Source organism: Cannabis sativa, chromosome 4, assembly GCF_029168945.1.
Source record: "Cannabis sativa cultivar Pink pepper isolate KNU-18-1 chromosome 4, ASM2916894v1, whole genome shotgun sequence".
Classification (NCBI taxonomy): domain Eukaryota; kingdom Viridiplantae; phylum Streptophyta; class Magnoliopsida; order Rosales; family Cannabaceae; genus Cannabis; species Cannabis sativa.
The window spans coordinates 51,928,508-51,983,907 of NC_083604.1; the positions used below are offsets into that span (position 1 = coordinate 51,928,508).

Genomic DNA, 55,400 nt, shown 5'->3' on the forward strand with positions numbered 1-55,400 from the left:
ATATACTTTAATTCAATTTATTTTAAATTAATCAATAAATGAAAAAATCATTGATTTAAGTTGATCCAAGAATTAATTAAAATAAATAATTAATTTACAACTTAATCTATTTTTCAAGATAAAATTCGAAATTCTAGCATTTAAGAAATGCAATTTCGAAAATTGATTAATAAAATAAAGAAAAAAATATATTTTGAAAATTATTTAAATTTAGTTGAAAAATTAAAATTTCAACTAAAAATAATTTTCTATTTAATTAAATGTCATGAAAAAGAAATATTTAAGTATGATGATAAAAATCAACTTAGATATTTAATTTTCAAATTAATTAAATGTATTAAATTCAAGAAATAAATAATTAAGTGTAGAGAAGACTTAATTATTAATCTCTAGTTTAATACTAGGAAAAATATACTTAAAGTAAATTGTACCAAAATTAATTAATAAATAATTAATTTCACAATGTATAATATTTCCTATTTAATATTAGAAATAATAAGTAGTCTAGAAATAACTATCTAGAAAATATCTTATTTGACTAAGTATCTTTTCCACAAAATTTGAAAAAATATCTAATTTAAGTTGACTAGAAAAAATCTAGAACTTAAATATTTTTCAAATTTAAATTTAATTAAATATCAAAAATTAAGTTGTAACCACTTAATTTGAAAATATTCCATTTTAAGTTAATATTTGAAAAGATATTAACTTAAAAAAAATATCTAAAGAATCTTAATAACCAATGCCTAAAATTCCTCAACTTAATTTTGAAATTTTGAATTCAAAAGATATTCAGATTTAAGTTGGTTAGTTGAAGATAACTAAATATCAACTTAAATAGGAATATTTAATGAAAAATTTAAATTAAGTTCCAGAAAGAATCTAGATGGTTATAATTCTATATTTAATTAAATACAAGAAAATACATATAGTTTAGCTTAGAATATAAAATTCCTTAAACTATATTTTTCTTAAATTAATTTCAAAATAAATGAAATTAATTATGTTGCTAACCAATTTTATTAGGTTAAACTAGTTTAATTAACCTAGTACAGTCATTCAAATCAGGCAAATGGGCCTTCACAATTGGGGTGGTTTGTGTGAGGGGGTGCTGGGTTCAGTATGTCGTACCCACTTCTATGGCTCCCAACTCTCACACAAGGCCCAAAAGAGAGGAATTTAACCTTAATAAGAACAACTGTTATTAATTGAATAAGCCCAAAACTAAATGGGCCTAAATAAAATCTATCAATGACTATGACATTTTATTTAGCAACATTAACCTATATGCATCTATAATAAAATTAAACACATAGGCTCACACAGGCACACTTTGGATGGGTCCTATCATGTTGCTAGGTCATACACAGATGAAAGAAGATTGTAAAATTTACCTGTTACAAATTATTAACTTGACCAAGGGAGCCATCAGATCATTAGATCTGGCAAAAAGTAACCATGGCTATTTGCAATCAAGTAATAATAGGTTTTAAAAACTTACACATAAGCTAAAACACATACTCCTGCAACAAGGTTAGTTGGATAGTTGGATGTAGGATTTATTTAATTTTAAATTAAATATTTAATTTCGAAAATAATTAATTAAATAAAAAAAAATAATTATTGAAAAAATAATTATTAAATATTTATTAAATTTTTCGAAAAATTTAAAAAAAAATTTGAAAAATTCGAATTTTTTTTAAAAAAAATTTAAATTTAAAATTAAACCTACAATTTTTGAAAAATTAGGTTTCAACCAACCTAAATATCATTTCAAAAAAAAATTGCTAACTACTTTTAAATTTTAAATGTTATTTTATAAATAAAAATTAAATAAAAAATTAGAAAAGATAAATAAATATCTTTTTCAAATTTTAAATGTAATTTAAATAAATAAAATAACAAAATTTAAAAAAAAATTAGCAAAATATCTTATATCATTTAAAAATTACATGATTATTAATATCTTATTTTTAAATTTAAAATAAGATAAGATATAATCAAATTTTAAAATAAGATAGATTTTTTAAGCAAAAAAATAAATACTAATTCTATTCAAATTCAAATTACACTAATATCTTGAATTAAATTAAAAAAAAAATTAAATTAATTCAAAATGATAATTAGAATTGAATTAGGAATAGTAATAGTATATATACAAAACCATACAAAAAATTGGAAGTTAATTCCATGAAAAAGTATGAAAAATTGAAGAAAATTGAAAAAATTCGAAACTGTACGGACAGTTCTGCGATCGCAGGAAACTATCAGCACAGCCCCGATTTTGTCAAATCTTCAAAAAATCATAACTAATTCAAATAAAATCCAAATTGAGTTCTGTAAAAGGCTAACTTGCTTAATTTTTTCCATACTATCCAATAAAAATAATGCCAGAACCGAAATAACAATTATTTTTCACGAAAATTTCACAATCATCAATCAATCATCAAATAACACTCAATACAACATGATACCATCCAAAGAACATACAAACAATCGTTTTAAAGTCCAAATTACATGTAAGTAAATCAATTACCATGGCTCTGAGGCCAGTTGTTGGAAATTATTTTACCAGGATCTTAGATCTACTCACAAGTATGTTTATTAACATCCTAAATATGAACTTTCTAAAACGATGAAATAAACACATATAAAGTTTAGGAAACCTTACATTGGGTGCAGCGGAATAATATGACTCCTTCCGTTCAGATATCTAGCCCTTGATTCCTTTCTGTAGCAGAGCATTATCAATATCTGAACCTGGATCTCTTTCTCTGAATCTTTGATGCTGAATCTCCTTTGCTGATGATCTTTCTTCACGATCTTCCTCACTATGATTGAGGTATCACTTGATGTGTGTGGGCACTACTCTAATCACTAAGAGAGGTTCGAAATATTGAGGAAGAAAAGAGAGAGAGAGTGGCGGCTAGAGAAGAGAGTGGAGGCTCAGGTTTTTCTGATTCAGAAAGTGTAATTTTCCTGAAGCCTTCACTATCTATTTATAGCATTCCTCTAGGGCTTGATTTGAATTATATGGCATTAAAATAATGAAAAAATCATTTAAAAAAGATAACACAAGTGGCCGGCCCTATGCTAGGTGGACTGGGCCTTATTTTTGCAATTTTGCAATTTTACCCCTTTTTGTATCTGATTTTCTCAAAAATGCCAATTTCCTAATTCAATCATTTAAATGCCAATTCTAACTATTTAATAACTATAAATAATTATTAAATAATATTGTCATTTATCATATTTATTAATTGCACCATACAAAGTATCATAATTAACAAATATGCCCCTATAAACTCTTTCTTTACAATTTCGCCCTTACTTAGTGAAAATTTCACAAATAGACATAGTCTAATTCGTGAATTATAATTGATTAATCAAAACCAATTACATGAGTCTTACAAGCAATATTATCTCAACTAGTGGGGGGACCATGGGTCTATATAACCGAGCTTCCAATAAGTAGATCAAGAATTTAGCACTAAAATTCACTAACTTATTAATTCTTCGTTGAATCCACGCATAGAACTTAGAATTGCACTCTCAGTATATAGAATGCTCTATATGTTCCACCATATAGACACATCATTAGTTATCCATTGTTATAATCCTAATTTGATCAATGATCCTCTATATGAATGATCTACACTGTAAAGGGATTAAATTACCGTTACACCCTACAATGTATTTATTCCTTAAAACACTTGACCCCGTATAAATGATATTTCAGCTTATGTGAAATGAGTACTCCACCATTTATGTTCGTTTGGTCAAGCTCGAAGGAGATCATCCTTTGCTTACTATTCGCCAGATAGAAGCTATAGATTCCATGTTTATGATAGCGCTCCCACTCAATTGCACTACCGTGTTCCCAAAATGTACGTATCACCCTGACCTAAAAGTAGGCTTAACTAACAAATCAAAGAACACGAATAGCCTTTCAAGATTGAGCCTAATCATATCAGGATTAAGATCATTTGATCTAGGATCAACTAGGCGATATTGACTTGAATAGATATTACGGTAAGTTTAATAAATCTAAGTCAAAGTTCAATATCGGTCCCTTCCGATGCATACTCCATGCATCCAACCTGAGCTTTACTTTAACCAATGTTCTGGAAAGAACATAGTATTTCTCCAAATACAAGTAAACTCTTGTTGTAGATTATCATATCAGTAAAACCCTGTGTCTGATAAATCTAGGAAACTTTATTCACATAGTCATGTTTACTTTCCAATGTGTTGACGGCACAATAAACAGGATCAAGTATGTGAAAAGGGTTTCAGATGAATTTATACATTATGTACATATAATCATGAAATAAATCATGTGAACCATGCAACATTAAATGTTATTTCTGATCTATATTAATAAGTAAATCTGATTATATTGAAATGAGTTTTATTTAGGGCATAAAACCCAACAGTTCATGGGCTGGCGGTTACCATTTAAATTTTCAAAATTGGTTTTCTTTTCTTGTCTTGCTTCCAAGTATATATAAACCAATCTTTGTCATTTAACTCACCACCTACCCGAACCCTTTTTCTTATTTCTTGTGTGTTGCTGTTCATCTTCTCTTTCAGATCCAAAATGGTGAGAACCAAGAATCTAGGGCACTCTAAAAAATTGGAAGAAACCGTTGCAACTCCTTCCAATGCACCCCCTGCTGCCTTAGTTCATCCTTCTGCTGTTGCAAAGCCTCGAGATTCATCGCTTCCTTAGCGTGAATCTAAAACCGAGAAGCCAAAACGTCCACCCAAGCAAGTTGCTCGCAAATCGGTAAGACCTCTTCGCACCTGGTCTTCTTCATCTGAATCTACGAAGGAATCTCCTCCTCCGTTAACAGTTCCCCCTCCTGCTGCATCAATTCCTGGCTCCACTCCAACAGGCCCTTCTACTCGAACACGAGCCCAGCAAGCCTCTGCTGAGAAGGAACTTCGAGCCTCTCAATCTCGTGATAAGACAGTCCCTCCAGCCAAGAAGAAACTCAAGACTAATCCACCCTCGGCCACTTTAAGTTCCAGTTCAGAAGAAGAGGATCCAATGGAAGTTTCTTCAAACAAATCAATGTCTCTTCATTTTGAGAAGGACAGTGAGGACACAGAACTCGAGCCAGAGCCTCCTCGATCAAAATCTGCTTCTGCAGCAAAGGCCTCTGCTGCTGCCAAAGGCAAGCAGCCTATGGAAGAACCTTCTTCTGGTAATGTCCCTTCATCTCTTTCTGGCTGCCCTCGATTTTATTATCGTGATAATGATAGTGACTGGAATTTATATGCAAACCGTAAGTTTGAAAGTGAGAGGAACTATGATTTGCATGCTCATCGTGTTTATGGTATTGTAAAGTTTATTCAATTTCATCAATGAGAAAACACTCTCACTGGTTTCATTGGATACATTGCAAACATTGTTAAGGATTTTTATGCTAATCTCACTGATGATTTCCTTGATGAGAATTCTAGACTATATCGAAGAGTTTATGTTAGGGGTCATTGGTTCTCTTTTTCTGAAAAGGATATTGCTCAAGCTTTGCAATTGCCCGAGAATGTCTCCAATGCAGTGATGTCCATGGATCGTGAGCTGATGCACTTTGAACTCACGGGTGCTCGCTCAGAGTTGAAACCAGGGGAGAGTCTTCGAATCACTCACCTCACTTTTTCTCATGCATCTCTTATGCGGTTTGCTTTAAGCAATTGGGTTCCTAATTCGAACAAGACCGTAGTGTCTCAAGATGTGGCTTCACTCTTATACCGCATCACTTCTGGAACTTCAATTGATTTGGCCTCCTACATTCTGAACCAGATTGTCTCCTTCCGAAGAGGTAAAAAGCCAACCTTTAAACTTGTGTTTCCAAATCTAATCTATAAGGTTTTATCTTCTCAGAAGAATGTGGCCCAATCACATGAAACACTTGAGCCTCCTATCAGTGGACCTACATTCCAACCCTCTGAATACTTTGATGGTGTGTTTCAAAAACGGCCAAAGGCTGGTGCTGCTGCTGCTTCTGCTGCTGCAAGTTCAAGTTCTGCTGCAGTAGAACTCCTGGAAGTCAAGTCCGAAGTTCAGAATGTGCATAATCACCTTGGAGCAATGGAAGAAGTTCAGCATGAGATGTCCAAGCAATTGACTTCTTTGATTAAACTCTACCGAGACTAAGTTTTTTCTTCTTTGCTTTTGTTTGAACTTATATCTATTTTTCTTTCTTTGTTTACTTTGGCACTCCGATAAACAAAAAGGGGGAGAGATATTTATTTTTAATTTGTTTGTTTGCCCAACTCTGGACCCTTTTTCCAGGGGGAGTTGTGGTTGGTTAGTACTTGTGAACATATCTTTTAAAGTTAGCTTGTTTTTAGTTTCTTTGTGATTTTCGATTGTGTTACTCATGGGGAGTAGTATCTTTTGCTTTTACTAACTTTGCCTTGCAGGTACTTTATGTTAAAAATTATTTTGTTCATCTAAAGTGCCAAAGGGGGAGATTGTAAAGTCTTTTTTTGGCAAGTTAATTGACAAAATAATTTTTCCATTTATGGTAAGATTGTTGTGCATTCATATTTGATTTCTTGCCTTATAAATTCGGATTGTAGTTGCTCTTTTCCTTGTTTGGAAAGTTGCACTTTCAGCTGAACTTTCCTTTGTTGAAAACTTCTTAAAAGAGAAGAAATTCTCTTTTGGAAAATTGTCTTTTTCAGGGAAACTTTGATTATTGCCTTTTCCTTATTGATTTCGATTGTATCTTGATACAATCAGAATATCTAATCTGTTTTTGGCAGGAATCAAGCATTGATAGAAGATCGGACCCGATTTTAGCAAGTTTCCCAATTCTGGTGTGATCTTCTGCGTCAGCATTAGATTCTGATGTAGCAGATCGTGTTTTCCTAGGAAATTTTTTGTACAGCTGTAGATTCGAACTTGTGGTTGCCTCTTTGGTTTCTATGATTCTATAAATAGAGCCTAGAGAGCAACCATTCGAATTACCTCTTCCATTATTCATTTTTTGCATTTTTCTTTTGAGAGAAGAGAGTGTTTCTTTGTTTTGTGAGAGCCTAGTTGTTCATCTAGGTTCTAGTTGTTTATTTCTGTTCTTACTCTGTCCTAGAGGTTGTGAAGAACTACTTGACTGAACAAGAGATTGGTCTTCGGGAGAAGACTTGGTAAAGCCTTACTTCGGGAGGAAGTAAGCATTTGGTCTTCGGGAGAAGACTTGTTGAAGCCTTACTTCGGGAGGAAGTAAGCACTCACACTTCAAAGACGAAGGGAGTTCGGGCTTGAAAGTGTTTCAAGAAGTCAGATTCATAAAGTGGATTACAAAGGATTGCGGCAAAACTTTAGAGGGAGTCTAAACTTGTTTAAGTCAATTGTCTTTGTAATTTTGATACTTTATTAATTGATTTCATTCTCTGGGCGTGACCCCGTGGACTAGGAGTGTTCGTGAGAACACTGATACCACGTATAAATCTCTTGTGTCAAGTTATTTATTTTTCTGCAAATATTTTATATTCTGCCTGTTACGTTTTGCTGTAGCAGAATTACTTTCTGCTTCTACAAACGCTTCCAGTTTTTATATTTTCTTATATACAACTGACATTTGCAAAAATACGGTTTTTCAGATCTAAACTTGGTATTGAGGAGAAAAGATTCATTGATTGTGGATCCCACCATCAAAAATAATATATATTAACTTTTTTTGAGTTTTTTTGACCAGTTCTCACACACATGCTATTTTAGAATATTAAGTTAATTTGTGTATATTGTTGTTTTCGTAACAAATTTGTAGTATTTTGTATCCCCATCTTTTTCAATTAGAAAAGTCTCAGAGCCTCGATCCCATTTCAATTCTCCAGCTTCAATTTCTATCCAAGTGACTGTCAAAGATATCTCCTATCAAATTGTGTAGATATTTGTCGTCTTATAGTGCTTACTCCAATGATTCAATTAATATATAAATATCTGCGAAGTCTTAACCACCACATGATAGAGTTTTGTGTGATTGAAATTTATTTAAAAAAATATTATATTTATTTTGAAAATAAAAAAAATTATATATTATATGTTATATTTTTCTTGAAAACAAAAAATAAGAATTTTCTTTAACTATAAGCTGCAAATTCAGTCGTTGCAATTTTATTTAAATAATTAGCATTTTCTTTCTGAATTTATAACACTACTTGTGCCCCTTTATAGCATATCATTCATAGATAATACTTTTCCAAATATATTTTTTTATAGTAATTAACACAATCCTTTCATCATATTTTATTCAAATTTATCGTGACATGAGTAAAGTGGTAGATGGTAATTAATAAATAAATTACGCAAATGAAATACTCTTCAACCTTTTGATGTTAATGAATAATAAAATAAAAGATTTTTTCTTTTTTATAATAGTTATATTTTTAATTTTAATTTTTTAATCATTAAAAGAAAAATAGTATTATTAAAGAGTCAACTATTATAAAAATACGATTTAGTAGTATAAAAAATTAAGTGTCAAAAATATTAATTATTTTTTTATTTGTAAGATACGGAAAATCCAAAGTCCACAAGTTCAAAGGAGCCACACAAAACAGATGTCAAGTAGTGCATGCACAGATTATTTTATCCAATTTGTAGAGTTAGATTATATGGTTCTCAAGTGGCCCCCATGTTAAAAACCTAATAATATTATAATTTTAGGACATTCATTATTTTTTTTTATGTGAATGTACATTTATTTGATGTATTTCAAAGATTATTTTTTTTTCGAAAATAAATAATTCTATTAAAAAAAATACGAGGTTAAAGGGCCTGAGATCAATACAAGTATACACTATTTAAAGTAAGTTAGGCGGACACTACACCAAAAATTCTAATTAATGGCATTTTTAAAATGTCACTGTTACTAATATTGAGTGACATTTTATATTTTAGTGGCATTTTTATAAAATGTAAGCTATGCTAATGTGACTAAAAATTCAAATGTCACTAATTAGTTTTCTAATCACATTTGAAAATGTCACCTAAATATGAATTGTGGCAATTTCAAATGTCACTATAATATTTATTATTTATATATTTAATGTTTAAAAAATAATATAGTGACATTTTGAAAATGTAAAAAATTATACTAGTGACATTTTTCTAAAAGGCCACTAAAAATTATATATAATAATGTATTATTTAATTTTAATTAAAATAATAGAATTATATATATATAAATCATCGTAATTTTCTAATTTTTACTCATCTTTTTATTCCTTATTTAATTTATATATGTATTAAAAAAAAAAAACTCTAAACATAAAAGTCAATAATATATAAAAAAAAACTCTAAACATAAAATAAAAGGGGAATAAAAATAATTTTATATTAACATTCGTAAACTAAAATAAGTTTGTTACATAAATATTTCAACAATATAAAAATATAATACATAATAATTTTGTATTCTTACAACAAACATGAACAATAATAATAAAAATTGTATACAAACTATCTATACAACAGCAATAAAAATAAAAAAAAAAATTTACAATTGAGTCTATTTTTCTATGTTAGTAAAGTCACATCATTGAATCATGAAGTTGTTTATCTGATTTTCGTGAAACCTGCATAATTTTTAGCACAATAAATAACAAATAAATAATCATCCATATACATATATAATGAAAACTTTAAATATGTCTTTAATTGTTACCAGAAATGTTGTTGGCCATGCAATAGATGCTCCAACAACTTCACCAATTGTCTTGCATTGTCCATATGGTCTAATTAATTCCTCGTCGGGGTTGATACAAACTTGAACAACAACTTCAGAATAATGATCTCCGAGCTCTTTTCCTCCAACTTCTTTTGATGAATCTTTACTAACAACTAGACCAATAGCAATTGTTTCAGGATCAGCAGTAACACTCTTAAGATTAACCATTTCACCAACCTACACAATAAATTATGACATAAAAATACACAAAAATTAATAAATTCATTAATAAAAAACATTAATATTTAAGTAATAACTAAACTATATAATAATAATAATATTTACCTCAACAATTGGAATATCATATGCTGAAGATGAAAACCACAACTGACGTCGAGATTCCTTGTTATGTGACATACAAGGTTTTTTGGCCTACATATATAACAACATATCAGTAACATAATTTATTGGTTAATAATTTTTTTGAATCCTTTGAAAAATTAAAACATAACCAGTTGTGAAGAAGTGGCATTGTCATTGTAATTAAGAGCCTGCACATAATATGTTCAGTTTTAAGTACCGAAAAATATATAATAATAATAAAAACTAAAGAGATATTATTAAAAAAAAAATAGAGAGATTAAAGCTCTAACCATGTCAGGTATAATAGATGTGTCATTTGCATTGTAATTTTGCTTGTTGGCTTGAACTTGAGATCTTAATTCTTTCAATTCAGCTTCTAGAGTTTGTATATACTTCTTTTGGTTTCCTTTCTTGGTGGATTTGTTTTCCCATACGTCAGATGGGCAAACACCAAAACCGTACATACGGACTGATCCGTATTTTTCTTTACCCATTACTTCAGAGAAAGTGTCATTCATACCCTTTTCCTTTGATACATCTTCATTCAACTCTTGTTTCTCTTGTAATTGTACCTATCATTAATATAAATTAAGCAGTAATAAAACAACAAGCTAGGCATTAATTAAAAAATATTCGATCATACCATTACTTCTTTCGTTGTATCAGTTACACTCTTATCTTTTTTTGTATAGCAGACGTTAAACATAGCAGCACGTGTTGGTGTACTTCCACCATTCTCTTTCTACAAATAAATATTTAGTTGTAATTATATATTAATCAAAGTATGCATACTTACGAAGCAATGTTCAATCTATATGCTCAAATAATTTTGTAGTTTACCTGCGCTGCTCTAATTTGTGCAAAACTTTTTGTGCCAGTTGTATGGTTGTATTTCTTTTGACCACGACTAGCTTTGTTTGTAGCACTTATTTTCTAAAACAATATATAAAATTGCATTTAATAAATATTAAATTAGTGAAATATGAAAAAAAAAATATACTCAATTAAATATTAAAAGAAAAAATACCTTTGCATCGTCTGTTGCCCAATATTTTATTAATTCCTCCCATTGCCCAGCATATACTCTTTTGTCCTTATATTTTTTTTGCTCCTCAAAAGATAAAGTTTCCGAATAATAAGTTCTCTTAAGATAAGCTTTCCAATTTTTAAGTTCCTTACCCCAAGACCGCATAGTCCAATTTTCTGCCAGAGGTGGAATATCAAATTTTTTCTAGAAATTTTAAAGCATGCATTAGCAATCTTAAATATACTAAATAGAAATTTCAAAATTAATTCAACTACTGATCTAAAATGCTAAAAAAATCATTTGAAAAAACAATAATTTTTTACCTGTACGATTTTTCCACATTCTATCTTTGTATTTTTCAGGTACCTTATGCCAACTTTTGTAGTTAATTGGAGCATTTTTTCCATCTCGTACTAATGTCCCAATAAAATTTGTAAGCTTACTTGCGTTTTTATCATGTGGTTGCCCAAATTCATTACATGTGATTTGCATCTTTGTACCATCATGATTACCCCAAATGTCACGCATTTGTGTTGGACCTCTACCATTCTTTTTACCATTATTATTTGTCAACAAATCTGTAAATGAATCTACACAATCTTCATCTTGTTCAGCCAATCTATATTGCATATATCTATCCATACCTGCAGACATTTGTAACAATAATAAAAAAAAAAGTAGAATAGTTATCAATCTTTCATAATTATTCAAATAAACAATAAAATTCTTTCTACTACTTTTAAAATCATAAAATTCTTTAATGCTCATTGAAATGAAAAAAAAAAAAATAAAGTCTTCTAGAGCAAAATCATAGAAAAAGTAATTACAAAAAGGATGCTAAACAAAAATTACTTAAAACTTCCCTCATAAGAAATATTAATTTATAAGAATTAATGTTGTGTTTTTATAAAATTAAAGACTCAACAAAATAAACATAAAAATAATGAATATATGTAAAATAAATGACTTTAATCCAAAAGCAAAGATAGTGAGCCACACTATACAGTCTATAATAAAAAATTGCTATTAACAAGTAAAAAAAATATAAAAATATAGAAATGTGGCTTAACTACAGTTGATCTCAAGAAAGAGTTCTTCTGTGCAAATCAAATCAAAACAAAACAAGTTTTTATTTTCTTTTCCTTGTTCATATCATATAATAAATAAAAAGTTTGAAAAAGAAAAAGGAAAAATTGTAAACAAAGAATGTTTGTTAGCCATAAATGGGAAGCAAACTAATAAATTAATTATTGCTGCTTTGACCATTTTACCTACCATTTTGGTAAAAACATCATAGTTATTGGTTCATTCAGTAGATTGATCAGAAAATTCTATTAATGGGAATTGAGTGTTAGGTACGTAGTAGGTGACGAATACTATGAGACTAAACTATTACTAATTTTGATTAAGGAGTGTTGGGTTCTTTGTTCTAGTAGTTCACATCAGTTTGAGAGTAAACTAAAAATGAGAAATGGTCATATATATAACAAATAATCTTTGTCCCAGTTCATATTCTTTTGTTTTCAATTTTGCCAGAGATGAAATTATGTATATATACATATGTATTCTTAGTAGTAATCTCATAAAAGGAATAATATTAATATAGTAATAACTATAAAAGAGTCTAAACCTTTCTTTTTGAATTTGCTGTATTCAGAGTTTGATATTGTAGAAAATAGTGATTCGAATTGTGTGTATATTTCATAGAATAGTACATATTTATATACAAAGCTAGGAGACTAGGAAATAGGAAACTACCAACAAAATAGGAAACTACTAAATACAAGTTACCCTAATTCTTTTACACCTAATATACAGCTAATTCTCTAACACTCCCCCTCAAGCTGGAGCATAGATGTTAATCATGCCCAGCTTGTTACAAAGATAGTCAATCCGCACCCCATTCAAAGCTTTTGTAAAAATATCTCCTAGTTGTTCTCCGGTTTTCACATATCCTGTGGAGATCAGACCTTGTTGAATTTTCTCATGAACAAAATGACAATCGATCTCAATGTGCTTAGTTCGGTCGTGGAATACGGGATTCGAGGCAATATGAAGAGCAGCTTGATTATCACACCATAATTTTGCTGGAATAGAAGTCTTAAACCCGAATTCAGTCAAAAGCTGATAAATCCATATTACCTCACACACGGACTGGGCCATAGCTCTATATTCTGATTCAGCACTGGATCTAGATACAACATTTTGTTTCTTACTCTTCCAAGAGACCAGATTGCCACCAACAAATACACAATATCCTGAAGTGGATCGTCTATCTACCTTGGAGCCTGCCCAATCTGCATCAGAAAAACACTCAATCTGGGTATGTCCATGATCCTTGTAAACTATACCTCGTCCTGGTGCTCCTTTTAAGTAACATAAAATTTGTTCTAATGCTGCCCAATGATGAATTGTTGGGGAAGACATGAACTGACTGATAACACTAACTGGAAATGCAATATCTGGACGAGTCACAGTTAAATAATTCAACTTTCCAACTAACCTGCGATATTTCTCAGGATCTTCAAATGGTTTCCCATCACGTGTAAGATGCACAGCTGGATTCATTGGAGCATTGCAAGGTTTTGATCCCAATTTCCCTGTCTCAGTTAGCAAATCAAGTACATACTTTCTTTGAGACAGAAAAATACCTTGTTTACTCCGAGTAACTTCAATCCCCAAGAAATACTTGAGTTCCCCTAAATCTTTCGTGTTAAACTGGGTGTGAATGAAAGACTTAAGGGATGAGATGCCTTCAGCATCATTTCCAGTAATAACGATGTCATCAACATACACCACTAACAAAATGATACCAACAGTTGATCTTTTATAAAACACAGAATGATCTGACTTACTTTTCAACAAACCAAACTTCTCAACAGCCTGACTAAATTTACCAAACCAAGCACGAGGGCTTTGTTTCAATCCATATAAAGATTTGCGAAGATGACAAACTCGCCCTAACTCCCCCTGAGCAACAAACCCAGGAGGTTGCTCCATATATACTTCTTCCTCAAGATCTCCATGAAGAAAAGCATTTTTAATATCAAGCTGATGCAAAGGCCAATGATGAGTAGCTGCCATGGAAATGAACAGTCGAACAGATGTGAGTTTAGCAACAGGAGAAAAAGTATCACAATAGTCCACTCCATAGGATTGAGCATAACCCTTGGCAACAAGACGGGCCTTTAAGCGAGCAACTGTGCCGTCTGGATTGAATTTAACCGTGAACACCCATTTACACCCGATGGCCTGTTTTCCGGAAGGTAAATCAACCAAGACCCAAGTACCATTCGCAACCAAAGCATTCATCTCTTCTATCATTGCAGCAAGCCAACCAGGATGAGACATCGCTTCTCGAACAGTTTTAGGAATAGTGATAGAATCAAGAGAAGCAATAAAAGAACAAGAAGAAGAGGAGAGATGATTATAAGACACAAAAGAAGTAATAGGAAAAGTACATTGACGTTTACCTTTACGTAGTGCAATGGGAAGATCATCTGAGATGTCCAGATCTGATGACGAAGATGCAGGTGCAGGACATGAAACAGGAGGTGGAGGAGGGGGGCGCCTGGTGTACACTATAGGAGGCCGAGGGAGTGGTGGAGGTGGTAGAGGTGGTGGAGGTGGTGGAGGTGTAGACATTGTGGGGGTGACGACCGAGGCAGGTGAAGGAACAAGAGACCCGCCAGAACATGGAGCAGGCGCATAGGATGTGACAGAATAAACCAACAAATCATCATCCTCCCCCTGACTAGTAGAAGTAGTGGAAAATGAAAAATAAGGTGTATTTTCTACAAAAGTAACATCAATAGAAACAAGATATTTGTTGAGATCAGGACAGTAACACCTATACCCTTTCTGAAGACGAGAATAACCAAGAAAGACACACTTTAGTGCCTTAGGGTCTAATTTGGTGACAGATGGACGGACATCGCGAGCAAAACAAACACTACCAAAAACTCGAGGAGCAACTGGAAATAATGACTTATTAGGAAAAAGAATTTTAAATGGAATTTCACCATTAAGAACAGAAGAGGGCATGCGATTAATAAGAAAGCATGCCGTGGAAACTGCATCGGCCCAAAAAGGTTTAGGGACTTTCATTTGAAACAAGAGAGCACGTGCAGTTTCAAGAAGATGTCTGTTTTTACGTTCTGCAACACCATTCTGAGCTGCCGTATCAACACAAGAAGTTTCATGAAGCATGCCATTAGAGGTCATATAAGATTGAAATTGAGCAGACATGTACTCTTTGGCATTATCACTTCTCAAAGTACGAATAGATACATTAAATTGAGTTTGAATCTCAGCACAAAAAGCACAGAATATAGAAAACAACTCAGAACGATTTTTCATTAAATATAACCAAGTTAAACGAGAATAATCATCCACAAAAGTAACAAAATACCTGAATCCAGGTTGAGACAAAATAGGAGAAGGACCCCAAACATCAGAATGAACTAACTCAAAAGGAACACTAGCACGTTTATTGACACGTGGACTCAAACTAACACGATGATGTTTGGCAAACTGACATGACTCACATTCTAACGAAGATAAACTACTATATTGGGGACACAGTTTCTTGAGCAAAGGAAGGGATGGATGACCTAAACGACAATGAGCCTCAAAAGCGGAAGCAACACTCGAACAAGCAATAGAGGTTGGCGGAAGTGGGTCAAGAACATACAAGCCACCAGATTCATGTCCTTTACCAATAATCTTCTTCGTCATAAGATCCTGAAACAAACAATGATCAGGAAAGAATGAGATGCAACAATTTAGATTACGAGTGAGTTGACTAACAGAAAGCAAATTAAAGGACAAATCAGGTAAATGTAAGACTGATGATAAAGATAGCATAGGTGTAGGAATAATAGTGCCAGATCCAAGAACAGACGCTGTTGACCCATCAGCTAAGGTGACAACAGAAGTGGGACTGTGAGACTGAAAAGTGGAAAAGAGACGGGAATTACCTGTCATATGATCTGTGGCACCAGAATCAATGACCCATTTCGAGGATTTGGAAAGAAGGCATGCATTAGAGTTACCTGAATCAGCAATCGCAGTGACAGAAGAAGATGAAGACTTAAGTATTTCCTGATACCTCAAGAACTTGGTGAATTCATCAACACAAATAAGGACCGATTTGTCAGATGCATCACTAGTGCTTGCAATATTGGCAGAGTGTTGTTGTCGATTCTTAAATTGTAACTTCCTACACTCAAACTTGGTGTGGCCTGGTTTCTTACAATAATTGCACATGATGCTCCCAGAATTTGGTGTGCGGTTATCAGGTCCTTGTGAATTACCTCCTTTAAATCCACTTGGAGTAGAGTTTCTTTCCGGTGCAGAATTATTACGACTCACCAAGGCGCTATTCAGAGGAGTTGAAGAGGTAGTCTCTGTGCGAAGAACACGAGTAAACACATCTTGTAAAGAGGAGACATCGTAACCGAGAGAGAACTTGTGACTTTGCGAGTCAAATTCATGAGAGTCCTGCAAGAAAACTCATAATAGCCATCTGTTCTCGTTGGCGCTGTTGAACTTTTACATCAGGACTAAAGGGTAATAGCACATTAAGTTCTTCATATGTTTTCTTGAAAGCCATAAAATAATTCATAAGAGACTTATCTTGTTTTTCCGCGCGATAAAAAGCTTTGCAAACATCATATATGCGAGAGATGTTGTCTTTGCCAGAATACAAAAATTCCAAGTAACCCATTAGTTCTTTAACCAATTCACAATGATTAATCAAACTAATTACCTCATTATCGATAGAATTTCGAATTTGAAGGAACAAGCGAGCATCCTCACGGAGCCATATTTTCCTTGAATCGTTTGTTTCTTCAGGAGGATCGTCAGTCAAGTGATCATCTTTGTCAATACTCCTCAAATACAGTCGAATCGTCTTACTCCATTCCAAATAATTCGAACCAATCAACTTATGGTCCGTGATTTTAGACATCATGGGAACCACATCAGAAACAACGATTGACTTCGAATCTGATTTTATCTCTGCCATAATCTTGAAACCAAAAAAAAATTGACAGAAAAAGGAAGAGAACAAACTCAAAGGAATAGATACCCAAACACAAAGAAGACAAAAGTATCAAACCACAAAATGCGAAGAACCGCCGAAAACCGAAGCAAGGAGGACGAGAAAGGAGCAGGAGTGGGACGGGCGTCGACCGACACCGGAGAAGACGTCGGACGCGCCCTCACGCGCCGGCGCGTAGGACGGTTGGCAGCGGCGGACGACGGCGCGTGGGCCCCACGCGCTGTGAATCTGGACGCCGGACTTTTGGGTTTTGCAGTCCGGCGGCTGGGCAGTCTTCCTATGTGGGCGGTGAGAAAAAATGGTCACTCCAAATAGGGTTTTCGAAAAAACAACCCTAAACTCAAACCCTAAATTTTTTTTTTTTTTTTTTCAGAACCCTAATTTCGAATTTCGAATTTTGAATCACAATGCTCTGATACCATGTAGAAAATAGTGATTCGAATTGTGTGTATATTTCATAGAATAGTACATATTTATATACAAAGCTAGGAGACTAGGAAATAGGAAACTACCAACAAAATAGGAAACTACTAAATACAAGTTACCCTAATTCTTTTACACCTAATATACAGCTAATTCTCTAACAGATATCAAATTCAGAGATTATCCACAAGACCCACAATTGCAAACCAAAAGCAAAATCAGTGATGTTCAGCTTCAAAAGCTAGAAAAAAGAAATTCAAATCAAATGGTTAGATTTCAAAATGTGAATCTCAGGAAAATAATAATAATCAAAATCAAAATCAAAGATTAAAAATACCACCTATGATGAGAGGAGCCCATTTGTGTGTGAGAGAGAGACAGTTCTCAAATTTATGAGAATGATAGTTTTGGTGAAAAATGAAAATTGAAATATTTGGGCGGGTAGAATCCCACTTCTTTTCCATTTTCATTTTGGTTTTTTTTTTTTAAAAAAAAAATTATGTGTTTTTGAACGCTTCCTATTCCTATTTTTATGCTATTATTAGATTTTTTATGTTTGGTATCTTATTTGAAATACATATATATTTATATATTTAATAAAATTAAACATATCTTTACTGTTAACTCCCAAAAAAAAAATATATAAAAAATAAAACCCCAAAAAAAAATTGTAATTTTGATCCGAATGAAACTAATTCTCTTGAGAAATCGAGTCTGTATATAAAATCGATCTCGATTATAATTCGAGTTGTCGATTGGAGTTTCAGCTGCTGTTCTGGATTGTTATTAGAGTCGTCGATTGAAGTTTCTACTTTCTTGATGATTTTAACACCGTAAATGGAGATCAGAGTATGACCACATCCATGTTTCTTATGTAACAAGTGACTTAATGTTTCTTTTCAACTACTAATGTTCCTCTTTTGATATGGTGCATCACAGATGTCGAAGAAAACATCCTTCACTGTAGCAAAATAAAATATACAAAGAAACTACACTATCACCAAGACCACAAGTAAGTATGATCTTTTTTTTTCTTTCCTGATAATTCAATCACATAAATCTTTCATTTGTTGTTGTTCCTTCATATAACTAAACATAACTAAACAAGTACATTTTTTTTTGGAAGAACTTTTTTGAAATCGCAATAATGTCTTTGTCATTGAATGAATTAAAAATTTGAAGTTTACATTGTATGAAAAACAAAATTCTGTATCTTTTGGAAAAAGATGACTTGATTTATATTTATATATTTATATTTATTTTTGATTGATTTAGATTGATGCCCCCTAATTAAGGGAAATAAGTGGTGAAGTACTAAATGAATGCATGTAAGCCAATATATACAAAGCTTGTATATAGAACATACAAGTGTATATGTATCTTTTGGAGTTTTCGGTCAAAAGGGGAAAAGAAAAATAAAAATTATTTGATCGTATCAAGATTGCATTTTCTTATAACTTCCATATATATTTTATGATACTAAGAATGTGGATCTTTATTATGAATTGAGTTATATTGATGGTTTATATGACTATTTAGTATTATTGCTTTTAATATATTTTATTAACATTAATTTCTATTTCTTAAAATTTTACATAATATATTATTTTTTTTTTCATTTTTTCAATATATATTACACAATTATATATTCTTTTATCTTCAAATTATTATTATTCTTTTTAAAAGTATCATTTTATATTGACTTTTGTTTTAAAATTACATATGACATTTGAAAAAAAAACCATAACCATAACTAAAACCTAAAATAAAACTAAGTATACGTGGTTTGGCACGTAATATCTCCCTAGTTAATTTTTAAAAATATGTGATATTTTACATTTTAAATCTTATAAAGGTTTTTTTTAAAAAAAGTGATGAGTATTTAATTTACAATTTAATAAGATATTTTACTTTTAAAAAATCTTTTTTTTTTTAAAAAAAAAAAAAAATCAAACGTGAAAAGGTTATATATATATATACTAGTTAAAAAATAGGTAAAAGTTATTGAGCTGTTTACGCTCCTGATTCCTTCGATCTTGTGCAAGATATTTCTACAGCTGCAGGAGGTGACGACAAGAATGTTATTGAGCTTTATGCTCCTGATATCTATTACCTTAGATGTTGTGCAAGGTATTTCTTGAATTATTCATCTTTAATGTAATTTCCCAAGTAGTATTTTGTTTTTTGTAATTTAAGAATATCTCTAATAAAGTCTTGAAGTCTTGAAATAGTGATGCAATTAAGAATTTGACGAGAGATAATGAAATTATCTCGGGATTGGATTTAACTGGTATATTATAAATGGATAAAACAAATACAGTAGTTTGAGAGATAATAAAGTCTTGGTCTTGAAATGTGGCTTAGACTTAAGAATTTGAGAGATAATGGAATTAACGGCATTGTATTACTAATACAGTAGTTTGTTTTTTTGTTTTATCTATTTATAATATACTTAAGGATATGATAATTTAATTTCTTTCTCCGAATATCTGTGATACTCGCACCAGGCATGTATGACTTCTTAAATAGTGATTTTTTTTATAGAATATTCCAAAGTGATTGAAAGACTACTACTAAAGGGAAAAGAAATTTAAAAGCAGCGTGGAGAGAAGTCATATCTTACCTTTTACAAAGGTGGCATTATGTCTTCCAAATAAACAAATTATACAACGCTAAAATACTATATTCCTCCCCACCATCATCCACATCAGGTTTAATCTCTTTTTTCTTTATTAGTTTAATGATTTTGGGTTTTATTTACTCTAAATTCTTTAAAATCTTATTTTTGATTATTTTTTTTATTAAATTAGTTGAGACCAATAGTTATTTAATAGTGCAAATTTACAAAATTAATTTACCAAGCTACTAAACATTTTTTTTGTTAATTTTTTTAATTTAAGCTAAAATTTTCATTGACTTCCACATTGTAACTTTCCAAAATCACAAATTCGAGCTGCTAATTGATATTTTAAGTAAATTTACAAATCTGAGCTACTAATTAAGATATTTACAAATCTGAGCTACTAACTGATATTTTTAGTACATTTAGCTCAATTTGTTAACTAATCTAAAAAATAGAGTAATGAAGAGTGATCTTACATATTAGGCAACAATGTTGATTATGAAAATTCGGGATAGATGCTTAACAGAAAATCCTCTAAAGTGTATTTTTTATTGACTTTTTCAAAAAAACTTGCCATAATAATTATTGAAAGGAATAAGTAAGTATTATCTACATTGAATTGTCTAATAATTATATTGGACTTAATTATGAAAGTGAATGGGTTTAAGTTACTATGAATAAGTATTCAAAGTGTAAATTACTTGATTTTTTTATTCTTTTCAAAATACTTATGTTTGACCTAGTATATATACATATGTTTGTTTTTTATTTTTCCAAACAAACTAATTTTTTGGATTTTAAATAGGTATTGATAAAAAATTTCAAAAGCTAAAGTTATGGATAAGAGTTGGATGAAGCAATCTAGATTGAGTGATTCATATCAACAAGGAGTTAATTTATTTCTTGATTTCGCATTTAAAAATGGAAGCCATGAAAGAAAAATTGTATGTCCTTGTGTTAAGTGTTGCCTTATTAGTCCTGTCACTCGATCAATTGCATTTGATCATTTGATATGCAATGGATTTATGGAGGGATACACTAAATGGATATTACACGGTGAAACTTCTTCACATGCTCCACAGAATATTGAGAGTACTGTTAGTGATACTCCTACTATTGATATGCAAGGAGTTATACATGATGTTTTTGGACAAAATAGTAGAGATGATGAATGTGAAATTGAAAATGATGATAATCTTCAAGGTGAGGAAGATGAACCAAATACAAAGGCAAAAGAATTTTATAATTTGATAAAAGATGTAGAGACAGAACTTTACCCAGGTTGTACAAGTTTTACAAAGCTCTCATTCGTCATTGAATTATTTCATATTAAGTGTATGTGTGGATGGAGTGATAATTCATTTGGCAAGGTACTTGAATTATTTAAAAGAGCACTTGGACTTAATTATGAAAAAATTGATGCATGTAAAAATGATTGCATGTTGTATAGAAAGGAGCATGTAAATGACACAGAATGTCAAGTATGCTCTACACCAAGGTACGCTATTAATTATAACACTTTTTTCTTCTGTTTTTTTTTAGTTTAGATATGCTGTTTAGATTAATATAATATTACCTTTTTTTTTTCTTTTTAATAAAAATAGGAGTGAAGCAAAAGTCTTGCGCCACTTTCCATTAATACCAAGATTACAAAGATTATTTATGTCATCAAAAACATCTGATTTTATGACTTGGCATCATCAAAAAGATTATGTGAATGATGGTTGTATGAGACATCCAAGAGATTCTCCAGCATGGATGACTTTTGATCACAAATATAAGGATTTTGCGGCAGATCCTCGAAATGTTAGACTTGGGTTAGATTCTGATGGAATGAATCCGTTCAAGACATTAAGTGTAAGTCACAACACATGGCCAGTTATTATGATACCATATAATCTCCCTCCATGGTTGTGTATGAAACAACCTAACTTTATTATGTCCTTGCTCATACCTGGTCCAGAAGCACCTGGAAATAATATTGATGTATATTTGGAGCCACTGATTGAAGAATTAAAAATTTTATGGGAAGTTGGAGTTGAAACTTTTGATGCGTCTACAAGAAAAAACTTTATCTTACGAGCATCACTATTATGGACTATTAGTGATTTTCCAGCATATGCAAACTTATCGGGATGGAGCACTAAAGGAAAATATGCCTGCCCGTCTTGTCATCAAGATACTTATTCTTTGTGGTTGAAGCATAGCAAAAAACATTGTTATATGGGTCATCGTCGTTGGTTAGAAAATAACCACTCATTTAGAAATGATGAAAAGTCTTTCGACGGTACAAAAGAGAAAAGATTAGCTCCAATACCATTAAGTGGTTCAATGATACTAGATAAGTTAGAAGGCTACCAAATTAAATTTGGAAAGACAGTTGTTAATCCTCAGTTGCCATATAGTTGGAAGAAAAGGAGTATATTTTTTGAATTGCCTTACTGGAAGGATAACTTATTACGACACAATCTCGATGTGATGCATATTGAAAAAAATGTATGTGAAAGTTTAGTTGGGACATTATTGAGTTTAGATACAAAATATAAAGACAATTTGAATTCACGTCTTGATTTAAAGTTTATGGGTATCAGATCTGAACTTCATCCAAAGGAGAGCGAATCTAAGAGAACTGTCATACCACCTGCTTGTTTTACATTAACCAAAAAAGAAAAAACTATCTTTTGTCGATTTCTAAAGACAATTAAGGTTCCAGATGGATATGCTGCCAATATTTCAAGATGTGTTGATGTAAATCAACGAAAAATTCATGGGCTCAAGAGTCATGATTTTCATATTATTATGACTCAATTATTACCGCTAGCATTGAGGGGAATGTCAAGTCTGCATGTTTGTCAACATATAACTACTTTAAGCAACTATTTTCGAATGATGTATTCAAAAGTTGCTCAACCACAAGATTTTATGCAACTTGAGCAGCAAATATCAATTACTCTTTGTAATCTTGAAAAATTGTTTCCCCCATCATTTTTTGATATTATGGTTCATTTGGTGATACACTTAGCATATGAGGCGAGAATTGCTGGACCATCAGTTTATCGTTGCATGTACCCTGTTGAAAGGTAATATATATTGATTTTTATTTTATTTAATTGTGAAAAGTTTCAATATTGCTTTTAATGTTCATATGAATAATTGCAGGTACTTATCTAAGTTGAAGTCATACGTTCGAAACAAAAGTAAACCAGAAGGTTGTATAGCTGAAGGATATTTAGCTAATAAATGCTTGACATTTTGCTCACGATATATGGAAGGTGTAGAGACAAAAATTAATCGTAAGCCTAGAAATTATAGTAATCCAAATCCAAATAGAGAAAGGCTGCCTATTTTCCAAACGACGGGTCGAAATTTGGGGAAAATAGTTTCTGAGACTTTAGACGAGGATACCAAAACTAAGGCACATCGATATGTATTATTTAATTGTAATGTCGTAGACTCATTTATTGAGTAAGTATTATTTATTATATCTCTAATAATAAAAAATATTGAAGCATTAAGTAAGCATGTCTAATGCTTATTAATTTTGTAGTGATCATCGCAATATCATTGCACAACAAAATCCTCGTCAAAGAGTAATGACCTTAGATCGGATTCATAGCGAGACATTTCCTTCCTGGTTTGCACAAAAGGTAAGGTTATTTTCAATTCTTAATTTTTTGTATTAACTTAAGGAGTTCACAAACATATTGAGTGTAGTAATTTATTTATTACAATTTTTTTTTGTCAAATTAGGCAGAAGAATTATATGATAATCAAGATAATCGACTTTCTAAAGATCTATATTATCTGGCTAAAGGACCAAACAATATTTTCAATCGATTTAAAAGATATTTAATAAATGGTTTTCGGTTTCATATAAAAAAAATCGAAGAGAAATTAAAAACTCAAAATAGTGGAGTTATTGTGACTGCCAAGACTCAAAGTTTTTCAAGTAGTAGGGATCCGAATCCTATTTTTGGAGATGTTACATTTTTTGGGATATTAACAGATATTATCGAACTAGATTATTGTTCAGGAAATCGTGCTGTGTTATTTAAGTGTGATTGGATTTCGAGTAGTGGTATTAAAAAAGAGAAAGATTGCACAAGAGTCAACCTTACAAAATTGATACGTGAAGATGAGCCATTTATACTAGCTTCTCAAGCAGAACAAGTAATGTATGTGGAAGATCTCAAACATGAAGGATGGCATGTTTCTTTAAAAATAAATCCTAGAGATTATTATAATATGAGCGTGCAATCACATAACGAGAATGTGGAGTCTTATTTGCAAACTGAAGTTTGCGGTGCATCTCTCGATGTTGACAGTGAAGATATTAGTTTGGTTAGGAAAGATATGCCAGATATAACTGTTGATACATCCGTGTCATTTGATGCAAATGATATGGATGAAGAAGCTTAGTGATTTAGGTATTTTATTATTATTATTATTAGTAGTAGTAGTATTATGAGTACTTTATTTATAAATTTTATTTATCTTAATTCTTTTGTTATGGAGATCAATTTTATTTATTTAAAAACTTTTATTATGATACAATATTTATATTTATTAAGTTATTTTTCATCTACGTCTACAAAATTAATTAAATTTAAACTTTTTTCTTTATAAATTTGCATAATAATATAATTTCAAATAATAAATTAAAATTAAAAATTCCACTAATTTTTTTTACTAGTAACACTTTTGAAATGTCACTAAAAGTACTTAATTAGATGGCACTTCAAAATGTCACTAAATCTAATATTTGGTGTCATTTTTATAAATGCCACTATTAATTTATTCTTGTTACATTTTTAAAAATGTTACACTAAATTTAAATATTGACACAATTAATGACACTTTTTACAAAATGTCACTAAAATATATCAATAGTTACACTTTAAAAAAAATGTCACTAATTAAAATATCATTTATTCTTATTATAGTTACATTTTTTAACAAATGTCATTAAAACATCATTATTGTGACATTTTTTTAAAAAATGCCACTAATAAAAATGTCACTAAACCTGATTACTAACTAGCTAGAGAATAGATAAGAGTATTTACTAACTAGCTCGATTACTACGAGAAATAGAGACATGAGAAAAGACTTCCAAAAGTAAAAAATATCAATAAGAACAATACCATACTCATTGCAATTATTTTTCTTGTTTGAAAGAGAATTCACCAGGCACAAACGTAATCAGAGAATATATTGATATGAGTATATTCTAACTGCACACAAAGAAAAAGCTCATGGACTCATGGAGAAGGGCGCAATCCTCCGCCCATGGAGTATTTCAAGGATTATTTGTTAAGAAAAATGTATTTCAAGGATTAATACATAATAAATATTAATTTTTTGTAAGAACATCGTCATTGAAAAAAATATATATATATATACTAGTATATTGTTACGTGCGATGCACGTATGCTATGTTTTATATTAAGTATTATATTATGAGTTCGGAAGGAAATAAATGAATCAAAAAGAAATAATATTTAATTTAGAGAGATTTGAATAATAAATTTAAATTAAACTTTTATGTCCAGTAAAAACATATTGGAAACAATAATAATAAGGTTATAATGTATGTTGCATTTGTTCCCGTTCTTAAAATAATAGCAGCAAGAACATCTTTGACCCGGAAAAATAAATATTACAAAATTAATAAAAATAATAAGGTTATAATATATGTTGCATTTATTAAAATCGTAAAGATTGTTTAATTTTTTTGGTTTAATTATTGAGTTTATTTTTTGAAATTTGAATGAATATTTTTTTTAATTTAAAAAAAGATTGTTTAATTTTTTAGGTTTAATTATTGGGTTTATTTATTTGTTAACGTTTAACGTTAAAAGTCTGTTCTCTTAAGTTAATCGTGTAAGGCTAAATAAAAAAAGAATCGTTAAACCAAGAATCGTTAAACCTGCCGTTAGATAGGCACTTTTAATATATAAATACTAGTATATTGTTACGTGCGATGCACGTATGCTATGTTTTATATTAAGTATTATATTATAAGTTCGGAAGAAAATAAATAAATCAAAAATAAATAATATTTAATTTAGAGAGATTTGAATAATAAATTTAAATTTAACTTTTATGTCCAGTATAATGGAGTTTAAATTAAACTACAAATGTTAGTAAAAACATATTGGAAACAATAATAATAAGGTTATAATATATGTTGCATTTGTTCCAGTTCAAATATTACAAAATTAACAATAACTAACACTTGAAGGAACATTCTCACTACCAAGAAGAAATCTTAGATATAGAGTCAAAAACAGAGCAAAAACAAAATTAATGTGTACAAGTATTCCTAAGAAGCTACCACTGTCAGCCTACCAGAAGTCATGAATTTTAACAATGCTAACTGAAATCTCATCTGCTCATTATAAAGCCACCGTCACTCAAAATAGCACAACAAAAGTAACAAAAAAGTATTAAAGGTGTAATTTTTACAAAAAGCAATGAAAATTAACAACTGATGATTGCATTCTGACCTTTAGCTTGGACACTCTTGTAAAATAACAGAACTGCAATTGATGTGAAAGAAATATGAAATCTGAGAGAGAGGTTTTGTTGTGTTTGCCTGTATGGGTGATGAATGAGTTAATCGTAAAGATTGTTTAATTTTTTTTGTTTTAATTATTGGGTTTATTTTTTGAAATTTGAATGAATAAAAAAATTTCAAAAATTGTAGACTAAGATAACACTGAAAAATAAAATTCAAAAATCTATTATTGAAGGACATAAGAAAATACTAAGCGAAAGATGTTACATATTGAGAGAGAAGAAGTAGATGATACACACATAAAAAATATATTGAGTGTTGTTCTCTTTAGCAACCCTCAAGCTATTTCTGCAATTAAATTTAGCACATAAAAAAATTTCTACTTTCAGGAGCCACAAAATTAAAATAAAAAGACAAAGAATAGGAAAGAAGAAAAAAAGAAAAAAAAAACAAGAAACATCACGAATACTTGTATGCATTTCTCGGAGAATCTGCAGTAGTAGAGTTGCCAATATATATGAGTCCAACAGTGACATGAGATGCAGGCAGCTTAAACACTCTGCATATTCATAGAAAAACCACAAAGTCTTAATTAAAGTACTTGAAAATTAATAAAGTTACTTGTATGTGTATGAATTATGTTGTTATTTTCTTCCTTTTACAATAACAAATGACATATTTGGCACATGTATAATTCTTTCTAACCCAATAGGTGATAGGTGATTAAATTTCGAAATAAATCAGAAAACACACACCCACCTACATATATATATAAAAATTATATTATATATATATGAAAACACACCATTGGCTCTCTAACAACAAAGTTAATTTATTTTACTTTTTCATACATTTAACAAAAACTCTGTACAAGATAGATCACCAACCCGTATCTCTACTTAGTTGCTCATCAAATAATTCTTTCCTATATCAACTATTCTCACTTTCACTGACCTTCCATTGGATCTTTCAATAGGAATTTGATCATCCTTCACGCTTCAAGTTCTGTAGTAACTTCAGCAGAAGCCCACGTAAATATTAGTTCCTGAAGTGCTTTTTCACCTAAAACCTGGACACAAATATGAATCAGGAATCATCCACTTGTACGTATAATCTAAAAAAGACACAAAGAATAACAGTGGCCTTTCTACAGGGACATTGAGCATGAGTTATTATATTAAATGCATACTAAAAAACAAATTTAACAAAGAGTGTGTTTGGCTTAAAGCAAGCCATTCAATAAAGACAAAAATTAAAGCGTTGGTCTAAGAACACAAGATTAAAAAATTAAAATCAAAATCAAAATCTCCAAACTGAAAAATATAAATCTCAACATCTGAATCGGAAAAAGATTAAAAAATTAAGCTTACCACAAGAGCTATACTTGATCGCTACCAACATCTGAATGGCCACTGTCACGATAAAAATCAGCTCAATTCCATAATAGTTTGAAGAATGATGTAAAGAACATACATTTTTGCTTGGACGTTTACGGAGGTTGGGCTAAGTAATGGCAGTGGGGTCATCTCCAATCATAGATCACTAATATTTTTCAAGCGAAACCATTACAGAAAAAGAAAATTTAATATTAAAAGCTCCAAACTGAGAAATGTAAATCGCGACATCTGAATTGGAAAAGAAAAGTGAAGCTTACCATAAGAGAATTAGAAAAGAGGGGTATTTGAGAGGGTAGAGGCATTTCACAGAGGAACTGAAGTTGGGTTTAGGAGATCGCAAATCTGAAATTGAAGAGGAAGATAAATCTGTTTCTACAGAGACAACAGACACAACCAACTTGTCCCATCCTTTGGGAACCTGAAGCCACAAAAGTAATCAAACAATTCAGTATCCCCATTGATCTAATTACAACTGGTTGATTTAGAACAATACTCAATTTTTATATTTTCCTCATAACCAATAATATCGGTCAAAATCCCCCAATACAAATTACCTTTCCAGATTGAAGAATTGCATCAGACCAAATGGCGGTGAGCGAAAGAAAACGGAGTTCAGAATCGAATCCCTTTCTCTGAAAAGTGAAAATATCTATTCCAATATATTCTTCATGAACAACCTCCATTGTAAGCGTCGCTGATAAATCGTTTTTCAACTTCGTTTCTGACTTTGAGTTTGACCTTGATTAAAGTTTGTATCATTTGCATCTAATTCGCAACAAAGAGCACAACGATTGACCTTGAAATCAAAATTATATGTAATGAAATCAAATGTAATTACAATGGCGATTGATTTCCTAGATAAAGAACCAAATCGTTCTGAAGTGAGGGTGAGTGAGCTTTTTTCCGTGAGTGAGCTTTTTTCCATAATGAGAATGAAGAACCAATACAAGCTAACCAAACACTACGAACCTTAAACCTTTTTTTTACTTTTGGTATAGATCGACTGATCCTTAAAAATTAAATATGTATATAAATACAAGAATTTGTAACAATAACCCAATAACCCAATAACTTAATGACATACCATGAGATTTTGAGACGTTCTGGAAGAGGCCATTGTTGTTCGAGTGGATCGACTGGGATTTTGAGACGTTCTAGAAGAGGCCATTGTTGTTCGAGTGGCTTCATGGCATCCACCAATGAATTGGATTACAATTTCGGGTGTGTTATTAGGGCTTACAATCGATTGGGAGTGTGTGGTGGCGTAGAATAGAGAAAGCTCGAATCTATCGCAGTTATTGGGTTAGAGAACATATTGGAAATTGGAACTAATATTAGGGCTTACAGTCGATTGGGAGTGTGTGGTCGCAGTTTTTGTTAGAGAGATATGTAAGTTAATCGTAAATATTATTTAATTTTATGGGTTTAATTATTGGGTTTATTTTTTGAAATTGGAATGAAGCGTGTAATTTGTTAGAGAGATATGTGGGTAAGATATTTTTTTTAATTTTGAAAAAGATTGTTTAATTTTTTGGGTTTAATTATTGGGTTTATTTATTTGTTAACGTTTAACGTTAACAGTCTGTTAAGTTAATCGTGTAAGGCTAAATAAAAAAAAGAATCGTTAAACCAAGAATTGCCGTTAGATAGGCACTTTTAATATATAAAGATATTAAGCGCACACTTGTCGGTGTGGGAAGTATTATCTACGTTCCCATTTCGAGCATTGCTATGGTGCACTTTGGGTTCTCTAGAATTGATTAGCGGTTCTCCGAAATTTTTATTAAATTAAAAGATATAAGATTCGATATTACACATTACAAATGGTGCTAGAGACATTTGCTTTTATGATCCCTTTAACGTTCAGACAAAAAATTATCCAAATATCCACCCTTATTCTCTATTTTAAAATACTAGACTGTCATAAACAAGTCGGGCCCAGTGGGCCATCACCCTGAGAAAAATGTGCACCACAACTAGTAATTTTGTCGACAACAAAGGATAAGGACATAAGAGATTAAAAGGAAAAATGGTTCATTTACTCCCTTCAACTTTCTCCCAGAAATATACTTGAAATTCAGGCCATATTTCAAATGAAATTCTGCCTGAGCTACAAAAATGCAAAGGGATAACTACGTCTATCTGTCATGGCAAGAAGACTTACCAATATTTCTCTCACTTATTACTCTTCTTCTTTCCATTCTGTTCCTGATTTACAAAAGCTTTTCGGGCACAAAACAGGTCAACTTACCACCATCTCCGCCGAGATTGCCCATAATTGGTAACCTTCACCAGATCGGAGAACCCGTTGACCGTTCCCTAAGAGACCTCTCTCAAAAGTACGGCCCACTCATGCTCTTACACTTTGGCAGCGTCCCCACTGTGGTCGTTTCGTCTCCAGACATGGTAAAAGAAATCGCCAAAAAACATGATGTTGTTTTCTCTGACCGGTTCAATACCAGAGCTTCAGACATCCTTTTCTACGGTGGAAAAGACATCGTCTTTGCTTCTTACGGCAACAACTGGCGTCAAGCTAGGAAGCTCTGCGTCCAGGAAATGCTAAGCTCCAAAAGGGTTCTCTCCTTCCAATCAATACGAGAAGAAGAAGTGTCATCGTTGGTGAGTAAAATACGCCAAGTTTGTCTTAACGGTGACGATGGTGCCGTTAACATGTGCGAGATGCTTATAAGGACATCGAACAACATAATGTCGAGGTGTATACTCGGACGATGTTACAGTTGTGAAGAGAAAGAATATCAAGAAGAAGAAGGTAATAAGGTGATCTTTTGTGAGACATTGATGAAAAAAGTTATAACGCAACTTACAGCGTTCAGAGTTGGAGATTTCTTCCCCTGTTTTAAATGGGTGGAGGAAGTTCGTGGGTTTATGAGAAGCTTGAAATTTACTTTGGGTGAATTGGATACCTTTTACAATCAAGTATTTGAAGAGCGGAAAGCTATGAAAGCAAGTGAGAATGGTGTTAAAGACTTTGTGGATATACTTCTACAACTCCAAAAGGATAATATGTTTAATATGGATCTCACTGATGATCGTTTGAAAGCTATCGTGCAGGTCCTCCCTCCTCCCCTTAATTATCTCATCTCATCTCTCTCAAAATTATATTATATTTTATTTTCAATTATTACTACATATTTTAAGCAAAGTTAAAAGAAAGATCGACATCGCGTGAAAATTTAAAAACTATTAATTCAAATCTAATAAAATATGGTGTTCTAAAAAAGATTGACAATCCCTTTAAAATAATAATAATAATAATAATAATAATAATAATAATAATAATAAGGTCATTTTTTATTTTTACACTTCTAAAGATTTATTTTTTTGTATTTTTACGAAATTCTATATATTGCAACTAGCGCTACAACCTAAATTGCAACAGAAAATCGTACAGAAACTCCTATTGCAACTAGCGCTGCAACCACTTTAGAAACTCAAACCGTAAATTTAAAAAAAAAGTTAAAAAAATAATATTTGAGGTAATTCTCCTAATAATAATAATAAAAACAGATTGACAAATGAATTTTGAAAAAGAAAATAAATCTTCATTTCTTTATTGTCTATATGTTAGTGTGGTATGTAACTAAGAATATGACATACTAAACTAAAAAGTTCATGTTAGCTCTTCTCCAATAGAGCTCTAAAAAATATAGTGTATTGTTATATTTTAGCATACTTAAAAATACTTTTTTTTGTCTAAGATGCTTTTAGATATTTTACATATAATTTATAAGATGTTTTTACGGCACACCTAAGTGTATCCATGCACTCTTTTTGTGTTTTTGATATCTAAATAGTTATAATTTTAATTGTTTTTTATATGATCGTGTATATTATAGTTATTTGAGATATTTTGTAAAATTTTAATAAATTCACAATAATTTACAATACAGAAGGTATAGTTTAATCAATTTGTTTATTTTAGGCTGTATAAAATAAACAAGACACACATGCAATAGACAATGTGAATCTTAATTTTTGTACGTTAAATTATTTTGAATTTTTCAAAAATTTACAAAGTATATATCTTAGATAACTATGATATACAATATATATTATAAAGAATAATTAATATTAAAAGGGTATTACTATTGGGCACCAGTACCCAGCACCTTCTAGAGGTGGCACTATATGATTGAATAGTGATCTTTTAATTTCTAAAAGTTATTACATTAAATTATAGGAATATTGGCGGCTAAACCACTTGAAGTTTACGGTTTGTAACACTTAACCATAAAAACCGAATTTTTGGCGGCTAAACTACCTAAACCCTGGTTCCATTTTGCTCTGCACACATTTGTCCAAAAATCACAGTTAAGTGCCACAGTGGACTGTCCACGTGTACACACTTGTACACGTGACAAATTTTTAGTGGTCCACGTAATTTTAATTTTAAAAAATAATTATAAATATTTAAAAAAAATTAAAAAAAATCAGTTTTTTTACTTTTTTACTTTTTTTAATTTAAAAAAAACTAAAATATTAATTTATTTTTTATTTTTTTTTCTTTTTCTTCTTCTTCTTTCTTTTTAGGAAAATTCCAGCCCTCTTTCTCTCTCTCGTCTCCTCCCTTAACCATCGAGCAGAACACCATCAAAACCCCTCTTACAAAATTTTACAGTGGCGATGGAGGAGATCTCTCTTGGTCGCAGTGGGTGGTGGAGGGGACAACGACTTCAAGGGGCGGTGGAGGAGACGACGAGGGGTCGTGGAGGAGACGACAAATTTAAGGGGCGGTGGTGGAGACGACGACTTCAAGGGGCCGTGGAGGAGACGATGACTTCAAGGGGCAGTGGAGGAGACGGCTTCTCTTTGCGCAGTGAGGGTTGGATCTGTTATCATCGTGGTTCACTTTTTTCTCTCTTATGTTTTCAGACGAGTCGTCTCTTGTGTGTGATATGGGCAGTGACTATTCTTTATGGAGAGATGGTGGCCTATTGGGTGCCATCTCTCTAGAGCTATTCTTAGCCTTATCTCCATTTCAATTTAACTCTAAGTTGTATTTTGATTTTTTTCAAAAGGCTGAATATTTACTTGATTTTTGGATCTGGGTCTTTTATTTTGAACGATTATTCAAATCTTTCACTATTTCAATTAAAATGGAAATTAAATTTTGTAAGAGGGGTTTTGATGGTGTTCTGCTCGATGGTTAAGGGAGGAGACGAGAGAGAGAAAGAGGGCTGGGATTTTCTTAAGAAGAAAGAAGAAGAAAAAGAAAAAAAAAATTAAAAAAAAAATTATTTTTTTAATTTTTTTAAATTTAAAAAAGTAAAAAAGTAAAAAAAAAATATTTTAATTTTTTTTTTCTAATTTTTTATTTTTTTAAATATTTATAATTATTTTTTAAAATTAAAATTACGTGGACCACTAAAAATTTGCCACGTGTACAAGTGTGTACACGTGGGTAGTCTACTGTGGCACTTAACTGTGATTTTTGGACAGAGGTGTGCAGAGCAAAACGGAACCAGGGTTTAGATAGTTTAGCTGCCAAAAATTTGGTTTTTGTGGTTAAGTATTACAAACCGTAAAGTTCAGGTGGTTTAGCCGCCAATATCCCTAAATTATATGAGGCTCGATACTTAATTGCACCAACGACGATATAATACCTAGAAGAGTGCAAAGCACTAATCGTACCTTTTAGCATTTCACATAATAAAATTATCTGAATGTCAAAAAAATAAAAGAAATACATTATTACCTTATTTATTTTTTTTACAAATACTACTACTAGATAAGTTTAACTGTCAAATTTTATTAAATAATTATTTATATATTTTAGTTATTCTTTTTAATATTATTTGGTTAAGTTATTTAAAAGTAAGCTTTAAATGTAATATTAATATTTAGGTACCAAAAAATTAAATATATATTATATGATTAATAATATAACTATATAATTTTCTTGAAAAATGTTGAGTTCGCCTTTCCATTAATATATGTGAATTTGATGGATTGATCAGAACATGTTCTTCGGAGGAATAGACACTACTTCAACAACATCAGAGTGGATAATGGCAGAACTAATGAGAAATCCAAGAGTAATGAAGAAAACACAAGAAGAAGTGAGAAGAATAATGGTAGACAAGGGAAGAGTGGATATTAATGAGCTAGACAAGTTGGATTATTTCAAATGTGTTGTGAAAGAGACTCTAAGGTTACACCCACCAGTTCCTCTTCTTGTGCCTCGCAAAACAGCAGAGGTTGTTCAAATTGGCGATGGCCGATATACAATTGCTGCGGGAACGAAAGTGATAATAAATGCATGGGCCATTCAAAGAGACCCAAACTCGTGGGACCAACCAGACGAGTTCATACCAGAGAGATTCGAGAATAGCCCTGTAGATTATTACAAAGGAGGCCAAGAGTACTTCCACTTTATACCATTTGGTTTTGGTAGAAGAAAATGCCCTGGGATCATGTTTGGAACTGTAGCAGTTGAGTATTTGATGGCTAATCTCTTGTATTGGTTTGATTGGAAACTAAACATAAATGAAGATGTCGACATGAGTGAAGCTTATGGGATTACTGTTGGTCTAAAAGTTCCTCTTTTTCTTGTACCGATACCCTACTCGCCTTAATTAATTACTCTTAATCTTAATGTACTTTTTAAATTAAATATGTCGATTAATGGTAGGTAGCTATTATCTGTATTAATGCATTTCTGTTTTATGCTTGAAAGAATATTAATATTATTCTACAATAATGAATGGAATTATTATTATTGTTATCCTGAATTTTTGTTGATACACGTGGTTTTCTAGCGAACAACTAGGTGTCGAGTGGGGTCTAGTTGAGAGGTAACTAGTGACTAATTATGTTGGGGCTCAAGAACATATAGCTCTGGGAGGAGGATATCCTCTCGTAACGTCGTACCGGTCCTATGGAGCATTTGGATATAATTTGAATATGATTGAATCTCCGCGAAGGGTCAAAACCTCCCAGATCCCCTTATCGCATTTGGTCCCAACTTGTGCAGCACATTCCTAGGAGTCGTACTACTGTTTGTCCCCTCCGTACAAGTGAAAAAACAAGTCTACCACCAAAATTAAATATTTTTGGGCATTTTCCCCACTCCTTTTCTGACACGCATCCTTCCAAGACATAGACAGACAGCTGACGCCCTCAACTGTCCCATCCACTGCAGACATGCAGGGTCTTGTCTCACAAAACCCCTACATTGGGCCTTGATAACAAGCCCGTGAGGGAGGAAAACTCCCTTGCTAAGGACACTGTTGGGTTTTGTGCCCTAAATAAAACCCTTTACAATCTGATTAGTTATTAATATAAGAAATTTGAAGTGATTTATGTTTGCATGAATTTTTCATGCTAATGGTTTCATATGTTTATTACATTTACACACAAAATCAGTTAAATCCAGATCATATGTTTATTCACAATTACAGTATCGTCGACACAGTGGAATGTGATTGTGATCATATGAATCAAAAGACTAAGTCCCTGTTTCATCAGTGTTTTGGATTTACACTAATGTGATAATCAGCGATGATGTGTACTTACACTTGGAGTAAGTGTTATGTTCTTTCCAGGACATTGGTAAAGTATACTAGTTTCAAATGTATGGAGTATACATTGGACTGGACCGATATTGCAACTTAGTTAAGATATTATAAACTTACCGTTATATCTTTCCAAGTCAATATCAGTAGTTGATCTTAAGATTAAAAGAATCTAAATCCTGATATGCTTAGGCTCAATTCAGGAGTACTATTCATGTTCTTTGATTTATTAGTTAAGCCTACTTTTGGGTCCGGGTGATACGTATATTTTGCGAACATGATAGTATGATTGAGTGGGAGTGCTGAACATAAATATGAAATCTATAGCTTCTACTGGTGTATAGAAGTTAAGTGATGATTCCCTTCGAGGTTAGCTAAATAGAAGTAAATGGATGAGCTCTTGTTTAAGTGACTAATTCTTAGATCACTAAACATCATTTACAGGTAGTTAAGTGTTTTAAGGGGTAAAATACGTTGAGGGGTAAGGTTATAACAATGGTTAAATGAGATAGCGTATCTATATCGTGGAACATATAATATGCTCTATATAAGTCTGAGAGTGCAATTCTAAGTTCTAAGAGTGGATTCAATGAAGAATTAATGGTCCCCATTCTAGCTGAGACTATACTGCTTGTAAGACTCAATAATTGATTCGTGATTAATCAATTATAATTCTAAAGTTAGATTATGTCTAATTTGTGAATTTTCACTAAGCAGGGGCGAAATTGTAAAGAAAAGAGATTCTAGGTTTATTTATTTATTAATAGACTTTATATGTCTAATTAATAATTAAATTAAATGACAATATTATTTAATAAACTATTTTAGTTATTAAATAATTAGTTTTGGCATTTAAAAGGTTAGAATTGGAAAATTAGCGTTTTTGAGAAAATAAAAATAAAATTTGTGAAAACTGCAAAAACCAAGTGGGGCCCATTACACACCATGGCCGACCACTTAAAGTGGTTTTTTAAATTGATATTTTCATTATTTTATTGCCAAATAATTCCTAACCTAAACCTAGTAGTTGCCTATAAATAGAAACTGATGGCTCAGTCAAATCATAAGTCTTCAACAAGCTTTCTATCAGAAAACTCTCTCTTCAGAAAACTGAGCCTTCCCTTTCTCTCTATAGGCGAAATCATCTATCTCTCTTTTCTTCTTCATAAATTTCGAACCTTAGCGATAGAGTAAGTGCCCATACACAGCAAGTGGTAACTCAATCATAGATTGGAAGACTGTGAAGGATCACACACAAAGAGAAGGACATTCGGGCTCAGATCTTGATAATACTCTGCGACAGAAAGGATACAAGGGTTAGAGATCTGAGTGGAAGGAGACATTATTTCGCTGCCATCAATGTAAGGTTTTCTTAACTTTATATGTGTTTATTTATCGTTTTAGAAAGTTTATATTTAGGGTGTTAAACAACATACTTGTGATTAGATCTAAGATCCTTGTAAAATAAATTCCAACAACTGGCCTCAGAGCAATGGTCATTAATTTGCTTGCAAGAAATTTGAACTTTAAAACTATTGTTTGTTATTTGGATGGTTTCATGTTGTGTTGAGTGTTATATGATGATTGATTGATGTTAGTGAATTTTCGTGAAAAATTATTGAAATTCTGTTTCTGAAATTATTTTGATTGGATAGTATGGAAAAAATCAAGCAATTTACTTTTTTACAGAACTCAATTTCGATTTAATTTGAATTAGTTATTATTTTTTGAAGTTTCGGAAAAAATCAGGGTCGTGCAACAGGGCCACGCGCGCGGACGAGGGTGACACCCTCGGACAGCACGCGTTCAGACAGCTGCTCAACCGAGCGCTTGTCTAAATCATGCCCATCCGCGCGCGAAAATCATGCAGCACCCTTGCTGCGCCGAGTTTCCTCGCCCATGCAACCCCATACGCGTGCGCGGGCAGTATGCTCAACATATTGTCCGTACAGCTCGCATTTTTTTTTCGTTTTTCTTCGATTTTTCATGCTATTTTATGGATTTAACTTCCGATTTTTTGTATAGTTTTGTATTTAGATATTTACTATTCCTATTTCAATTCTAAATATCATAATTAAATAAATTAATATTTTTTTAATTGAATTCATGATATTAGTGTAATTTGAATTTTAAAATAGTAAATATCTATCTTATTTTTAAATTTGATTATATCTTATCTTATTTTTAAATTTAAGGTCAGATATTAAATTTTTAAATTAAATATTTTTTTTAAATAATTTGACCTTATTTAAATTTAAAATAAGATAACTATAGTCATGATATTTTAAATGGAAGTAAGATATTTTGCTAACTTTTAAATTTTGTTATTTTATTTATTTAAATTAAATCATAAAATCTGAAAAAGATATTTATTTATCTTTTTATTTTTATTGAATATTTAATTTATAAAATAACATTAAATTTTTAAAAGTAGTTAGCAAATTTTGAAATGATATTTAGGTTAGTTGAAACCTAATTTTTCAAAATTGTAGGTTTAATTTTAAATATTATTTTATTAATTTCGAAAAATATATAAATTATTATTTTTTTAAAAATTCGAAAATAAATTTTTTATTATTTAATTATTTTTCAAAATTTAATTATTTAAAATTAAATAAATCCTACATCCAACTATCCAGCTAACCTTGTTGCAGGAGTATGTGTTTTAGCTTGTCTGCAAGTTTTTAAAACCTATTATTGCTTGATTGCAAATAGCCATGGTTAACTTGTTGACAGATCCAATGATCTGATTTTAACTCATGGTTCAATTGGTCAAGTATATAATTTGTAACAGGTAAATTTTGCAATCTTCTTTCATCTGTGTATGACCTAGCAACATGATAGGATCCATCCAAATGTGTGCCTGTGTGAGCCTATATGTTTATTTTATTATATAGATGCATATAGGTTGTTGCTAAATAAAATGTCACACCATGATAGATTTTATTTAGGTCCATTTAGTTTTTGGACCTATTCAATTAATAACAGTTATTTATTTTAAGGTTAAATTCCTCTCTTTTGGGCCTTGTGTGAGAGTTGGGGGCCAATAGAAGTGGGTACGACATACTGAACCCAGCTCCCCCTCACATGAACTACCCCAATTGTGAAGGCCCATTTGCCTGATTTAAATAACTGTGCTAGGTTAATTATATTAGTTTAACCTAATAAAATTGATTAGCAACATAATTAACTTTTAAAATATATGAAATTTATTTTCATTTTAATATTTTAAAGTTAATTTTAAGAAAAACACTTTTAGTTTTAGATATTATTTCTAGACAAACTATTTGTATTTTTCTTGTATTTAATTAAATAAAGAATTTTAACTAACTAGATTTTTTCTGGAGCTTATTTAATTAAATATTCCTATTTAAGTTATAAATTAGTTATTTTAACTGATTTTTCATATCTAACTTAAATTTGAATATTTTATTTAAATTTAAAATTAAGTTGAGGAATTCTAGGCATTAGTTATTAAAGATTCTTAAGATATTTTTTAAGTTAGTTTTAAACTTAAAATGGAATATTTTTCAAATTAAGTGGTTACAACTTAATTTTTGATATTTAATTAAATTTAAATTTGAAAATATTTAAGTTCTAGATTTTTTCTATAACAACTTAAATTAGATACTTTTTCAAATTTCTGTTGAAAAAATACTTAGTCAAATAAGATATTTTCTAGATAGTTATTTCTAGACTACTTATTATTTCTAATATTAAATAGGAAAATATTATACATTGTGAAATTAATTATTTAAATAATTAATTTTGGTACAATTTAACTTAAGTATATTTTTTCCTAGTATTAAACTAGAAATTAATAATTAAGCTTTCTCTACACTTAATTATTTATTTCTTGAATTTCATACATTTAATTAAATTGAAAAATTAAATATCTAAGTTGATTCTCATCATGATACTTAAATATTTATTTTTCATGACACTTAATTAAATAGAAAATTATTTTTTAGTTGAAATTTAATTTTTCAACTTAAATTTAAATAATTTTCAATAGATATTTTTTCTTTATTTTATTAATCAATTTCGAAATTGCATTTTAATTATGCAAGATAATTTTGAATTTATCTTGAAAAATAGATTAAGTTGTAAATTAATTATTTATTTTAATTAATTCTTGGACCAACTTAAATCAATGATTTTTTCATTTATTGATTAATTTAAAATAAATGAATTAAAATATACTATTAAAAATTGAATTGATTAGTCAAAAGAAAATCTGATAGGTGATATTTTTGCTTGAAGTATTTATTATTTAAGTATTTTCGAAAAATAGTAAGTTTTTATACTTTCTTTTTCAAAATACAATAAATATATTCTCGTGAAAATTTAATTTGAGTTGCCAATTAATTTAAATTAATACAACTTAAATTAATTTTTTTAATATTTATGTATCAAAATTACTACTAAGATGGAAATAATTCACTTTATTTCAATCACCATCTAAGTATAATTTTATAAATATTAAATTAAATTCTTATTTAGAATTTTAATTCTAAATTCGTATTTAATGAATATATTTTATTAAAATAATAAAGAAAATACATTTTAAAGAATGAGCTTTATTATTATTAAGATATTCGATCTCCATTGTTGGTTTTACATCGCGTTTGTTTTAGTGAGTAATCCTCCCTAATGGAGGAACGTTCATTAGCAATTTCGCACCGTTTAATCTCGAAAGATAAGTAGCTTTATAAGTATTTTATATGGTATGGATCACCCTAATGGTGGCGACCATATTTGACTTGCAAAATATGAAACAATGGTAGAAGCTCATAAGATAGAATAGCCTTGACTCTCGCCTAAATGGGACAACGCTGGATTCCAATCTTGATCGAATAAAAGGTTGGTAGAATGTTTAACATTTTAGATGAGCTGACAACTCTATTCAATAGATGGTAGCTTTGACTCTCGCCTAAACGGGACACTGATATCAGTTTGTTGAAAACCTTGGAAATTATTTAGGATTGTATTTTTTTTTAGTATTTTCTCTTATCATTCCTACATGCTATGTGCTTATAATTTCTGAATTGATTTTGTGTTAAACCATTATTGATTTCTATTTATTATTTTGTAGTATCCTGTATAACCATGATGAATTCCATGTTATCACTCTTGACCGAAAATAAGCTAAATGGATCTAACTTTCCAAAATGGAATGAGAACATTAATATTGCTCTCATAGGAGAAAGTGCCTCGTTTGTGTTAACTGAGCCGTCTCCAGAAGTGCCGGGGGACAATGCATCCAAAGCTGTGAAAGAAAAGTATGAGCGTTGGCAGAAAGCAAATGACAAAGCTCTATACTTTATGCTTTCCAGCATGGTTGACACCCTTAAAACTCGGTTTTCTAAAATCGAAAAGGCTGCTGAAGTAATGACGAAGTTAACTAAGCTATTCGGTAGGCATCTCTTCAGTCTCGCTTCGACGCGTCTAAGAAATACATCAATGCACGGATGGAACCCCATCAAAACGTGCGTGATCATGTTCTCCTCATGGAAAGTTATTTCCAGGAAGCCCAGGATGATGGTGCTGAAATGGATCATACTACTCAAGTAAGTCTTATCTTGAATAGTCTGACTCCAGCATTTCTGCCCTATACATCAAATTATGTCATGAATAAAAAGGACATAGACTTTCATGAGTTAGTCAATGACCTTCAGACTTATGAAAATTTGATTGGAGGACCCAAGAAGAAAGGGAGTAAGCCTCAAAATTCTGGGAATGGTAATGGGACGATCAAACCTGAGGCAAATGTTGCCTCGACTTCTAAACCCAAGTCTAAGAAGAAGTGGAGAAATACCAAGAAGCGTGCCAAAGCCATAAAAAACAAAAAGGCTGCAGCTTCTTGTGATGCACTCAAAGGAAAGTGTTTCTACTGCAATGAGAAAGGTCATTGGAAACCCTAGTGTCCTAAACTTCTTGCAAAGAAATAAGGTATTTCTTTCTATAAACTTTAAGAGTTTTAGTGAATTATTATCCAATTAGATTATTGATTCTGGACTAACTTTGTTTATTTGTTTCTTCTTCTTATAGGCCAAGCTACTTGAACTCAGATGCTATCTTAGTGAGTTGGATCGGAAAGCTGGACAAAGGGTGAAGATCGTCCAAGATGAAGATAAAGCTCAATTATCTAATTTTGAATTAATTGTTTTAGTTTAAAGGCAATTTGGATTTCGAATTTTAGTTAGGGATTTTTATCCCTGTTTTTTCTCATATTGTTGCAATACATTTTTTTTATTATTAATAAAGTTTATTTTAATTTCTATTCAAACCAATTACAATTTATGAGATTGAGCTTGATTTACTTTATCTTACACCACAATTACCACATTATATTTATATGTTTGTATGTGTAAATATTTTTATTATTGATGCAAATTCTATAATATTTACAACTCTTCATAGAGTTATATTAAATAAACACTAGAAATTATTTCTATGTTTATTAATAATTGTTAATTCTAATACAATTATTAAGAATTTGTTTAATAAAAGGATCTTTTGATCTGATAGGGGTGGAGAAAAGTTAAGAAAACTATGCAGTTCAACGATCTTTTATATCTAATGAACTCTAGATTGTATTCAACTCCACATAATCTCTATCACACTTAGAGAATCATGATCTTTACAACCTTTAGGGGTGGATAATAATCTCTATAAACTTAGGGGTGGAGTCTACTCCACAATAACCTATGTAACACATATTTTCTTTAAACATGGAAGTAATATAATGACTTAGCTATTATCAATATAAATCCTTGATCTTGATTGTATGTTCCAATTGAGTTTTACTGTTGTAGTAAAAATTGATACCTATAAAAGTTCTTTGATAATGTTTCACACTACCTTAATTGAGTGGGAGAATTTTAAAATTCTTTACCCATCTTCATTAGGTTGACACTTGTGATAGGAACTTAAGAACACTACTGAAAAGCAAATCTAACCATTCACATGGATATAACTTATCAGAATTATGAGAATAAGATAATAGAATTCTAGTTCAGTCTATTCGAATGACTTGAACTAAGAATTCTTAATCCTCATAAAATTTTATGGTATCTTAATTTTGATTACTTAATCTCTGGCAAGTATTTTTTCACTTCAAATACTAGTCTGCTATGTTGATGATTTAGTCTTAAAAGAAACTTAAAGTTTCAGACTAATACAATAAGTCACAACTAGATAACTCTCCAAACAATAAGAGGTTAAAAGCATTATTTAACTAGACATCTGCTATTGAGTGGGAGCTATCTGAGATGTAATCAAATATGGAACATTAGAAGATATTCAAGAAAGATTTATGAAAGTGATCTATATGTTAGATATTAAGGAACTGTATATCAATTATCCTTGTATCTTCCCAACTCATTCGAAATTATGAGATGGTGGTTACTATGCGGGTGAAGGAATTATTCTATAATAATCCGAGCTCTACCAGAGAAGAATTATAACTTTGTAAATTCGAAATTACCAGAAAGTTATATTACTGAAGAAAAGTCTACACTGTATTCTCTCAATTTCATATTTTAAAATATGAGAGATATGTCTTTTGTTTATTCAGATGTACTTTAAAACAGTAAGGATTTCAGTATCCCTTGATGAGTAAAGCATATAGTAAAGGATGTTTCATAAATATTTTTATGAACTAGTTTCTAGAAGTTTGGGTGGATTCAAATATACTACACTTGATCTGAAGATCAAGACATCAGATTGACTTATTTGCACACTTTGTTTTATGTTAGTGCAAGTGGGAGTTTGTTGGGTTTTGTGCCCTAAATAAAACCCTTTACAATCTGATTAGTTATCAATATAAGAAATTTGAAATGATTTATGTTTGCATGAATTTTTTCATGCTAATGGTTTAATATGTTTATTACATTTACACACAAAATCAGTTAAATCCAGATCATATGTTTATTAACAATTACAGTATCGTCAACACAGTGGAATGTGATTGTGATCATATGAATCAAAAGACTAAGTCCCTGTTTCATCAGTGTTTTGGATTTACACTAATGTGATAATCAGCGATGATGTGTACTTACACTTGGAGTAAGTGTTATGTTCTTTCCAGGACATTGGTAAAGTATACTAGTTTCGAATGTATGGAGTATACATTGGACTGGACCGATATTGCAACTTAGTTAAGATATTATAAACTTACCGTTATATCTTTCCAAGTCAATATCAGTAGTTGATCTTAAGATTAAAAGAATCTAAATCCTGATATGCTTAGGCTCAACTCAGGAGTACTATTCATGTTCTTTGATTTATTAGTTAAGCCTACTTTTGGGTCAGGGTGATACGTATATTTTGGGAACATGATAGTATGATTGAGTGGGAGTGCTGAACATAAATATGGAATCTATAGCTTCTACTGGTGTATAGAAGTTAAGTGATGGTTCCCTTCGAGCTTAGCTAAATAGAAGTAAATGGATGAGCTCTTGTTTAGGTGACTAATTCTTAGATCACTAAACATCATTTACAGGTAGCTAAGTGTTTTAAGGGGCAAAATACGTTGAGAGGTGAGAACGGTAAAATTATCCCATCTCGATGTAAATCATCTATATAGAGGATCTTTGATCACAATAAGATTATAACAATGGTTAAATGAGATAGCATATCTATATCGTGGAACATATAATATGCTCTATATAAGTCTGAGAGTGCAATTCTAAGTTCTAAGAGTGGATTCAACGAAGAATTAATAAGTAGGAATTTACTTAGTAAATTCGATTCACTTATTGGAAGCTCAGCATATAGATCCATGGTCCCAAATCTAGTTGAGACTATACTGCTTGTAAGACTCAATAATTGATTCGTGATTAATCAATTATAATTCTAAAGTTAGACTATGTCTAATTTGTGAATTTTCACTAAGCAGGGGCGAAATTGTAAAGAAAAGAGATTCTAGGTTTATTTATTTATTAATAGATTTTATATGTCTAATTAATAATTAAATTAAATGAAAATATTATTTAATAATCTATTTTAGTTATTAAATAATTAGTTTTGGCATTTAAAAGGTTAGAATTGGAAAATTGGCATTTTTGAGAAAATAAAAATAAAATTTGTGAAAACTGCAAAAACCAAGTGGGGCCCATTACACACCATGGTCGGCCACTTAAAGTGGTTTTTCAAATTGATATTTTCATTATTTTAATGCCAAATAATTCCTAACCTAAACCTAGTAGTTGCCTATAAATAGAAAGTGATGGCTCAGTCAAATCATAAGTTTTCAAGAAGCTTTCTGTCAGAAAATTCTCTCTTCAGAAAACTGAGCCTTCCCTTTCTCTCTATAGCCGAAATCATCTCTCTCTCTTTTCTTCTTCATAAATTTCGAGCCTTAGTGATAGAGTAAGTGCCCACACACAATAAGTGGTAACTTAATCATAGATTGGAAGACTGTGAAGGATTACACACAAAGAGAAGGACATTCGGGCTCAGATCTTGATAATACTCTGCGACAGAAAGGATACAAGGGTTAGAGATCTGAGTGGAAGGAGACATTATTTCGCTGCCATCAATGTAAGGTTTTCTTAACTTTATATGTGTTTATTTATCGTTTTAGAAAATTCATATTTAGGGTGTTAAACAACATACTTGTGAGTAGATCTATGATCCTGGTAAAATAAATTCCAGCAGAAACAACCATTAATGATTATAGATAGCAGAGGGAACAAACTTAGTTTTCCTCGAAGAGCCCATTCATTGCTCTATAAATAGGGATTTAAACCCAATGTAAAAGGAATAAAGACTTGGAAAAATAGAGAAAATACTCTGCCAAAATCTCCCCACAAAAAACACCATGTTTGTAACCTTTCAACATCAATACAAGTGACTCGTGGACTAAGGCTCTTTAATGTCCTAACGATGTAAAAATATCCCCTCATAAACACTTTTATTAGTAATTATAAATTATTTAAACAGTTGCCAAAAAACTCAGTAAATATTTTGGTGTATTCATTGAGAGTTGTAGGAAGCTTTCACAACTTCATCTTCTTCCCTAAACGTTCTTGTCACCACGGCATTAACCAAAAACAATCGAAGACCTCCTCATCCACCTGACCTCCAAAATGCCCTAACGAGGATGTGGCATCCCGAGTTGACCCTAAGGAAGAAGACATCAACTATCGAGATTACGGGCTGGAAAACTACCGAGAAGGTTATGAGGACGACAAATATGATTATACCGAGCTTCTTTGCAATGGTGGGTTGTAGAGCACGCAGCTGAGTTTGCAAAGTAGCGAAAAGCTAACAAAAGAATACAACCCTAAAATGAGTCCTGGCCACTGTTGAACTAGATGTGGAGTCCGCGACTAACCCAAACTTACCTAGTGAAGTCAGAGTTGGTCATTCCCAACCTCAGGAAAGGCAAAAACCAGAAGAGTGGATACCAAGTACCATAAGGTGCCCACCAAAATACCTCTGAATGCCAAGGTGAACCCCACTATAGTACCTAGGTGGCATAGTTAACCCGGATCCGAGAAAGATACGCTCTAATAACCCACAAGGGAATAGGCCTCCACAGAGGATGCCTCAACCTCAGGATGGTGGCCAATGCCGAAGCATGTCTGTCAACAATGGGAAGGGAAACGACCGACTCAGTGCCAAGAGATTTTGTGAAAATGCTGATTGAGAAGAATCTCAAAAGTTGAACGTCTGGCAAGGGGCTCTCAAGAACAAGATTAACAACTGAAGAAATGACCTATCACCTTAGAGAGATGTCATAAATGAGGGAATTCCGGTTGAGTTGGCTACCCTAAAGAAGGATCTATATAGTTATCTGAGTTTCTATATAGGTGTATGCAAAAGCTAAGGAATGTACAAAAATTTTTTCACTTGAAAACATTGCAATTGAACTGGGTAGACACTTCACATCATATTACCAGTAGGTAAATAGTAGCAATGATTCTTTTTTCTTCTTTTCTATATATATGTTATTTGAATGTAGTATAGTATTTAAAGTTATTATTATTCTTTTGATTTTAGTAAGTACTGTGTGACAGGACAGGACAAGAATGTTTGTTGTATCAATATGTATAGGACGGTCCAAAAAAAAAATTAGTTTATTTTATTTTTGGCAAATTTTTACACCTTTTTAGAAGTTTGAGGAGAGAGAGAGAGAATGAGGATGGAAGGGGAGAGTAATGGTAATGGTAATGGTAATGGAGTAGTATCAGCTTCTTCCAACAGTAGGAATCATTTGGTTTTTGGTTATAATGTCACTAGCCATGGCTTTGGTCATGCCACTCGTGTAGTTGAGGTATATACATATATGTATACATATCATTTCCAACTGATCACTCATAATCGTATTTATATGTATATAATTGATGTGTTGCATTTGGAGGTGGTGCGTCATCTGATCATGGCTAGCTATGAGGTCCATGTGGTCACGACTGCTCATCCAAATCCAAGGTGCAAGTAAACTACATTGTAGATTATCATATCAGTTAAACCCCTGTGTACTGATAAATCTAGGAATACATTTAATCACCCAATCTTGTTTACTTCCCACTGTGTTGACAACACAATAAACAAGAATATCAGTGTGATAAGGGTTTGGATGAATTTATAAATCAAATAAGTAAATAGATGATCACATGAACCAAATAACACATTAAACATGTAATGAAATTAAATTTGTTTCTTTATTGATAATTGAATTGAAAAGATTACATTGAAATAGAGTTTTATTTAGGGCATAAAGCCCAACAGCATGGCTAGCTTTCAATCAAAGACCAACCCACCTAAACCTTAATGAAAAATTCCTAAAATAGCCCTCTTATGTTGGGTTTTATGCCCTAAATAAAATCCATTTCAATATAATCAGATTTACTAATTAATAAAGATCAGAAATCGCATTTTATTGTGTGGTTCACATGATTTATTTCATGATTATGTTTAATGTATAAATTCTAAGTCCAGAACATATGTATTTGTTCATGATTATAGTGTCGTCAGCACAGTGGAATATAATCATGATGATATGTTCAAAAGTTTAATTCCCATGATTTATCAGTTCACTGGATTTAGACTGGCATAATAATCTGCGATAGGTATACTTACACCTTGGATAAGTGTTATGTCCTTTCCAGGGCACTGGCAAAGTTTACCAGTATCAGATGTATGGACTACACATTAGAAGGGACCGATATTGATCTTAGATAAGATACCATAAACTTACCGTTATATCTTTCTAAGTCAATATCAATGGTTGATCTTAGGTCTATGGATCTCAGTCTTGACATGGTTAGGTTCGATCTCAAGAGTGTTATTTGTGTTCTTTGTTTTTTTAGTTAAGCCTACATTTTGGTCTGGGTGATACGTACATTTTGGGAACACGATAGTACAATTGAGTGGGAGCGCTAATCATAGATATGGAATCTATAGCTTCTATCCGGGCATAGAAGTGAAACAATGATTTCCTTCGAGCTTGGCTAAATAGAGATAAATGATAAAGCGCTCACTTTAGTGATTATATTAGTTCACTAAAATATCATTTATAGGTGGCTAAGTGCTTTACGGATAAAATACATTGAAATGGTATAACAGTAATTTTGTCCCTATGCAATGTAAATCATCTATCGAGGATCATTGATTATTGGGATTATAACAATTGATAATTATAGCATATCTATATCGTGGAGCATATAGAGCGTTCTATGTAACTGAGAGTGCAATTCCAAGTTCTATAGTGGTTCAACGAGCAATTAATAAGTTAGAGAATTTACTTGGTAAATTCTAGATCTGCTTATTGGAAGCTCGGTTATATAGGCCCATGGTCCCCATACTAGTTGAGACAAAATGTTTGTAAGACTCAGTTAATTGATTTTAGTTAATCAATTTTAATTCTAAAATTAGACTATGTCTTATTTAAGAATTTTCACTAAGCAAGGGCTTAATTGTAAAGAAATATTATTTTAGGGTTAATTTATTAATTAAGAGACTTTGTGGAGTCTAATTAATAAATATTATAAATGACAATTTTATTTGATAATTATTTTAATTATTAAATAAATAGTTTTGGCATATATAGGGTTGAAGTTGCAAAAAAATGGTATTTGTAAAGAATAGATAAAATAGTTGAAAAAAATGGCAAACACTGAACTACTGTAGGGCCCATTATATGGCCGGCCATTAGGTGCCTATTTTACTCTATTTTTTATCAATTTTTTAGTCCAAATAATTCAACCCTAACACTATTGGAAATTAGTATAAAAGGAAGGCTATGGTCTCATTATCCAACTAATGCCTCCAAAGCTAAAAATCTAGTTTTCTCTCTAGGTTGATGAGACCTCTTCCTTTTCTTCTCCTTATTTCGAAAACACCATAACTATTCTTCACAAACCAAAAATTCAGCCATTAGTGATTGAGTGCATACTCTCACATATCAAGTGAGTCCTCAATCATAGTATGTAAGACTGTAAAGAATCTAAACAATAAGAAGGAGAATCGGGCTCAGATCTTGGTGATACTCTACAACAGAAAGGATACAAGGGTTAGAGATCTAAGCGGAATGAGTCATTTAATTCCGCTGCAACCACTGTAAGGTTTCTCATACGTTTTATGTGTTTATTTTCATCGTTTTAGAAATTCTTATTAGGATGTTAAAAACATACTTGTTAGTAAATCTAGATCCTGGTAAAATATATTCCAACACATGCTATGTTTAATAACCCTAAGTGTTGGATTATTGGAAATATCCATTTAGACAAAAATCAAACAATTTAGAAAAATTTTTTTAAAAAAAATTCATTCCCCCTTTCTCTCTCTCTTTGCTCGGCTCCTCAAACCAGTAGAAGCCAACCCTAATCTTCTTTATTTTCCAGGGAATTCAGCAAGGATCCAAGGTTTTGCCAAGTGGAGGTAAACCATAAAACTTAGTTTTTAGTTGCTTAAGCTTTAATTTTGGTTTGAATATGTAAGTTTGAGAGTTTGTGGCTGTTAGGGTTAGATGTGTTTGTGAATCAGTTTCTAAGTTCATTTTGAGTTCGAATTGAGTTCTTACAACTGGTTATGGTGTTTTTTATGGTGAATGAACAAGTTTGAAACTTGGGTCATTAATGGCATTTTTGGATTGAGTGTGTTTTTCTTGCTTCTATTGCTTGGAAAATGATATTTGAGGTTGTTACAGGTGTTTTGGAAGGGTTGGTATGGTTTGGACACGATTTGGGCAATGTTTTGTTTATTTGGAGTAACCTGGTGCAAACCGTTCAAAAGCATTTGTCTTATACTTCAAGGGCTCAAATTATTCTCCCAAACCTCACATTTATTTCCTAATCCCTCCAAAACTGCCTTCTATTGCAATAACATGAGTGATAATGATATTAAAAGAGTACTTGATGCTTCGGGTTTCCAAAAGCATGATCTTCCCTTCAAGTACTTAGGAATTCCAATCTGTCCAAAGAGGATTTCAGCAGCTGATTCTAGTATTCTAATAAAAAAAATAGTGGCTAGGACAAAAACTTGGAGTATGCGTAATCTATCTTTTGCAGGTAGATTAGTTCTCATCAACTTAGTATTGATGGCCATCCACTCTTATTAGTGTCAAATCATGATATTACCAAAAAAAGTTGTGAATGAAATAGAATCTATCTGTCGTGGTTTTTTGTGGAATGCAAATCATTTTCTCTCAGGTTTAGCAGTTGTTGCCTAGAGTTCAGTTTGTCTCCCTAAATCAACAGGAGGCCTAGGTTTCAAGAGCATCACGGATTGAAATCTAGTGGCTATGTTTAAGTATGTTTGGGCCATTGCAAAAAAAGAAGATAACTTATGGGTGAAATGGATGCATAATGTGTACATCAAGGAGGAAAATTGGTGGTGCTATAGGGCCAATCCAACCGTGAGCTGGTATTGGCACAAGATGGTAACCATAAAAGATAAAGTAGCAAGCAGTTTTGATGTATCCCAGGTGCAAAATGACAGGTACAAAGTGGCTGAGGGATATAAGGCTATTTGGCCTATTGCTAGTAAAGTTGAATGGGATTCAATTGTTTGGAGTAGGTTAAACATACCCAAGTATAGCTTCCTTTTTTTTTTTGGCTCTCTATGCTTAATAGAATCAAAACAAAAGACAGGTTGCAGTATAGGGAACTTGAGAGTTCTAAATGTTTTCTTTGCAACATTAAAGATGAGACCATGGCACACCTATTTTTTGAGTGTTATTTCTCCTTGGAATGCTTGGAAAAGATGAAATCATTGCTAAATTGGAGAATGGCTGCCACAACCTTAGAAAGAATTGTAAGGTGGATAAGGAGGCAAAAATAAGCAAGGTGAAGAGATCAATTTTTGCTGCTGTCATTGCAGCCCTTGTCTATGAAATACGGCGCACAAGAAACACAGTTTTATGGCAGAATTCTAATACAAATGTAGAGATTGTAATTGTCAAAGTGGAAAACATAGTGAAAAAGAGAATTACATGTATATGGCCAAATAAAGCAACTAGAAGTGAGAAAGAATGGTTTCACACCTTATAAAGTTTTATAGTTATTTAGATTCTCCTTATTTGGAGAATGCTATTAGGTTGTACAAAAAGTTTTTTAGCAATACACATACTTGATTCATAAAAGAAAACTCGGTACAAACCGGTTAACGGTTTGACAGGTCTTGTAAAACCGGTTAACCGGATCAGGGGCAAGTTTCCTGAATTGTTCGATTTGTTGATTCGTGTTATTTTAAGAACCTTAGATGGTTATTTCCTTGGTAATTAGGATATTGTTATAATAATTATCAATAGCAGAACTGTTAGTAGTGAGTTTGGATTTCCCATATTAGGTTTTGGCATGTCACTTACCTGTTTATGTAAATGTGATTTAGGGCATCCATCTAGCACAAGATTTTTCGTTCAAGTCGGCCAACTCACTTGAATTCAAAAATGAGGTAAGAATAGCATAGAACATGTTGTATATGCTATTATGTGTATGTGATTTTTAAAGGTTGTGAATCGATATCATAGTAGAACAACTATAGTCTCGGGTCAATAGTACGAGCATAGTACTGGGTTCGACTGATATGCAATTCCAGAAAGTATTAATTGACGCTATCATAGCGGTACAAGCATAGTACTAGGTCAGAAGTATGAGTATAGTACTAATTAAGAGTGGTATTATGGTCAATCATAGCGGTACGAGCATAACGAATATAGTACTGGGCCCACAGTGCAATCATAGCACTGGCAGTGGATGATATCATGGTCGATAATACCCAGTGTAAAGAACATTCTTACTTATTTGATAAGCCTTGTGGATAGGTGTATGGGCGCCTAGATATAAGTCGGTGATATATTATTTGTTATATGCTTTTCTTACTGAGTCTGTTGACTTACAATTGCCACTTTAGGTGTAGGTAAAGAAAAGGCAAAGGCTGAACAGGAGTGAGCTCTGAGCTTGGATGGTGATTGTACATGTCACGACCCGACCTAGAGTGTTCAGTCTCAGGACATCTTGGTTTGTATTTTGTAGTCGTTGTGCGACAAGTTTAAAAATGTATTTTGAAAATGTTTGTAAAAGTTAAAAGACGGGATCCCGGTCTATGTAAATAAATATATATAAATTTATAAAGTTTAAAGTTCCTTAAAGTTTTAATTTAGCACGATTTTTGAGGAAAATCCTTTGATTAGCAAATGTGGTACGTTAATTGGAAAATTACTATAGCGCGCCTAAGTATCAAGGCGTTACAACTTACACAATGGATTAGTATGTGTAGTTGTATGTAAAAGAGATAGTTTGCCTTCATGGGGCTCCGAAATCTATTATTTCGGATAGAGATTCGAAGTTCACATCTAAGTTTTGGAAAATTCTTTAGAGAACCATGGGTACAAAGTTGAAGTTCAGTACAACTTTTCACAGTTAGACTGATGGACAGTTCGAGAGGGTTATTTAGATACTATAAGATTTGTTCCGAGCCTGTGCTATGGACTTTGAGGGTTCATGGAGTAAATATTTGCCTTTGATAGAATTTTCCTACAACAACAGCTATCAGAATATAATAGGGATGGCTCCCTATGAGATGTTGTATGGTAGGAAATGTCTTTTTCCAATTCATTGGGATAAGACCGAACAAAGGAAATATTTGGGTCCTGAGTTAGTATAGTAGACTAGTGAGGCAATAAAGAAAATCAAGGCTCGAATGCTTGCTTTGCAAATCATGCAAAAAAGTTATGCTGGTCCTAAGCGCATAGACATAGAATTTCAGGTAGGAGAACATGTTTTCTTACAAGTCTCACCAATGAAGGGTGTAAAGCACTATAGGATGAGGGGAAAGTTAAGCCCTTCCTATTCAAAATACTCGAGAAGGTCGGACAGGTAGCGTATCGGCTAGCCTCACCCTCAACATTGTTAACTTTCCATAACGTAGTTCATATTTTGATGCTGGGGAAATATGTATTAGACCCGATTCATGTCCTGAGTTACGAAACCCTAGGATTAAAGTCAGATATGTCCTATGAAGAACAACCAGTTCAAATCCTCAATAGGAAGGAAAAGGTTCTTCAAAACAAGACCATAACATTGGTCAAGATACTCTGGAGGAATAGTGAGATGGAGGAAGCCACCTGGGAGTTAGAGTTTGGCATGAGGGCTCCATATTCAGAGTTGTTCATGTTAGATTTTGAGGATGAAATTCTTTTAACGGGGGATAATTGTAATTACCGCATACTTAGAATATAGATTAATAAGGAAATTTACATTAATTATTTATATTTTATGATTATATGTGATTGTCATGTATTGTGGGCCCTATTTTTTTTAAGAATAGGCATTAGGATTATAATTTCTTAATTCTGGAGATTTTATTAAACTTTCAGTGCATTGTTTAAGCTATATGTAAAAATTTATATTTTTATGATTTTTGCCCGGTAACGATGGAGATGCGACGGTTTGGCCATTACAGTCATACGGGTCGGTTTAGAACTTTTATTTTAGCGGGGTATATAAGTGTGATATTTGTAATATCCGGTTTAGACAGGGTTGTGGTGTTTGACCATTTTACCCTTAAGTCTTGAGATAACTTAAGTGGGAAGTAAGGGGCATTATTGGAATTTTACCCAAGAGGTTAATCTTGTCTTGTAGTGGAATGTTAGAGAATGCCTTAGCTGATTTTGATAATTAAAAATTAAATAGGATTATGGGATAATATCTAGATAACTTTAGAAATTAAAAGAAAAACCAAACTCACCCATAGTTCTTTCTCTCTCTCTTCACTTTGGCTCTAATGAAACCAAAGGGAAACCAGGGGTGTTTTTCACTATTTCTTAGTGATTCCTAGCAGAATTGAAGGATTAAATCTAAGGTAAGTCCTAGAAATTCTTTCTCCTTTTATTTTAAAAGTAAAAGTTTGGTCTTAGCATGCAACTTTTGAAGATTTGGTTCTGTCTGAACCTTAAGTGTTTGGGGTTGTTTTCTGAGTTATATTTGAGTTAAATATAATGGCTAATTGTGGTGTTCAGCAAGTTTGAGTTGGCTCAACAATGGGGAATTTTAGAATTATGAGTTATACTGGGTATACTTGTTGGACCCTAATTAGGTGTTCTGGAGCTTGGTGTGAGATTTGTGGTCAATTTGAGGTTGTTTGGAGACTTGTTTTGTTTCTGCAGCAGAAAATGGCAGATTGTTCCTGGAGAAACGGTTTACTGTTTTTACTTGTAGGGACCCAGAAAAACAGTCTGCCATTTTTATAAAAACGACCAACCCGTTTCCTTGATATTTAGGGTATTACCACGCTATTTATCTATAGGAAAACTTCTAGTTTTAAATTTAAGTCGCCGAAAAGGTTTTAGAAAGTTGTTTACCTATCTTTTGTGATTGTGACATAGGGCCTTCGTTCAGCAAGTGAATTTCCATTCAGGTTTACCAACACACTTGAATCAGGAAACGAGATAAGAATTAGTATAAAATGTGTATATGTATAGCTGCATGTATATTATATGCATGTTGTATTATGTAATATATATACTACAAACACTAGTACGGCTGCAGTACTAAGTGTATTGGTACAATATATGATGTTAAAGGGGTTTGACACAACGTTACCAACACTAGTATGTGATGAGTACGAAGTGCATGTGGTACAACACTCAGTTGTACTCAAGGTGTGATTCAGCCCTACCAATACTAGAACAGGACTAGTACTTAGTACATGTGGTACATAGGTCGTACTTTTGTTAAAAACGTTCTTAATCATCGGTTAAGCCTTGTAGTTAGGTGTCTGTGCGACTAAATGCAAGTTAGTAATATGTTTATATGTTTTATGCTTTTCATACTGAGTCAGTCGATTCATAAATATTGTTTACATGTGTCGGTCAAGGAAAGGTGAAGGCTGAGCACCCGTGAGTCCAGTGCTTGAGGATGATTGTACTTATCAGGATGGTTAGGCCTGGAGTGTTCGGTCTCGGGATAACATGGGTTTACATTTTGTAGTCGCGATGCGAAACTTTTGTAAAAAAAATATTTTGTATATTGCTGTAACTTTTGATTGGGATCTTGATTATTATGTAAAATTATGTATTTATGAAAGTTAAAGTTTAATTCTAAAAGTTTTAATTTGGCATATTTTTCAAGAAAACCTTTGATTAGCAAAGGTGTGCACAGTAATTAGAAGAATCATTGTAGCGTGCATAAGCAAGTAGGGCATTACACGAGCTGAGTTGGTTGGTGTGGTGTGACCCTTTATTTTTTACAGAATAATTTATTTAATAAAATAATAATTTTTATTTTATTATTTTATTTATGTGAAAAAAGTTTAA

General features: G+C 31.7%; 3 protein-coding genes across 3 annotated transcripts; 2 read left to right on the forward strand and 1 right to left on the reverse strand.

Moving 5' to 3' along the window:
• Positions 1-9,546: 9,546 nt before the first annotated feature.
• On the reverse strand, positions 9,547-11,727 carry LOC133036988 (uncharacterized). The gene is made up of 9 exons (XM_061113778.1): positions 11,397-11,727; positions 11,074-11,249; positions 10,887-10,979; positions 10,690-10,788; positions 10,337-10,618; positions 10,196-10,234; positions 10,029-10,115; positions 9,681-9,920; positions 9,547-9,591 (listed from the first exon to the last, which is right to left on the reverse strand). The coding sequence occupies exons 1-9, from the start codon at positions 11,725-11,727 to the stop codon at positions 9,547-9,549; spliced, it is 1,392 nt and encodes a 463-aa protein (XP_060969761.1).
• Positions 11,728-21,019: 9,292 nt separating this feature from the next.
• LOC133036989 (uncharacterized) lies at positions 21,020-24,602 on the forward strand. The gene is made up of 5 exons (XM_061113779.1): positions 21,020-21,681; positions 21,788-23,263; positions 23,343-23,648; positions 23,731-23,830; positions 23,934-24,602. Exons 1-5 carry the CDS (start codon positions 21,020-21,022, stop codon positions 24,600-24,602), a joined length of 3,213 nt encoding a protein of 1,070 aa, XP_060969762.1.
• Positions 24,603-30,108: 5,506 nt separating this feature from the next.
• Positions 30,109-34,849, forward strand: LOC115714950 (phenylacetaldehyde oxime monooxygenase CYP71AN24). The gene is made up of 2 exons (XM_030643713.2): positions 30,109-31,172; positions 34,079-34,849. Exons 1-2 carry the CDS (start codon positions 30,219-30,221, stop codon positions 34,694-34,696), a joined length of 1,572 nt encoding a protein of 523 aa, XP_030499573.2. The 5' UTR covers positions 30,109-30,218; the 3' UTR covers positions 34,697-34,849.
• Positions 34,850-55,400: the final 20,551 nt, after the last annotated feature.

What these genes read in the sequence shown, in the direction of transcription:
- LOC133036988 (XM_061113778.1), bottom strand. Translation starts at nt 11,727, where the DNA reads ATGTCTGCAGGTATGGATAGATATATGCAATATAGATTGGCTGAACAA. An exon ending in CATCTATTATACCTGACATG is followed by an intron (nt 10,235 to 10,336) that starts GTTAGAGCTTTA and finishes TATTATGTGCAG; the next exon opens with GCTCTTAATTACAATGACAA. An exon ending in ATGATATTCCAATTGTTGAG is followed by an intron (nt 9,921 to 10,028) that starts GTAAATATTATT and finishes TTTATTGTGTAG; the next exon opens with GTTGGTGAAATGGTTAATCT.
- LOC133036989 (XM_061113779.1), top strand. Translation starts at nt 21,020, where the DNA reads ATGGATAAGAGTTGGATGAAGCAATCTAGATTGAGTGATTCATATCAA. An exon ending in TGCATGTACCCTGTTGAAAG is followed by an intron (nt 23,264 to 23,342) that starts GTAATATATATT and finishes GAATAATTGCAG; the next exon opens with GTACTTATCTAAGTTGAAGT. An exon ending in CTTCCTGGTTTGCACAAAAG is followed by an intron (nt 23,831 to 23,933) that starts GTAAGGTTATTT and finishes TTGTCAAATTAG; the next exon opens with GCAGAAGAATTATATGATAA.
- LOC115714950 (XM_030643713.2), top strand. Translation starts at nt 30,219, where the DNA reads ATGCAAAGGGATAACTACGTCTATCTGTCATGGCAAGAAGACTTACCA. An exon ending in GTTTGAAAGCTATCGTGCAG is followed by an intron (nt 31,173 to 34,078) that starts GTCCTCCCTCCT and finishes TGGATTGATCAG; the next exon opens with AACATGTTCTTCGGAGGAAT.